This window comes from Panicum hallii, chromosome 5 (assembly GCF_002211085.1).
Source record: "Panicum hallii strain FIL2 chromosome 5, PHallii_v3.1, whole genome shotgun sequence".
Lineage (NCBI taxonomy): Eukaryota > Viridiplantae > Streptophyta > Magnoliopsida > Poales > Poaceae > Panicum > Panicum hallii.
The window spans coordinates 17,753,421-17,824,801 of record NC_038046.1 but is presented as its reverse complement, the minus strand read 5'-3'; the positions used below and the strand labels follow the sequence as shown (position 1 = coordinate 17,824,801).

Sequence of the window (71,381 nt, the reverse complement as noted above, 5' to 3'; positions counted from 1 at the left end):
TCTAAGAAGTTATCATTAGGAAATTTAAATAGTAAGGAGTTGCTACCTGTAAAAGTTGTGCATAAAAGCTATGTGTATAAATTCATAACTTTTTAAAATTAGAAAGTTGCAAAAAATAACGAAACTTTTCGAAAAGAAAAGGTGCGGGACTTAGGGATCGGCCGTCAGGGTCCTCTCCAATAGGGAAGCAGTTCCTCTGCACTCGTCTCGTCAGCAGGTGAGTCCAGTGGTGGATCCAGGATTTGAAACTAGGGTAGTCCTAGTTAAAAAATTTCAAAGCAAAATCCAGTATAATCTAATAGTATTGCCATCATCTACAACTGGAGTTGAACCATCACACACAATTGGAGTTGGAGTTGAACCAGTACCATTGCCATCATCTATGACAGGAACCGGAATTGATGGGGAAGAAGAAGCAATCTTCTTTGCTTTCGCTTCATGATTCCAAAAAAGCAGTGCAATGTTTCTGTTCTTCATGGGTAAACTTCCTGATAACACACCACAACAACAATGCACACCAATTAATCATTGAATGTATGAATTCCAGTACGAATTCAGAAGTGGAAAAGAGAGAAAGAGAAGTACTCACCAGGCCGTTGATGTGCTGCTGATTTGCAATTGGACCGAATTAGGGGTGCGGAGTGCCCCTACCCCTGTAGGCTGCCGCGCGCCTGCTGGTTGTCTGGCTGCTGCAGTGGCCGTTGGCCGTCTAGGAGATGGGGACTCGGTGTGACGAGGTCAGCGTGCGTTGCCCCCTGCCGTAGTGCCGCGCGCCTGCCACATTGGCCGGCCGCCAGTTGGAGGCGTCGGGCCAGCGGCATACGGCGGCCTGGGCCCGCAGTCATGCCGGGCGGCGGTGGGGGCGTAGATGCGCTGCGAGCAGGGCGACGGCCCGCGGGTGGAGTGTTAGTGGGGGGCTGGGAGCTAGTGGTGGGAGCTGGGGAGGGAATGGCGGCCGACAGCGCAGCACTTGAGTGGCGGCAAGCAGGCGGCTACGGTTTGCGGCTGTGGGGTGGACCGGCAAGGCGTCATGCGGGAGTAGCCCGACTTGGGCTGGGATTGGCTTGTTGGGCTATTTCTGCAGTTTGGGCCACGAATTCTATGAAATAAAATTTTTAAAAAAACCCTTTTTACCTAGACAATGAAACTGTCCGTCTGGACTCCTCGTACTCACGATACCTGTGACCCCCTGGCTGATTTCTCTCGGTGGTTTTACTCTTTTTCTTTTATATTTATTTTGGCTGAATCTTTGAAAAATTATAGTAAATAAAAAAATTATAAAATGGAAAATACAATTTTGTTGGACTCATGAGTAGATCTATGCAGTGAACATATTATATGATATAATTTAGTAAAAAAGTTTTGTTATACTTTTAGATATATACTTTTCTGTGATTAATTCATAGTTACAGTTCCGTGGTCCAATTATGGTAAAATTTTTATGGTGGGTTAATCATTATATGCTTGAGCTGTAGTAAAAAGCTAATGCTCATTGGATCATGTATGCTAGAGCACTACAGTGCTCTAGCATACATGATCCAATGAGCATGGAATTTTTACTACACCTCAAGAATATAATGATTAGCCCACCATAACAATTTCACTATAATTGGATCACAAAAACTGTGGCTATAAATTAATTACATAAAAGTATATATCTAAAGTACAATAAAACCTTTTTACTAAATTATATCATATCATATGTTCACTGCATTGATTTACTCATGTGAAGTCCAACAAAATTGGATTTTTCCATTTTGTGATTTGTTTTGTGATTTACTATGATTTTTTAAAGATTCAGCCAAAATAAATATAAATAAAAAAGAGAAAAACCACTGAGAAAAACCATTGAGGGAGGTCATATATCTGGTATTGCAAGTCCGAGAAGTCTAGACGGACGGTTTTTTTATTTAGAGAGGAAATACGGATTCGTCCTAAAGTTCAATGAGATAAAAATAACTTTTTGCTAAAAAAATTTTGGTCAAAATCTAGAGGTCTACCTGGACTACCCTCTGGGCCAGCCACCGGTCGCCCGGTTTGAGGCTTCGTCCATGTTACTTGCACTTAGTCGAGACGCGGCGGATGGCAGCAGATTCTTTGCTTGCTAGGCTACCTACAGAGATCTCGTCTGCCAACTCGTTCAGGCTTTCGTTTTGGGAGCTGTTGCTGATGATGCTTCAGAGCTCAGAACAAAATCCAGACACACATACCTCGTACGGGCTCTGCTCCAATAACTCCAATGCCTTGCGTGACAGCAAGTGAGACAAGGAACGGGTGGCATTGTTCAGCCGTTCAGGTCTCCGCGTCACGACTTGCGAGTGTAGACGACCTCTCTCGGTCGTCGGGTCGTCGCTTCTCCTAACTCGACAAGTCATCTGCGCTGTCCCGCTGCGACGGTTCCGCTCTCCTCCTCCTGCAGCCTCGCCCAACTGCGGCCGCATCTCCAGCGCCCCAGGGTCGCCCCTAGCTCCTCTTCTCGGCTGGCCCTGTGGCGCCGCCGCCGCTCGCCTAGGCGCAAACCAGCCACGCCGCAACTTTGAGCCGCCGGCCGGGAAGTGATCGGTTTGCTGAATCCATCGCCGAGGCAGAGCACGCGCGCGATTCGACACACCTGAATCCATATTTCCCTCTTGAAGTTGGATCTATCCCCGTCGGCTCGATGGCCACAGACAAGGTACTACTGCCGATTTGCAGTTCTTTTGCTCCGTCGTCCATCTGTTGCTGATCGTGTCTGTGCTCTGACGACTGCAGAGGATCGTGCTGAGCGTGGACCTGCCCGATGACAGGCAGAAGAAGAAGGCGCTCAAAGCACTCTCCACCTTCTCTGGTACGGGTACCACTCCCTCTCCCCCCTCTCTCTGTTCTCGCTGTCATCCACCAGCACTGTCCAATTCGCTGACGAGCAACCCGCGGCGACGCAACCTCAGGTATCGACTCCATCGCCATGGACACCAGGACGCACAAGATGACGGTCATCGGCTGCGTCGACCCCGTCGACGTCGTGTGCAGGCTGCGAAAGCTCCGGTTCGCGGTGCACATCGTCACCGTCCTTCCGTCCGAGAAGAAGAAAGAGGAGAAGAAAGAACGTGGTGACAAGAAAGATGGTGACAAGAAAGATGATTGGGGGCAGCACTACTACTACTACTACGGTCCGTGTACGGTTCCTCCAGTGGAGTTTACACTCGAGTTCTTAAACCGTATCACAAATAATTTTTCTGAAGAGCGCATAATTGATCGTGGTAGGCATGGAGCAATTTACAAGGTAAACATGATTGCTTCTTCTATCTTTTATTTCAAAGTAACAACACCACCACTAGTATAAACTACAAACCATGTACTGTATGAATAAGTAAGACGTTTTAACAGGGAGTACGGGACAACGGGGAATGCCTTGCGGTGAAGAAGCTTAATCTGAAACCAGGGCTCGAAGAAGAAGAATTTAAAAACGAGTTTAATAAGCTTATGGGGATCCAACACCGGAACGTCACCCGGTTAGTTGGTTACTGCCGTCATATAGAGCAAGTGCCTGTTGAGCACAACGGAGAATATGTTTCTGCTAGAGTGGAAGAAAGAGCTCTATGCTTCGAATACTTGGAGGGACGAAGCCTTGACAAGCATCTTTCTAGTATGATTATGCTCTACTTTCTGCATTTTTAAAAATAATTAATGATCCCTAAACTTTACATTGCTAATTACGCTCTGTTTATTTTGTACAGATGAACCATGTGGACTCCCTTGGTACATATGTTACAGAATAATTAGGGGAATTTGCGAGGGTTTACATTACCTTCACAAGGGACTCGAGCATCCTATTTACCATCTGGACTTAAAACCAACGAACATTTTTCTGGATCGGGACATGATGCCTCAAATTGGCGGTTTTGGTTTATCACTCTTTGATTCACTAGAAACCAACAACACATCAGAAGACATGGAAACGAGGTAATGTAACATCCATCAGGAGTAATAAACTTATTATGAACTGCTTGTGAAATATATCTTTTTTTGGGTACCATGCAGTGTATACATGCCACCAGAATACATCAATAAACAGCAAATCTCACTGAAGTTCGACGTATTCAGTTTGGGTGTTATAATCATACAAATAATGGCAGGAAACCAGAGTTTCTCCAAATGTGCAGATACTCCACCCGAAGAATTTATTCAGCACGTAAGGAAAAAATCCTATATTATGTAGCATAATCATTTTTCACTGATATTAGTTTGTGTCTCACCTTTAGGCATGGATGCTGACATTATGTTTTCAATTCTGCAGGTACATCAATTATGGGCAAAAGGGACGCCAGAAACAAGTTGGAGACATACTTCTCGTGAAGTTAGAACATGCATCGAAATAGCATTAAAATGTGTGAAGTCTGATCTAGTGATGAGGCCCACTGTGACCGAGATTCTAGATAAATTGAATAAGATCTATATTGCTGATTGCTCTTCTATAGATCAGCTTTACAGGACAAGGGAGTTTACACTTGAGTTTTTAGAACGTATTACAAATAAGTTTTCTATGCAGAGCATCGTTGGCCGTGGTGCGTACGGAGTTATTTACAAGGTACGTACAATTATTACTTGCACCTTCTATTATATTTTCTGAATGGCACCATCGTTAACTGCAAGAATCCATGTGCCATAACAACAAGAGATCTTCAACAGGGAGTACTGGACAATGGAGAAGAGATTGCTGTCAAGAAGCTTCACCAAATGTTGTGGATTGACAATGAGCAATTTAAGAATGAGCTTAATAATCTTATGAGGGTCCAACACAAAAATATCGTCCGGTTAGTTGGCTACTGCCACAATATAGCACAAATACTTGTTGAGTACAAAGGAGAACTTGTTTCTGCTAGGGTGGAGGACAGAGCTCTTTGCTTGGAATACTTGCAGGGAGGAAGCCTTGACAAGCATATTTCCGGTATGATTCTGCTCTACTTAGACCTAAGTTATATTAGGATTTCCTACAACATAGTGGACTACAAAACTTGGGGAAGCATGCATGGTCGATTTATTCATCGATGGATCTATACAAATGATTCGTGCTTGGGCTTGTCTTCTCCTTGTTGGAACTAGTCCTATGATATCTCGCACTCACGCACTAACGGAGGTAGAAGATAACTCATGAGCACAAACAGCAGATGCCCAAGGATTACATGCCTATTAATAGCCTCTCGGCGACGCATGCAGCACCCATGCAATGCACTCGTCAAACTTCACGCGCACTTACACGCTCTCCTGCCTGGCGACCCGGCCGTCTCCACGAGCAACAAACTCTTCCGTGAGAACCGGTCTCCAGTGCTGATCCACAAGCTAGCTTGTTGCGCTCCTCTGCGGCTGCTGCCAACGGCCATCTCCTGGCCATCCCCTGCACTTCGCTAACAAACCTGCCAGCACGCATGCACAACATGCTGGACTCAACCTAGACCAGATGCAAACGCGGGCACGAACTCATGCATCATCGTACACACTACAGACTCACACACATGCACGTCACGGCCACGAACACATGACGTGGTTTATTCTAACACTCCTGATGGCTTAGCTTATTAATTTCTCTCTTGATGGCGAGGTTAGGCTAGAGGGATTGGGACTATGGATTGCAATTTTCCATGGGGAGATGAGGATCCTTGAAACCCAACCCAAATAGGGATCCTTAGTTCCTCTGAGGTACTTAAGGATGTTCTTTACAATTATTCATTGAGATTCACCAAAATTTGATCGTAACACTTTGAGAATACGAGATATTTGGGCGCGTGCAAAGCATACCATACACGATGAGTTCAATAATCGAAGCATATGGAATCACACCCATCCTCTGTTGCTAATCAGGTGTTGTAGGACACTGGTGTCTTGCAAAGAGTCATGCCATGTGGCATTAGCAATAAACATTTCTTAAAATCTTGCATATTGAACCGTTTGAATATCTCGGTAATGTACTTATTTTGGCTTAATCAAATCGACCTTTTTGATCTACCCCTATAGATCTTTATACCCAAAATGTATCTTTATGCCCAAAATGTACACCACCTCTTCTCAATCTTTTGTTGAGAAACTCTTTCTTAATGAAGACTTAATAGCCTCAAGCATTGGAATATCATTTTCGATCAATAATATGTCATCCACGTATAGGACTAGAAATACGAGCATGCTCCCACTAGCCTTCTTCTGAACATAATATTTTCTTTCTTGATGAAACCAAATCCTTTGATCAATTTATCAAAATAAATATCCCAACTCTAAAGCTAGCATATTTTCCCAGTATTTTTAGGATTGGCAAACCTTCAGGTTGTGTCATATACACACATCCTCACTTATGTAATATGTTTTTATTTATTTTTGTAGATGAGGTTTGCAGACTTGACTGGGACACGTGTTACAAAATAATCAAAGGAATTTGTGAGGGTTTAGATTACCTTCATAATGGATCGGAAGGTCCCATTTATCATCTCGACTTGAAACCTGCAAATATATTGTTGGATAAAGACATGATGCCAAAAATTGGTGATTTTGGTTTGTCAAGACTCTTTGATTCGATACAAACCTATATGACACAATCCCAAGATGTTATCGGAACACGGTAAGTTAACGATTCAGAAATATAATTAATCAACTTATTTAATTATCTTTTCACAATATAATTGTATTTTATTCAATGTAGTGGATACATGCCACCAGAATACATCAACAAAGGGAAAATCAGTCAGAAGTTTGACGTTTTCAGTCTGGGTGTCATAATCATACAAATGATGGCAGGAATGGAGGCCTACTTCGATTGTGCAGACACACCTCCCGAAGAATTTATTAAGCTTGTAAGAAAAAGCAAGCAAAATCATGGAAACAATTCTTTTTCACAGATACTTTATTGTAACTTACCAGTGTATATGCATGCCTCGTTTTCGGCATTATGTTTCAATGGTGCAGGTACGTGGAACCTGGCGAAAGAGGCTGCTGCAGTCATCAACGGTGTCGTACCATGCATCTCAAGAAGTGAGGACATGCATCGAAATAGCGTTAAGATGTGTGGAGGCCGACCGAGGGCAAAGGCCTACTATAACCGAGATTGTTAATGAACTGAGTAACATTGGTACTGCTAAAAGTTCGCCAGTGGATCAGGTATACATTTCACCGCTCCATCTGTGGACGATATATTTTTCTCAATGATTTGCCTTCTGTCTGTAGGTTAGTAGCCATCAGGGGCTACATGGCTAGCTATTTTAGGACAAATGTATACAATAAAAGGTCCAATAAAATATATTAGTGTGAAAAATATGTTCATGCTCGAAATACAAAGGGACAAAGTAGAGTCCAAATTCAAATAAAGGTATGTAGAAATGAATTACATCTATTCAATAGTAATTAGATAGCCGGATATGCAGACGTGTTTTTTCTTGCTGTAGTAATTGCGTGTGCAATTTTCCTGTTATATTGAGGCCTAATGGTTTATATTTTTACGCATTCACTAGCCTGCACTCTTTTCTCAGATATTTTGTTGGGTTATCTTGTCAATTCTAGTATCAGAATAACACATACATTAATTGATTAATTTGTGCACAATACTACCCGTAAGACATTATATATGATTATTATTCTAAATTCTATAGTTCTACTCTATCTATTCCAAATTGTAGGTTGTTTTTGGCTTTTCTTTATACATAGTATCTGTTATGCACTTAGACATATACTATATCTAGATATGTAGTAGAAACTATGAATCTAAAAAAGTTAAAATTATGATATAATTTGGAACGGTGGGAGTAGCTTCCATTTCTCCCATTTTAATTAAGGAAAAAAATGTATTTTTCATCCCTCAAGTATTGTAAAAGTGTGACATTCATCCCTCATATTTCATTTGGTGCAAATCAACCCCTTAACTAACTAAATCGGTGCATTTAGCATCCCCACCTTAGTTTAGCAATGGTTTAGTGCTATCTAATGGTATTTATGCCACACAAATCATCTGACTAACCTTATTTGGCAATGTAATATGCTGAGTTGAAGATACAAAGTCCATAATAAAATTCAACAAATCCTCAAAATTGGGTACCCCATAAAAATTGTATAAAAAATTAACGGAATTGATTCACAACAAACTATTATAGCGATCGACTCAATATTAGATGTGGCTAAGCAATGATTAGTTAGATAATTACATACCCAAACCAATATTATATGACATTGAACCATTGTTAAGGTGGAGATGATTAATGCACCGGTTTTGTTAATTAAGGGGGTTGATTTGCATCAAATGAAATATGAGGGATGAATGTTGCACTTTTGCAATATTTGAGGGATGAAAAATACACTTTTTCCATTAACGTGATCTTTTTCTTTCTTTCTTTCCAACATGATATGCTTAACGTGATTTGCAATTTGTTTCTTTTAGACTCAATACTTTTTATAACCCTACATTAATTTGTATGTTCTCTGCGTATCATGAAATTGACCACTAGTGCTAACTTGTTGTCAAATGCATGAGAAGAAATTCTTAAAGCAAATCAACGGAAACATATCAGTGTAAATGTTTGTAGAAACATATTAGTGCAAATTTTGTACAGAGAAAAAGATATAATTTTCTGGAAAGACCATTCTTAGAAAACAATGTTCGGACTGTGTTCATCATAGTGATTTCAAATCTTCAATTTTTTTTATCATATTCATATTTGTGATTAGTTTACGAATTAGCATTTTAGTAGCCTTCTTTAGCCAAGCATGTCTTTTATGTGGTATAATTGCATGCACTCTATCGCAAATTCTTAAGTACAGTACTTTAGGACATAATCAGAAGAACAGTAAGCTCACATTCCACAATGCTTTATACTAGACCTATATTTTTACTGAGTCGATATATGGAAAATCTCAAGATAGTCAGCGGACAGAAAGAGCAGGGAAGTAGAGATACATTAAGGCTGACTCCAGCGGCGTCCCGTAAAGGGTTCGGTTCTCTATTAACGGAGGATACTGTAACACCGTATCCCTCCATCGGTATTCTCCAACGCGTGCGGTAAAATGGAGGATATCGCCTGCGTCCCGCACAGAGGAAGGCAGTACCGGCGTCCTCCATCGCTCTCGCCCTCCAACGCATCTCCACGCGCGCGGGCTGCGGGGCGGCGCGACTGCGCGGGCGGCGGAGCGGCGGGACGGCGGGACTGCGCGGGCGGCGGGGCGGCGCGGGCTGTGGGGCGGCGTGGGAGGGGCGGCGCGGGAGGGGCGCCTGCGGGGCGGCGCGGAGGAGGAGGAGGGGCGGCGGGCGGCGGAGGAGGGGGGCGGCGGGCGGCGGAGGAGGGCGCGGGCGGCGGAGGAGGGGCGCCGGGCGGAGGAGGGGCGCGGGCGGAGGAGGAGGGGCGCCGGGCGCGGAGGAGGGGCGCGGGCGGAGGAGGGGCGCGGGCGGAGGAGGAGGGGCGCCGGGCGCGGAGGAGGGGCGCGGGCGGCGGAGGAGGGGCGCGGGCGGAGGAGGAGGGGCGGCGCGGGCGGAGGAGGAGGGGCGCGGGAGGCACGGCGGTTGGGGGTTGGGGAAAGGGAAGTTGGAAGAAAGGATAGAAAATTGAGATTGTGGGGTATAGAAGATGGAAATAGAGGATGTTGTTGGAGTTAAGTTTGGTACAGAGAATGAAGTTGATGTGGAGGAAAAGGAAAGTGATGAGATTTAGAGGATATCGCTGGAGATAGCCTAACGAGAAAATCTGAAGCAGTATGAGTGACATTGCTATTCTTTTTTCTGTGGGGATTCGTAAAGAATTTAAATGTATTTCTTTCTGAATGCAGTGGCCTCCAAAGAAGTTGACGGCGCGGAGGACTTCGTTATTGTTCACTCACTTCAAATATTGGTTACCCCTCTTAATTGCCCTGGCTGCCATATTTTTGGCATGGCCTCAACTGTGTCCAGGTATTTATGTATTAGTTTTTATAAAAATATAGACGTACTGTAGTTGATCAGGATTGCTTGAACACATGAGTATGCTGGCTTCAATTAATTTCCCTATGTTTCCACAGAGTCATGGTCCCGACAAACTTGACGTGCGTCCAGGGATGCGCTTGTCATCTACGGACTCAGTGTCTTCTTGATCTGAGTGTAGTTGTAGGTTTGTTTGTACATGTATAGTATGAGTGAGGTGTGCCTATGTAAAGTGGGTGTGTGCGTGCATGTATGTACTACAGCTGTACCCAGATGAGAGGTTAAAAAAAAGAAAACTCTAGCTATATGAAGGTGACCGGATAAAACTCGAAGCGTGACACTGTTCCACATGATTCGACGACACGGCAATAATCTATGGGTGCGATTGAATGTCTTTGTTAGGCATGGTTGCACTTGCAGATTTGTATCCCAACTTCACCTGCTGATGGATATGCGTATAGTAGTCTCAGCATCTTTTGAGAGGGAAGCATTGTTGTAGTTGTGTGAATGCCATTTGCAGTTGTCCTTGGCAAATTAGTAGCATGCATGCCCCAGTTCCTGGCAAAGCGGGGAGAAAATAAAAGGCAGGATCCTCCTGATTTACCCGAGGTATTCACACGGGCTAGACAAACTCGTTAAGAACTTGCAAAATCGACGTCTTTCTGATGCTCGTAATTAAAAGAAGTAACAGCGTTTCGGATAAACCAATGACCAAGTTTGTTGTTGTTTGGTGCCGTACTAACACCACAAGGAACTGCATTCCTAGATTCATCACATATATATGGTTGTCCATCTTTTATTTCAACCAAATTATCTTTGAATTCTCGTGGCATATATATTCGACAGTACAGAACGGGCATATACGTACGGGCAGACAGCACCAGGTCTCTTCTCCGGTTGGGACATACTACACGAAAAAGGCGAACACGCTCGATAGATTCACTGCCGTAGACGGACGCCCGGTTTTTCTAGGAACATAATTTGCTTCTACAAATAGAGCAGGATTATTTTAGTAATTCATCCGTTGGCTATTTTTAGTGACCGATGATAGCATCATCCGTCCCTAAAAATATATTTCTAGGGGCAGATCATGCACCCGCCCTTACAAATAGTCCCATGCAAAAAGAATTTCATAACTTTTTTATATGATCTCGGATGAAGTCAAACTTTATACCAAAATTGTAGAGATTGATCTACAATTTTGAGATTGATAATTTTTTCATTTAAGATCATTTAATAGTTCAAAAAAGTATTATAAAGTATCTAATAGCTATGACTATACAGTATCTCGTACAACTTAAGTCATACTTTGAGATTTCCACAATCTTAACATTTATATATACTAAAATATACTTAGCACAATTTTTTATTTACAGTTCACAATAACCATAGTGTAGAAGTTTCACTCTTTGTGTTTTATTTTGCTATACGTAAAGATTTAAATAAACTTTCGGAATAAAGTAGAAAAATATTTTTAGGATGGGTGATGGCATCACCCGTCCTAGAAACAAATTTTTAGGGACGGATGATGGTGTTACTCGCCCATACAAATTAATTTCAGAGTTAATATAAAAGAATAGCATACTCCATAAAGTCACAAGTGACTATGTAGTGTGATGGAGAGGAAGATACACGTGAGGCTTATGCAAGTGTGCCTATTTTGTCAAAAAAAATTGTACCTAGTACAGAAGCTGGTTGGCTGCAATATTTTTTGACTTTTCTATTTTCTAAAAGTTGATTTGTGAGCCCAACCCTAGAAATAATATTTCTAGCTGCCAGAAGTAGGAGCGTACCGCACACGATTTTAAGCTTGATAATAAAAACACGCAAACAGGAGCACTATCTTTCGCGCCTCATTAGGTCGGTCCTCGCTAATTTCCAAGGCCGTGAGCAGTGTGCCTGCTGTCTAATCCGAGACGGACAGATCTCTGACGAAGCTGCAGTGGACTGACTGAAGATCTAGAGACAAGCAGCAAACGCCTTCCGCAGGTTCAACTTCAAGCACGCTGACGCGCGAGTATATAACTCATAGTCACTCTTGATTTTATTTGATGGAAATGTCCTCTTCTCGGATGACTTGTATACCTCTATATATAAGTCACTTTCTTCTCCTGCAAATCTTTCAAAAAAAAAGTCACTTTCTTGGTTATACCATGCGGTTGTCAAATTTTAACTTCAGCCATTAAAAGAGCAACACGGATGGATGACAAGCCTGTTCTTGTCAAATAGATGGGTCCCAGGATATATGTAACTCGAGGGTAACTGTTCCATAATTTTACCCTTGAAAGTGCACGAAAAATTCAACAAAAATATAAATTTATAATAATAAAGCATGCAAAGTTTAAACTTGAACAAAATTCTGCTCATGGAAGCACACGAAGAGAGGAATCAGCATGTACATCTTACTATTATTAATTGGAGACTTTTTTCAAGCATCCACGTGAAGCCATCCAGGATCCTAGGTGGACACTCTAAGAAAGAAATCCTAAAAATTCTCATAAATATCAGAAATATCCAGCATCAATCCGACAACTCTAATCATAATAGTCATTTGATCTGTTATCTTTCCAAATAATTTACGCACCTCTACCATTATAAAAATATACTAAAGTAACATGCTGAACATGTATCTAAATTACCCACCTCTGCCATTATAAAAAAAATCTAAAAAAACCCCTAATCTCCGCGTAAATTGCCAATCTATGCTATTATAAAAAACAATACAAATAACCTTCTAGATTTGCATATAAATTATCCAATTATATCATTATTAAAATTTAAATTAATCCTTAAATCTGAATCTAAATTACATAATTATAACAAAATATTAAAGTGCACCAATATAGAATTCTTTATTACTATTTCTATCATTATTAATATATTATTTATGTTATTGTTTATATAAAAATACCACCCACAATATTATCACCATATATTCATGTATTATGGAAGAGATAAGAATAATAGTTCATAAACAAATAGTTTAATTAAATATATATCAAACACACATGGAGGTATGATGCAAAATGAAATATATTGCAACTAGATAATGATAAATATATATTTTAGAACATGCGTTAGAATATTTAATAGATGAAAGAGGGCATGAGATAGATAATTATAATCATTAGCTATAACCCTTATTTTTATATTAATTCTAATTAGTCTGTGTGGGAGCACGGGTTGATAGGCTAGTAGTTGCTAATTGCAGATTTAAACATATACAATTGCACCTGCACCTAAATACACTTTGGATTCCTTTTCTCTCCTTGTAGAAGATTTTAACTAAGCTCGAATTTTACATGTACATGTAGATGATTACATGATTGATTCATTCATATTTTCGCTGAAGATTTTCAGACTTTTAAGGGTGCCACTGACTAGTACAAAATAGGTCTTTGGTTTATGACACTGTTGGGCATGGGATTAAATAAAGTATTAGTTCCGGATCTAACGGTCGAGAGTCTGGCGGCGGGGGAGGGATATTTAGTCCTGGTTGGAGCCACCAACCGGACTGAATGCCACCATTAGTCCCGATTGATGGCTCCAATCGGGACTAAAGGCCCACGGACCCAATGATCCTGATTGGAGCAAGCAACTGGGACTAATGAGGGACTTTTAGTCCCGGTTGGTGGCTCCAATCGGGACTAAATTTTTCATTCTCTTTTAGCCCCTTCTTCCTCCCCTTGCCCAAGACATTCCTCCATTCATGTTTTTCTTGTTCTTGGCTCGGGTGAGGGGATGTCATGCCCATTTTCTCCACAATTTTTCAAGGCTTTTGATTCCCCCAACCATCCAAGGGTTCTAAAGGTTAGAAACTTCATCTCTCATCTTCCATTGCTAGTGTAGCACATTTCATAGTTTAGAAATAGAGAAATTTGAGGTTTATAGATAAGGAAAATGTTGGAGTTTTTTATTTTTACACAATTGAGCTTAAATTCACTTAAGGTTTGCATGTGATTTATTTAGAAAAAGTATAGGTATTAAACTGAGTATATACAATGGGAGTATGAAAATGAGTATATAAAAATGAGGATATTAAAATGAGTATGAAAAAATATAGTTGATGAAAATTAGTATAGTAGAATTTTTTTATTTTTAGAATGGGAGTATATACACACACACGTATGGAGGGATTATTATCGGTTAATGAGTAATTAATATTTAATTCGTAGAAACGGCTCTGCAACATAATGCATTGAAGCGCCGTGCATCTGCTCGGGCTTGGGCGTTTGGTACGAAATCATTTGAAGCGCACCGGACATTCCCTTGAGGTCCACGCTGAAGAGCGTATTGGACTTGTTAGCGGTCGTATTCGTCGTTGGATTAAGAAAGTATTTGATTGCCTCGCGCAATGTAATGCAAGGCGCAAATTTGAGCGTGAATTTGATATTGAGTTGCATGGTACGGGTGGTGATCACGAGTTGATGGCTCGACGAATGCAAGGCGCGAAGTGTCGAGGATGGCAGAAATTGACCATTCGGTGTCGAGAGTTGGCGAGGCGGTTCACGAGACATCGGTCAACAGGTCTGATGAGTAGTTTGTATTAGCTTGTAGCTTATTCGGTATTTTATACATTTCAATTAATTATATTGTGTAATGGATAATTTAGATATTTTAATTAATCATGATGTGTGATGGATATTTAGACCTTTTAATCCTAGATTGGTGGTCCGGGTTGGAAAACCGGGATAACAGGGTTTTCCAACCGGGACTATTGATGTGTTCTGACCGTACATTGGTGAAGTCTGAGTGTTCCATTCATTAGATTAGATACAATAAAATTCCCGGAAGCCACAATAAGGCAGAAAATGTCTTGCAAGGTAGAGTAGCTGGAGTAGTGGGAATACGGCTCCGCTTCCGAAGATCTATTTTAAGCTTCCAACCGTTCTCAATAAATCTTTACCAGTAATCAGCTAATAAGGATGTTTCAAAATTTCTTTTAAGACTATTAGAAGAGTTGCTTTTGCGGTTCCAGATTTTTCAATCCAACTATTGTATTGAGCGAGCCCCAACTCTCTCTCTATTTAGGGAGAGTTGGAACGAATTACTTGTTCATTCTACTAATTATTGAAAAAGGGAGGTGCTACGCTGGAGCATTGTTTTTTTACCAAATCTTCTAGTTGGATCGGGGAATGGATTTTGAGGGTATCGTTAGTCGTTCGCGCGGTGTTAGAAATCATGTTATGCGTGTGATAACAGGGGACGACGGCCTTTATGCGTGCGAGTGCGTGGTACTCGTGCAGCTAGCCGTGTACGTCAGGTGTACGGCGGCTTGCCGTCCATGCAACCATGCATGGTGGAAAACAAATTAAAGGTTACCCTTTGCTTGTTGCGGGGGACAACGTTGGATTACATCGTCCACACGTATCATCGCTAGGGCAACCCATTTGCCCAACTGTCCATGGCATTTTTGCTCTGCTCAAGACCCAAAACTCCCACCGATGAATTGCTGCCTCCTACCACACCGGGTCGTACTCCGAGTACCCCGCGCACGCGATGCCCAATGACCAGAACTCTCTCCCGTCGCAGGCAGCTCATCAAATAATAGACGAATCGATCCTCTGATGACCCGTTCCGTGGCATGCAATGCAACTATTCCGCGAGACCCCACTTTTGTCGTGGCTTGTCGTGTGCGCCTTGTTTAGCCCGATCCTGCAAGTGGTACGTACGTGCACACTGTAGACCAACAATCGTGTTCTACTGTTAGTTCTAGAAAAAAAAAGATGTACACATGTAATCAAGCAAATCCATATGAACTAGAGAATAGAGAAAAACAGATGCTACCTGTGCACCTGTGCTGGCTATACCGCTATACTATACCGTTGGCCGGACGGACCGAGACCGATCCGGGGCAGGCAGGGAGCAGAGTACGATGCAGGACGTACTGACCGCGACTGACGACCAGTCTTGTGCAGCAGCAGCAGCCAGCAGTAGAGCGAGCCCTGAAGGCGTCCGGGCATCCGTGTATGCATGCCCTCCGAATTGGACCGGCCTTCGCTGCAGCTTCGCACGCCGCGACTTTGACCGCACCGCAGCGACTATTCCACTTCTCTTCTCTCTTCATCTCCCGAAAAAATTAACCAGCGTCCACTAGCACCCGGCGCCACATCTGCTCCTCCTTGGAATATGAGATGAGAGAAAGCAACACCACCACCAACTCCCCCTCTCTTCGTCCTCCCGCGCCGCGTATAAAGCAGCTGCCGCGCTGCCCGCCAACTCACTCTCGCCGCGCCACCCGCCAGCTAGCTCCCGACCCCGCGGGTCCGTCCGCTCTCTGGTCTGTTGAACTGGCCATCGAGATCCACCCGTCGGCGTCCATCATATCATGGATGAAGTGTGGTGCGGCCTCGACCTGCAGCAGCTGCAGGCCGGCGACCCCCTCGCCGGCCTCCACGACCACGACCCCTTCTGGCCGGCTCTGGCGGAGTACGTGTGCTAGTGTTCGTTCGTTCGCTGCTAGTAGCTGGTAACTCGATCGCGCGCTGTTCTATCCCTAACGGCCTAACCTTCTTTGCTTTTGTTGTGATCTGTTGTTCAGCTGCACCGCCAGCTTCCTCGCCGCCGACACAGCGTGCTTCGGCGTCGCCGACATCGACCTCTCCGGCGGCTCCGCCAGCGGAAAGGCGGCGGCGGTGGACGGCATGGACACGAGCGGCTTCTTCGCGGAGGACGGCCGCCACCACCACCTGATGCACCAAGAGCAGCAGCCGGTGTACTCGTCCTCGTCGCTCTCCTCCAAGCGCTCCCTCTCCGTCGACAGCGGGGGCTCCTCGTCCACCTTCTTCCAGCTCGACGACGCCTCCCTGGCCGCCGCGACGGCCGCGGGCCTCTTCTCCTCGCCGTCTCACTCGCACCCCGCGGCGGCAGCCGCCCCGCAGGACCCGTTCGCCGCCGGCGAGGACGAGGCGCTCATGCGCGCCATGATGGCCGTCATCTCCTCGGCATCGCCCTCCTCCTCCGAGTCCTCGTCGCCGCTGCTGAGCCAGGACTACACCACGGCCGCGCAGCCCGCCGTAGTGCAGCCGCGCAACGCCAGCCACGTGACGGTCAGGAGCAGCAGCCTTGCCGTGGGGCCGGAGAGGACCACGTCGCTGACCAGCGCCGCCGCCGGCGGCCGGCAGCAGGAGGAGGACGCCAAGGCGGCGGCGGCCGGCAGCAACAGCAGCAGCCAGGTCTACCACATGATGTCGGAGAGGAAGAGGCGCGAGAAGCTCAACGACAGCTTCCACACTCTGAGGTCCCTCCTCCCACCTTGTTCCAAGGTATGCAACTATGCATCCATTCAATCTTCATCCAAATCATCTCCTTGGCTACATTGTTACGAGTAGCATTTTAACCTTCCTTGAACACTAACTACATGTCCTGATTAACATCCTTTAGGTGCAAGTTTAATTTCGACCTTTCACTTGTTGATTATGTGTTCTATACTAAAAAGTAATAGACGCTCAAATTTGTCTCAATAAGAACTCGAACTTGGGTGATCAGGACATACACACCCTCAACTAGTTAAACTTTAGATTTATCGATAAACTTTATTTTCTATATAAATCTAACGTCCAATGCAAAAATATGGTCTTGTTTGTTGCAAACCGTGACATTTGTAATATTTATATAAGATTAACATAGAACACTATAATCTTAGCGTGTGAGATTAAACAAATTTTAGTTCTAACTCTCCGAGATCGATAATCACACCGGTCAAGTTTATTGAAAAAGATTAAACAATGCATTTGATCTTATTTGTTGTTTATCTTACATGGATAGACCCGTTGCAACAATGACCTAGGCTATTATAGAGACAATCTAACCTAGCTAGAACAAATAGTCACAGGCAAGAAAATCAAAATTCCTAAACTGTTGATTTAGGATTGGATGGTCGAAAAAGGACCCAAGAAAGTTGTGCCAGGTCCTGCTGCTTTTTTGAGGCAGAGAATAGATCCTCTGTTCTTTTTTCAAATTTTCAAAGGTGACTTGGAAGAATGGAAGTCTTGCCACTATGTCCAGCCTTGCCAAAGATAGCATTATTTATTCTTTTGAAAAGGACATCGGCGGAGGAAGGTGTTTAGAAGCGCCCTAGGATAGATTCTTAACATAAAAGGTGCCTAGCTAGTTGCACAAGCTGAAAAGGTCCAACAAATGCACGGAAGCTTCCAAGAGGAAGTACGCTTGTGGATCGGAGCTAATAATTGCGAGACAAAACAGGGCCATGCTAGGATTATGTATTAATAAATTGCAGAAGCTAGTGGAAGCTTTCAACAAAATTGTTTAAGTTGCTGCTAACACATGATAAAAGTCTTAGTCAATGTATGATGCTGTTGTGAACATTGAACAATCAAACAAGAAGCAGATACAGCAAGAACTCCAAACTGCGGGGGGGGGGGGGGGGGGGGGGGAGGGGGGGGAGGAGCATATCAGTTAAAATTTCCGTAATGCACCTGATGAAAGTCGAAAACAATTATTCTATTAAAGAATATTGAAATTTATTTATTAGACTATAAGTAATTAATATGTTTATTTTTTTAGAAGATCAAAAAAAATATTATAGTGTTTTTTCTTCGAGGATGATAATAAAATATATGCTCAGCTGCAAAGTAGGACTGAGAAAGTCAAGCGCGTTAGCTGGTCAATAGTTTCTTGTTTCCAAGGATAGACGATCAGCCGAGGAAGGCGATCAGAAAGGACCTTGCTGCTGTCCACTGTACGTGGTCCACAAATAAACAATGCGTGCAAGTTGACAGTATTAGGTGCCGTTTGATGCACAAGAAAAGCAACCACGACAAAAAGAAAGTCCAAAAGCCTGTTAACAAACAGGTTGATAAGAAATACTGGGTTCTTGGAAAGACAAACAAAGCCAGCCACATCATCATCTACATTACTTTTAGAGTTTCCAGTGGTTGCCGCGAAACAGCCTGTTACCTGCATAGAAGTACAACGTACAGGTTAATTGGGCTGTCGTAATCAGCCGAGGACAGCAGATTAGCCACTCAGCGAAAGCGAAACTATCCTTTCATAAGTATGACAAAGTTTGAGATTGCCTTTTATTTTCATTGACATCCCATAAAGTCCCACCATTAACCTGGAAGTCCATGCAAAAGAATAAAGGTGATACGCGCGCAGCTTCCGACATGGTTCCGGTGGAGAATTCAAGCTCAGAGTGCTAACTTTAACTTTTGAAATTTCAATTTAAATTCAACAGTGTAGTAGGATCACATGAATCTTCTTTCCTTTAATTTTTTTAATTAATAGATTACTCCTTAATTGGTTTCCATGACATTTTTTGGGAAAAAGAACAAAATTTATTGAACCACCTTGTTGTGCTGTACGTGTATCGCAGAAGGACAAGACGACGGTGCTGGTCAACGCGGCGAGCTTCCTGAAGACGCTGGAGGCGCAGGTCTCGGAGCTGGAGGAGAAGAATACCAAGCTGGAGAGGTACGTCCCCCGCGAGGGCGCCGGCGCCAGCGCCGCCGCGGCGGCGCACCGGAGAGCCAAGGTCAGTATCAGCAGGGCGGGGCCGGACGAGCGGCAGGTGAGCCTGATGGTGATGGTGATGGTGGAGTGCGACATCGTGGACCTGGTGCTGCACGTCCTGGAGTACCTCCGTTGGATGAGCGGGGTGAGCGTGCTGTCCGTCGACGCCGACACCTACTCGCCGCAGGCGCTGCTCAAGGCCCGCGCCAACATCAAGCTGCAGATCATGGTAAGGCCGCCATAGCTAGCTGATGACGATGCTACCATCTTTCTTTGACAAAGAAAAGAAAAGGAAAAAGTCATGGCATGGGTAGAGTTATTAGGTCCAATTTGGAATGCAGCAAGGAATTCAGAGGATTGCTGACACGAAGGAATTGGTCTAAAACCCATCTCTGAACGGATAAACAATACATGTCACCAGCCTGATTGCTTCATTAGTTCTTCACGCAATGGTCACTCGATTGACGTCTCTGCCTTTGTGATCACCGCAGGACGGCGACTGCTGGGACGAGGCGCTGTTCCACGAGGCGATGACGAAGGCCGTGCACGAGGCGACCTCGTCTCCCTCCTCATCCTCCTGCGCCGCCCCGGCCCCGCTCGTGGCCGCGGCCTAGGCAGGAGCGCAGGGCGAGCAAGCCGCCGCCTCGGTTCTTCCGCCACGGGTTGGCTGTGAAGCGACCAGTTCAGCCATCGCCATGAGCGCGTGATGGTCCCTCCGATCATCGCCAGTCATCGTTGGACTTTGAAGGGGTAAAACTAAACGTAGCGGCGCCGGTGACGGACGATGATCGAGTTCGCATGCGGTTCTCCTGTGTTGCCCTAGCGCGATCAGAGAGGTTGCAGATGATGATAGCATTATGAGGTTTTAGGTTGTGTGATGCATAGCTAGTGATCGGTATTCAGTATAGCATGTTGGCATTTGGAACCAAGTTAGTGGAGGGATTTTGTACATAGGAAACGAAGCTCCCATGAGCAGTTCATAAATGAAGAAATGTGCACACACGGAAGGAATCCAGTTCAGCGGTTCTCAAATGCTCTTTAGATAACTTTCCAAAAATTGTATACTTTTTTGGAAAAAACTATTTGAATGTTTTCAAAAATAATATATGTAATATTAACCGGAAAGTTACGTAAATAATTTTATTTGGAAAAATTATATATTTTCTTAAAATTAAATATATATTTTTTGAAAATGCTCTTTATATTTTTCTGAAAGTTCATAAAGTAACCATCATAGTGCAAAATTTCCAAAGTTTCTCATGGTTCTTGCAAAATCATCACCTTATGGGATGATCAGGGCCATGAAATAGACAGTAAGTTTGCACACTTTGGGACAATTTTTAAGACAAGCGTAAAGGAGTTGAATAAACTCAGTTCCTTTCTGATTCTCAAAATAGCATAGAATTCCCAGCCAAAAAAGAAAACAAAAGCAGGAAGGAAAATGGCATGTAACATCAGAGGCAAACGACCCTCTCATAGAGATTAGAGCCCAAGAATGTCCAAAACCGTCTAAGCCTCATCATCCTTCTATCCATTGTAGCATAACATTCTAATGGCCATATGATGTGATTTGTCTACCATAATTGAACCCTAGCCTTTTTCCTTTTTTTTTTTGCTTTACAACAGCGCCTTATTAAATGATACAAACATCAGGATTTTAGTCAAATTATATATTTTTTTTGCTTAATCGCGAACCGCGCTTATGCGACATGGGCAAGCTATTTTATTATGCTAATGCTATTGACAGCGTTAAACTTAAGAACATGGAGCTTGAGGTTCCAACTGCGTGAATCGCACTTTAGACTGACAATATGGATGTGCCGTATGCGTGAGCATGCGCAAAGCCTAGTATGCTTCCTCCACTTCCAGCGCCGCCGTGGCCCGCATCGTGCCCCGTTGGAGGGCTCGAGTACAAGCAGGTTAAGATGGCTTGCGCAATACATGTGAGCAGTCAGTAGCATATCGGCATTTGGCACGAGTTAGTGCCTTAGTGGAGTAATTGTACATAGGAAAGAAAGCTCCCATTTCGAAGTTCATATGGAGAAATGTGCACACATGAAAGGGATGTACTACACCATTCGTTTGCATTAGTATTAGGCTAGTAGCCCAAAACTGCCAGAGTTTCTCATAGTTCTTACAAAATCATCGTCGTATAGGGCAACCTGAACCCAAAAATGTAAACAAAACTTTACAAGATACATAAATCATGTACAAAATGGGACAGTTTTTGAAACGAGAAAGAAAAAGAATGGAACAAATTCAGTTCCTTTCTTATCCTCAAGAGCATAGAAATTTCTAGCTAAAAGGGGGGAAAAAGAGCAAGATGAAAATGGCGTACAACATAACAGGCAATTGCCTTCTTTTTACATGAACATATAAATCCTAGTATGAGTACTAGATACTTGTGGTCGCATCCCAAAGCCGAAGAAGTCCATTGCGACCACCACTGCATATTCTTTTCCTATCCAGGTCTGATGCTATACACCTCACCTGCAACAGGGGACATTTAGAATACCCAGAAAGAAGGATAAATACAGCTGCTCGGAACACAAAAACAATTATCCATGATGAGTTAACATGAGCCTTAACTAGCCATGATCAGTGATCTGCTACAGACGAGTTCTATGTACAAGTATAGCAAACACCACAGATCTTAATCATACTACGTAGCTAATAAGCATGCTTAGAGAAGTTACATAAACATTGTACAATTAGCTTAAATGAATCATGCCCTTAAAAATTGATTCAGTAAAATAGTAGTGAACATTAAAAGATCATCGCTGTCGCTGGCGGTAATCAACTCAAATATAGGACATTCTTTCCAAAGGAATACAGTTTTACTTGCTGTATATAATTATAATGTGTAGGATCTTCTAATGGGTCATCGATATATGTGGCCTGGCACTACACAGCACTGTTAATTTTGCAATGGTGCGGCAGGGGATACCAATAATGTACCCTAGCTAGAAGTCACACTAGGCAGGTCAATACTGGAAAATATATTCGCAAGGAATGAGCTAAACAAAGCAATGCGTGGAAGTTAAGATGAGACACATACCACAGCAGCAGTTTTCTGGGGAGTCCTGTAAAGCTGCCATCCTGCAGCTTTTGATCCTGCATTTGATAAACCACCAAATCTTTCTTGTGGCCGATGGAAAAGAGACATAGAATTATCAGCAGCGCCAATTCCTAGCCAGTGATCACCGGCACTAATGGACAGAACGGATGCTGTGTGAAGTGTCAGATTCTTTACACATTTTATTCCTCCTACAAAAGAGAACAAAATCATTTAGTTGTAAAAGAAGAAAAGAAAAGAAAACGAATAAGGTGGCCATTCAACAAATGAAAGTAAGTTATAAAAGAGGAACCCCTATCAAGTCATAAGATTGGATACTGCAAACATTGAATGGTAGTAGTCACAGCTAGGGATAAACATTTTTGGGTTTGAGAAATTTCCCTACCCCCACCAGTTTTTATTATCCGGTAAACTACTATTTCTCCAAACGTTTTTAGAAGTCTCTACAAATCCTACCCTGCTAGGTAAATCCAGATAACCTTGTATCCGTCATTGCATAAGTGATTATTGGTAAAGCCAAGATAAATAGCATTTTATCATGTGTGGATATATGGTACAAAACCACAAATCCCCCTTTAAAATTGACTTCTAATGCAGAATCCATATTATGACATGTCATCTCTAAACGACAACCACTGGATCGATTAAATTAGAATATTAACAGTTGATCTTAAATAGCTGAGAAGCACTTCTTTACTATAACACCCTACTGCAAATTGTATGCATGTTTTCATGAAAGGAACTTTTCCCTGAAAGACGCATTTAGATTGCACCCTTTAGAATTCATAAATAATCTTGAGGTGTTGATAGACATCACTCAAACATCCCACAGCAAAGCATGCACATGCGCTAGTTCCCCAAAAATAGGAACAAAAGCATCAATTTGGTAGACTGGAATTAGTTTTACAATCACTAAGACCTCACCTTCATTTTCCCAAAATCGTATGAGCCCATCAGACGAACCTGGGATAAGTTAAGAATCAGAATCATATGAGGCGCAGATTATTTGCATATATATAGCCACATTTCAGTCTGCCCTATTCTTAAAACGAGCATAGTCACATACCAGTGATAATTCCTTTATCTGAAGGTGAGTATTCAACGCAGAGTATGGGACCAGCATGGCATGCTAACACGGCATCGCATGTTCCCCGGTTAAGGGACCACACTCTAGCAGTCCAATCATCACTCCCCGTTATTATGGTTTCTCCATTCATTCTCATTGATCTTTAGCCAACAAGACTTTATGTCAGAATCACATGTGCCCGTAAACCAAGAGGGTTCAAAATTCAACGTAGAAATTACCTTATCCACTTTGTATGCCCTTGAAGCTTGAACATCTGCTTACTGGAACGAATATCCCAGACATGCGCCATTCTGGTTGGAATAAACTTTTCAGAATAAAGGCAGCCCCTCATAAAAATTTTAAAAATTAAGTATCCAAAATCCTGTTAGGGTACATACACATCTCTTCCAGCAGCTGCCAGAATTCCAGTGGAATCATCATATTCCATACAGAGAACAGCACTTTGACAACGGCCCACAGTAGCAACACAAGTATCAGTCCGGACATCCCACATCTTCACAGTACCATCATGGGATGCAGTAAGGACACGTTCTCCTGAGAGCATCCGGACTGAACTAACCTATATCCATATTGAACACATTCATGCTTCATAGTTACTAAGGTGGGGCAATGAAAACGTTAAAATGAATCAACAGCTATTTTTGTAAGATCCTCACCGGTGCCTCATGGCCCTTAAGCTCTTCTAAAAGCTTAAAAGTCTGCTTATCCCAGACAATCACAGACTGATCATCAGCTCCAGAAACTATTTTACCACGATCTGAACTGATTGTTCGAATTGCCCTGCACATATTGAAGAAATTTACAGATAAATTCAGTGAACAAAGTGAATGAAATGGACAATCTACAATTATCTCAAGAATGGTACAAGAGCAACAAGAAAAGGCAAATCCCTTGAAGATCTATCTCAATTCAATTAATTCCCAGAAGCACCATACAGTGTATCAACCAACAACCACATAAAACATTGCCAACACTTTATAATTAAAGATGGTTCATTAAATGGATAGCCTTACCCTATGATTCATAACATCAACCATTGTATATCCCTTGGATCATATAAACATTATTTTAGACATTTAAACAACCATTCTTAATACTTGACAGGGACAATATGTCACCAATAAAAATTCAATGTAATGGGTTGAACCGCTAAAATATAACCCCCATTAAATCACATTTCTTGAAAACGTGCATCTAAAAGATGCAGTTCAAGTTGCATCAATTTATAAGTCAGCTCCAGATACTTGCAATTATCTAACATCCTTAAACCAGTAAAAAGAGATCATTCAATAATTATTTTAAATCCATGCTGTGTCTTGGCTGTGAAAAATTATAGCTAGCTTATAAGATGTTAAACTGCAATGGGATCAAAGTGGGAATTTAGTATTTTGTGCAGTTAACCATTAAATATAATAATTTTGATGATGGCTTCTACCTTGTATGCCCTTTAAGTGTTGCTCGAAGTTCAGAACCACGCAAACTTGGATCCCAAATTTTTACCTGTGAAATGTACAAAATAATCTAAATGTTCATGTCCACATCAAAGACAGATAAAGATATGTTGCAGTAATTTAGCATACTATTAGCTCTAATACCGAGGAACGGTTGGAACATGGGCAATTAACCATATAGCAACACTATTAAATCAAATACAGATAAATATATATATATTGGAATAAACACAATTACCAACAAATTCAGGTGCACACGAACAATGAATGATAATGTAGCTTTTGATAGTGTTAAAATGAAGGTAATTAACAAGTGGTATGCAAATTCCACAGTAATTTTCGGCTGACAACAATTATTAACAACCTCCAAACAAGTTGTAGTCCTTCTCTTATAAAATAAATGTGATTATAGCATTCAAATGTTGTTTCTTAGACACATGCCATTCTACAAATTTGTGGTGGCTTCTTACACCTTTTCCCTTTAATAATTCGACCTATGTTGTGGTCTTGGCATCTAAAACTGTACATTTCAACCAAACTTATAATACCATTTATTTACTACTACATTTATGGAATTGGTCGACATGTATTTATTGGTAGCTCATGCATCTATTATATGCATGTTGGAGCTGGTGTATTTACTGTTATCAAGCCATTCAAGAAAGTAGTTTAGTCTTTCACATTTGTTCCTTGATTCATATGTGAAACGCTAGAAACTTAGAATTGTGTATTTGAAAATGAAGCGAATACTTAGTGTGAGTGAGGTAATGCTATCTTTTCTCAAGAACATTGAATTCTTTAATGTGGACAGATGCTAGCCTTTCTCAACACAAAGAAAACCCATATCTGCCATTGAATGTGTCACGATTAGCGCGATTCGACCCAATTGCATACCAATTCTTATTTTAGTGTTAATGCATCTCCCTTCTCTCACAAAGTTTTCCTGTTTGATGTTGGCATAATTGAAGAATAGAAGTATTATTAGCATAAGAGTATATTGGCCTGAAAGATGCTGTTATGCCTGATAACAAAGTGCTGTGATGCTTGAGCAAGTATTGCAAAAAGTAATCATGCAAGGAACAGTATAACAGCATAAGCTTCAAGCTAACCGTGCAATCTGTGCTTCCACTGATGAAAAAGCCAGCATCTTCACGATCACCAACAAGATCCCAGACCTCCTTTCTCGTTACGCAATGAAGAGCAGTGATAGCACCTGTATGTCCTCTAAGGGTCCTCATGTTTGTTTGAGTTTTCTTTTGTGCAGCAGATATGTCAGTTTTGCCCGTACTAGCAACAGCATTTGTATCATCTGAAAGTATACAGCAAGATTATATTATAAGATATATTGTATTGACGTCCTCAGATGGTAGTAGATGAAAACTTACTTGCTCGGTTGAATGAGCTCGCTCTTAAACTTCTGTCTCTGCTGAACATACTATGGACCCAACTTCGGCCCAACCCAGATGCTTCAGCAGGTTGTTGGCTTTCATCAGACACATCAATCGCATGAGGTGAAGCCATGCCATATGATTGCAGTGGCTGGCTTTTCCCTGTAGCAACCCCCCAATAGCCAATGCGGAGTTGTTGCAGATGTGTGAGCAATGCTCTAAGTTTGATCTGAGGAAAGTTTAAAGGAAATGTAAGAAAACGGGTGTTTCAAGCAACAAATTCCAAATGGTGAAAGTTACAGTTTGACTTACAAGCTGCTTATAACCCAAGTTATTTCTCTCAGCTATTTTCTCAATCATATTCCAAGAATCGATGTCAGGTAATCCCAATCCAGCCTTCATTATTTAGTACAAGACAGTAAGTTAGGGGCAGTCGAATTGAGTTCTTTTGGAAAAAAAACATAAGATAAAAGTAATCAAGTACCATGTGAGTTGCCATGACAATGAGTTGTGCAGTAACTAATGTTACGTAGTTTGTTGACCTGAAGAACAGAAGAAATAAAGATAGGATAACACAGCACATGCAATCTTCCTAAAATTCTTCATTGCAACTATACTAGAACTTTTCTCCATACAAATAAATAATCGATCCGTACTGTTGAACCAGCTTAATCCAATATTATAGATGAGAAAGCAAAAAAAAAATGTATATTTACAGTCTCCCTGCACAAAGCTGTGCATCTATACTGAGCATATGATTCTTTCAGTCCCAGGCAGGGAATTAAGGAAGATATATCACAGAAATACGAAGTCACAACTTACTTGTTGGAACAATTTTCCATCAAATATTCAAAGTAGAAATCCCAGAAGCTGTAAGAGAAGCAGAGTTACATATCATAATCGAACACCCAAATTGATAAGACTTGACAATAAGTCAATAAATAAGAGCAGGACAGTCACAAACTTCTAAACTGGTGTGATCATTTGGAAGAAAAAAACCATCAACAGATCAAAAGAGTAGTAGTTGGTAATTTGAACTTTGCTACTGGGATAGTGATCTCCACAAACAAATTAAATACTAGTGCTTCTGTTGATAGGCATATTTGTTTGAACTTCATGCAGCTTCTTTCCATTATGTTCTCTTTTAATAATAGTGTTGTTTTTGTGCATACATTGTCCCAACTTCTTTCAGTTTATAAAGTGTAGTTCCTGAAGTAGTAGCATTACTTAGTGTTTCTAAAAATGGATAATATTACAAGCTAATGTGTCTTCAAGTCCGTGTGGCAACACTTATGGAGAATGGCATGGGAAACGGAATGCAGATGCCCAGTTTGTTGCTTCAACAGGGCACAGAGAAAGGTGTAACTAAGGTTTCGAAAACCTGATCAGCACAATACCAATCAAGAAAACGACAGCTATTCACCGAATACTTGCAGTACCAAGTATTACATAAGTATAGTCAACATAAGCATCTTGACAATTACAGGATTTTTGTCTAGAATACGCAAGAGAGCTACACATCATTTCATTAAAGAAGAAAATAGTTACAGGATTTTCATGTCCTGTGACCAACAAACATGATTGTCCTCTGACAGTTCCAAGGTATTTATTATAGATTATCTTTTGCATAAACTTTATTAGAGCTGAAAAGTTCCAAGGTAAATGGCAAGATCAGTATTATGGAGCAAAGAGCCTATCAATGCATGAGCAATTGATTTACAATGAACTTGAGAATCAAGCTAGAGTTCAAAACAGAATTGATCAGGCTATCTCGCACTAAGTATGACATACCGAAGCTCCTCCCATACTGACAAAGATAAGAGATGACGCTGAACGTAGTCTTGAACATTGTTTGGGTCTTTCCTGTACATTTCGGCAGCAACTTCAAGAGCATCTCTGATGGTTGCCAGGTCATTGCGGGAGTTGGCGAGAGTTATAGCCATCTTGAGCTGCACGCGCAAAAATCAATGAGATGGTTTCATATTGCTAGCGCTGCAAGCATATAAAACATGAGTTTCATAACCATACAAAATAGATGTGTAGTGCATTAAGAATAGCAAGTGCAGAACGGAAATGGCAAAGAAAATCAGATAAGGAAAGGCCTAGCATCAGAATGAGATGTCTGCATTGGGTAGCAAATGTTAAAACGAGGAACTAAAGTTTTAGGGGTGGTATACGACTAACCGAAATGAACATACTGGTACTCCCTGCGTTTCAAAATACAAGGTGTAATTTGACTCAAGGGCGGTGTCCAGAACCAAACTATGATCCTTAGTGGTGATATCTGCTCAAGACACTGGCATGTTGTATCCTGGCTGGTAGGATGTAGTGCAATTGTGATGGCTGGTACATAAGTAAACTGACAAGCCAGCTGGTGATACTCATCAGGTTTTCCAAGATAATTAAATATAATGCATGCGAGAGGTGGAGATTTACCGGTAAACCAGCTTTTATCTGGTTCAATTTCTTGTAAAATATTATTCAGTTTCTTTTTGTAAGGTCCACATGCATTTCAAGATTCAAACTTTGGAATTTTAACTAATTGTTATTCAAGCAGTGTGTGGATATTGTGATACATAAATGGAGCCATTCGATTCATATAATGATCATGATATTGTTGTTTTTAAGTATATATTATAGGAGAATTGCAAATAGGGAATTAGAAAACTCACCAACTCTTTTACAGCAATAAACTGTTCATCAGTCAAGCGGCATTGCCAGCCCTACAAATATAGTACAGCAAGATATAATGTGGATTAGAAAGTGGCAGCGTATAGATTCACGAATTGTAAGATCCAAAGATCCAGATTACCGAATGAATATGCTCTCTGATGCATTCAACAAAGCCACTTCCCCCAATGCCTTCTGCATCAGACTCAATCAAGGCTGCAAAAAGAATTTAGAAAACAAATTACATGGATGATATGAGAGGTATAGAAAATAGTAAACTGAAACTTCACCATACCTAGGATTGTGCCATATTCAAAAGATGAGAGAGGATCCTCAGTTGCCCCAAGTCTCAGAAGACGAAGCCAGAGTCCCTGGAGATAAAATGCATGCTTTTAGGAGTGACATGCTTATAATGTGCATAGTGCATACATAATCATCAATCATTTGCATTTTGCACATCAACCAATAACACAATAGTAGTAATTATGTCTGCCCTAGGAACAGATAATCAGAACAGCACTGTATATTTAATAGATGAGTTTGTGGTGGCCTACAGAAAAGATTATGCAGAAAAATCAAATAGCAAAAAACAACATTTTAAAAGTGCAGGCTATATAAGCCTATAATGAATGTATTGCGCTTTTATTGCTTGGGCATCAGAAACAACCCAACAATACTATGAACTAAATTTATGCCACTGCAAAAAAACACAGTTATATCGATAGTCAATAGTGTCATCTAAACATCTTATGCTACTCTAGGTTGTCCCATGGTTGGGTTTTGGTTTGACAAGAGTTCAAACGATAAAAGACTCTTGATTCAAATAAAAGTTCAAAATAGTCAACCAAATAGTCAAACCTTTCAGAATCTAGGTTCATCGATTTCCCCAATAACTCATTACAAAATCTCTAAATTAACTGCAATGCGTTAATAATAACTTGGTTACTTTGGACTTCCAAATTAAATGTTACCAATACAATTAAGATTCCATCTTACATATGGTCCCAACCCTTGTTTCATGTTAGTACCAGGATACTTTAGTTGCCATAAATTAATAAGATACTTTCAAGAGAAACAAAACCGTAATATGGAGCAGCTTTGGACATAATTTCCAGAATCCACAATAGCTTTGTAGTACGCTGACAATAGTGACTTAATACATGCTAAGAAGCACATGAAACTCAACGTTTTGGGGTTGGGATAATTGCGATTAATGCAATACTTACCTGGAGCTTTACTTTAATATCCAGAACCATCCTTTCTCTCTCAGCCTGTTGACCAAAAAAAAGAACATATGCACAAAAAAAAAGATTTACACTGCCATGCATGTTGAGAAATGATGATAGAGTTTTATTGCACGTAGCAGGATGACTTACCGCCCTCTCTCTCGGACTCAGACTTTCTGCCTTTGGACCCCCATGTACTCGGATAGAAGGAGAACTGAAAATGGATGTCACTGACATTGTAATAATATTCTAGCCATTGGAAAAAAAATAACAGCAAAGAAACTTTTCAGGTGTGCCCTCTTACCTTGGTACTTGCTTACTAGCCCCACTAGCTAATGCCAGTATCGACTTACGTTTTTCTTCTTGTTCTTCTGTTCTTGCATTTGATGGAAACCTTTTATAGCAGTGTCTATTGCCTGGTTCTGCATGCGAATATATGGCTAATTATCTTTCCAACAAACACCAGAAACTTAAGTACTATATCAATCTCAATCCTCAGGCACTATAGATCAAACATGGACCTCAACATGAGCAAATTAGATAAGATAGTTATGCATGGATCCTTTTAGTTGATACATAAATTCAGTCCTTACATTACTTTCACTAAAGAAACCTGTTTTGTTCTAAAAAAATTCCTACAGTATTGTTAGAGTATATTGGTAGTATAGGAAATATCACGTGGAGGCTACTTGCCCTCCAAGTATTGTACCCCCTATATATTCGCCCTTGAGGCTCAATGCAATACATCCCACACATTTTATCCTTCCTACAAATATGATGTATAGATCCAATAAATTATATTCATGCATGATAATCAAGATACTCAAATGGACCTTTTCTAAGGTCATATGATGCTAGCATTACCCCAGTTGACAAGTAACACGCAGCAGAGTACATGTAAATGTTAGTTAAGGTCAAATGTTACTGAGAGCAGACACATGATGTGTTTAATGGAAACATATGAGTTATGATGCACTGTGGTTGAAGTAGTGTGCCTTTGATTCTAATATAGGCTTGAACTGCTAGAACACAGAACTAAGTGTTACTGTAAAAAGTGGATAGAGTAATATAGGGAGAGAAAGGAGTAAGTACCTGAACCATCAGTCTTAGGGTCAGCTATAGTTATAATCTCAGGATCAGCAACTTCAGAAGGAAAGATGCTTAGAGGGTTTTGTCCTCTGCCTGTGGCATCCTGCAACTTATCCAGAAGGTTGTTGGCATTTTCTTCTGCGCTATTGCATCTCTCCAGATAATCCAAGAACCCCTGAGTCTCTATAAACTGCATAATCTGCCAAACAAACATGATATTGAAGTACTCCCTCTGGACCATATTCCTTGACGGAGCTTCAAGCACACAGAACAACGGATGTTTAAAGCCTCTTTTTTCATTATATAGTTTGCCTCTTACTATTTATATGCTACCTCTCGAACACCAGTAGCAATAAGTGATCAATCCAGGTGTTTGTTTGGTAAGTGATGCCCTGAACACATTAAAGTGCATCTCTTGAAAATTGAAACTGTTTGGCTACAATAATTACATTTTTTGAAAAGAGGTGGCAGTCTGCCAAGAATAGGTCAAACTGGATATATAAGAATAATGCAAAAGGCCCAGGTCTATGTGTATTCACATATGATCAGGATAATTTAATTATCTAGGTTCAAGCTTAAGCTCTTATTCTTTCAAAAAAAAAAAAAAAGCTTAAGGTCTCAAAGAAAAGGATGCATGATAAACAAAAGAAGAAAACTAATTTCTAAATGCGAGAGTTGCCAGAATTTTGGAAGAAATGTTGTGATGATTAAATTTATTTATTAAACCACAAAAATAGCAATGGCCTGCTAAAATATAAAATTGCGTATTTGAGTCGACATAAATTTCTAGATTTAACACTGAGATAGACTATGATAAATAACAAAAGGACAGTGTCAACAACGAAAATCATAATTCATTTGGGTTCCATACTCCTATAGCTGAATTAATAAGGATTAGGGGCAACTATTAATCACTAAAGAACTTTATGATTAATGTACTAATGAAATACAAATGGATTATAAACTTCATATTCAAAGTTGCCATTTTGATTGCAAGGGGGTGGGGTTGGTGTTGTACTAATTATCTTTCTTCTTCAATGAAATGATAGACAGCTCTCCTGAGTATACAAGGGGGAAAAGTAGCCATTTTGAAAACAAACATATCTGTGTCAACCACAACCATTAAGATGGCAGAATCATTGCAGATTTGCAGCTGTAGAACAGAGAAGGAACCAAACTCAAAATCAATCATGGTCAGATTGTGTGAGGACCATATTTCCATAAGTTAATGAACTATATTACAGCTTACACAACATTAACGTGTTCAGGAAATGCACGGTGTATAGAAGAGAGTAAACACCAAGTAGCTTGAATGTAATAGGGCTCTTACTATCTTTTGAGGCCATCCTTTTACGTTCATGTGTATAAAGAATTACACTGGAACACAGCCTTAGATGACTCGAATGTGGTCATTATTTAAGACCTCACATTATCTAAAACTTGCAGATTTGAAGTCCTTTCTTTTGGTTCCTCATCTTTGGGATCAGGACCATTCACCATGCTATGGTCTATGCTTTATGCGGGCACTATTTTTGTCCTGATTTTGAAGATAATTCCAAATCAAGCCTTCTGAGTATTCACCAGTGAACAGATGTTGAATAATTTGCAGTTGTTTAAATGCAAGGAACAAAATAGTATGTACCACTAATTCGAAAACCTAAATAGTACTCCCATCATCCCTATTTGACATTGTATGCTTGTGTAAACTTATTGAGAAAAAAAACAAAATGAACATATGCCCCTCTAAATCCGTCTCATGCTTTCTCATATATTTTTGTCACTTAAACTAACTCTCATTGACATTAATTCCTATGAACAGAGAATCCGAAGGTTGGAAAATGTATTACTTATACTAATTTAGGTACTCAGGGAACGTTTGGTTGCTGCACCTGTCCGCCCTGCCAAATCATGACCCGGCCAAATTTTGATGCAGAAATCGGCCGCCCAGGATTGGCCAAAGTGGGGCTGTAAAAATGAACTACACGCACGCATCGGACCAAGGGCCAGCCAAATTTCGGTTATCATCCAAATGTTGTGCTTGCCCATGGTGAACGGCCGATATTTGGCCTGGCCGCTGAGGGCTCTCATCCAAATACGCTTTCACTCCTTAGGAGCGTGTAGCTAGTTCTCTTCTTGAAATCCTAAAAAATCAAAAGAAAATGGGAAACCTCCACCTTCTAGAACATCACATAAACAACGAACGGAGAAATACCGTGTAAAGAAAATTGCAACATCAATTGAGGAAACAAAACAAACTTTCCCGGGCTCACCATTTCATTATACCTTTTCTAAAACATATCAAGTGTACATTAATTATGACAACATGAAGACACCAAAAGAAAATAAAAAGAGTAAGCATAAGCTGTAAGCATACCATTGACATGGACTCAACAGGCTGATTAGTTGCTCGAGAACGCTTTTTAAGAAATGCTTGAGAATTGAAACCAGTTGTTGATGCAGTATCCTGACAAGGGGAAAACAGCACATCTTAATTGAAACCAGTTTACCACTACGGGCAATATAAATAGCTGATGCGGAACTTAATAGAGATGATGGCTTACAATGAAGTTACGGTAACCACTCAAAATCTGTGCAAAGAATCTCAAAAATATCAGCCTGCATCAAAACAGAAGATCAACTACTAAATACATTTACCTAATAATCATGGAGAAGAACATAGTCCAAAAGATCAAGTTTGTGCATGAATAGTATGCCGAGACAAGCTTTTGGTGTCAATTTACAACCATACCCCAGCCCCCTTTTTGTCAATGTGTCTAAACTAACCATGCAAGAAGACCGAGGCGAAACAGCCCCACATGTCCTATTGAATGATATGCTGAAACTATTTAACTTCTTTCGCAACATTGAACAACAGGGAGTGGAAATATTACAAAAACTAAATTTCAGATCACTTCAATGTACCAACATTTAAAAATAATAGTTCCCAAGAGAGTGGAGAAACATCGTGAAGCATTGCGAGTAGATCACAAAAAAACTCCAAGGTTCCTTGCTGATTCAGCAAGGACATATTTTTCTTTATGTTAGTTTTAACAAGGTTTGTGTTTCTTAAATTGCCTGTGACAAAATATTTTGTATCCACAGATTCTGTTATCATATGACACACAAGAGGAAAATAATCCAAATATTTAATGTAAGTACATATGCTGGTGCAGGAACTAAAATGTAATTAAAGTTATTCATCTCTATTACTAATTAAGGTACTAGGCCTACCCTTATTAGGTTCTTGCTGAATCATGATACTAATTTGAAATTGTACAAAGCACATTAAGTATAGGATGGAGAAGAGGATTACCTAAGTTGGAAATCATGCTCCTGGCCCCAAGATTTTGTGCCAGATCTTAAAGAATAGTCACCCATACTGCCAAGATTGATTTTCATGAAATCAATACCCATGACATTGGGTTGTAGTAGTTTTAATATCTCACCACGCAAAAAACTATGTTCAGTTTCTGGTATTGGAGGAATTTCTTCCGATGTTGTTATCCGGTTGTACTCAAGATCTACCACCACCACCTGCAGTCATATACATTATCGTTACAATAGTGAAATGCGTTAATGTGATTCAATTGAGAAAGCATGATAGATCAATGTATTCATTGGTTGGCAAACCAAAAAAGAAAAAAGAGATGGACAGTGCAGAATTTGGTCAGAAGATGTGCTAAATATATGCAGCAAAAGAATCTTTTATTTAAAGCATGTATGCACAGAATTTTAAAAGAAAAACACTTCTTTTCCTAAGATTACTTTGAACAATAAAACTTATGCTTGATTAAAAGTAGGCGAATTATTATCATGAAAATTATTAACAAATCTAGAAGAAAACCTAGTGTCCTCAAAGTTCAGATATTAGTACGCTTACATATTCTTCAAAAGTTCAAATATGTTATAAGTTCAAACAAGCATCTTCACTCTGGAGGATTCTTAAGGTACACTACGCATACTTACATATTCCTCAAAAGTTCAAATATGTTGGAAGTTCAAACAAGCATCTTCACTCTGAAGATTCTTAAGATACATTGCACACACCTCAGACTTTTATGTTGTGAATCAAATAGAACAAAGATGTTTCATTCAGACATCGGTTGTGAATATCAAGGCACCAAAACTACCTTTTGAAAAAAAGAAATTCATGTTTTATACCAAATAAATGAGAATTGATGTACCGCTCCAAGATAGCAGAAACAAGAACAAAAGTTTGGCTAACGGAAAATCTCATCTTAATATTACAACTTACACCATCCATAGTGACCGCAGAAGTGTCAACACCAGAATGAAGTCCCATCATGTAGGGTGTCGGAGCATCAATGTAGTCAACCCCACTGGAGAATATTATTGGAATATAGACATGCTGCAGCACAAAACATAACATCAAAGGAATTTTGGATATAAATACGAACAAATTTTCTCAAGCACAGCAATTATTTTCCAAAGGATTTTTCAAGCCCACTGAAAAAGTTGGAGTACGAAACCACGCATTTGAGTGCAACCTACCTGCCACCTAATTGGGTATATTAAATGGCAAATGGCTTCTGAAACTAGAGTCAATAGGGTGTACCTGCATTATGAATCAAATAAAAGTCTATCAGACTCGTAATAATTTCATTATTAATGGTGCTCAATGTGTCAAAAACTGTTTGATGTCGAGGTAATATTTCCAATGAAACATTTCCTTCACTAATGAAGCTATGACATGCAGAGATAAGGGTCAGATATAACAAGGAATTTTAGTCCCAAGCAAATTGGAGTAGGCTGCAAAGCATGAATTGATAGGAGGAAGCAAAATGATCAAAAGTTGCTAAGTGAGAAGTGAGGACTGAACGAACTTATTTGATCGCAGCAATATCCTTCTTTCAAGCAGGACAGCAGTAAAGAGAAGTATTAGTTTATCAACATCCAGGCACTGCACCAATGGCTGGAATGATATCTGCAGTCACAGTAAAGCTTCATATAACCAGTTGGAAGTAAATAAAATGTAGGTACGTAATTTAACTGAGCAATGATACTGGAAACAAGGTTTGAATAGGATAGGACAAATGGAAACAGGAACCATACATCAGCGTGGGGAAGCCATTCTTTTGGAGGAGCTTCTGCAGAAAGAAGGCAATTCTCAATGGAAAATAAGACACGATTCTTTCCTGGTGTTGGTAATGTCACATGTGACACCATATGAGATATCGTGTCCCACAATGGCTTGCTGAAAGCAGAAAGCATATGGACTGTGAGGTAGTTGAAACTTGAAAGGGTATAAAGTACACGAATACAGAAGTTTACCTACACCCTGCAGGAGAAAAACAAAGAACAAATATTTCCTCAAGGGCATCACGAAGGACTTGGAAACTAGGAGAATGGGACACAAGGCAGATGCATTTATCAGCAAAGGAGTTTGCCGGAATTTGGTAAGCTTCAATAATATCTTCACAAATAGGATCCCGAAATGCAATACAACTGACATAAATTTTTGAACCATCTCCCTCTACAAGAAATGACAACATAGTTAAAAGGGTGATCCGTATACATTATAGTAAGTTTGACTTGAAGGCTTGAAAAGCATACTAAAAAATTGCAAAATATCATTGTTCAACCGGAGCTATAAATTTGAATGGCAATTGCATGTACCTGTCAAAACTATAGGATAACTACGTGGATAAGTTGAGATATCGTCTGTGTCCAGCCCTGAAGAATATATTCTTACTCCCGCTGGCAAAACACACTGCATTTATGACCAGTCAATGTCACATAGGTTCATATTCACAAAACATAGGGAAAGAAAGAAAAAACAGGAGTAGTTACTTGATTTAAACAAAGATAAGGTACCATTGTTGTCATCAAACAGGCTGAAATTTTACCACATAGAAGAAACTACAGTCCTTTTGCTTCCAATAGCTACCAATTTGTGTCATCCATCAGATTTTTCGAATCATTTTTTTATATCATTCTTTATGGGATACATACAGCCATGATTTCACTTTGAGGCTGAAAAGATAATTTTGGTGGCCATGCAGCAGGAAAAAAAAGTTGCACATGCTCCAACAACATGCATCACATGATCACAGTTGCAGCACTAGCATTTTAACAGTATTCTTCTATGTCGAATCATTACAAGACATGCTGGATCAAACTTCCATGCTTCCACCCTGGCACCACCTGTAAAGGGGCAGGGACAGTCCTTGGACAAGCTGGGGCGATTGCCAAGGAAGGTCAGTGGTGATGACTGATGAGGGATACCCTCCTAGCAATGTCAGTGTTTGCCCTAACAAACGGGAATTCTAGTCATGGAATTCAGCATCAAAGGAGGTGCCTATTGTCAAAGGACAAAGAATCTTTCTTCAGAAGTTAAGCTAGCCTCTACTTGGGTAATAGTACAAAAAAGGCCCACTGGCCTACGAGACCAGCCTCCATACCCCTAGATCAAAACTGACAGGACTGCAAGCCCAAGAAATCAAGTTGATTGAATCAACACTATAGCTTGTAATTCAAATTTAATAGTACCAACTTGACCAAATCAACACAGTAGCTACTAGTAGCTAGATGATTGAGCTAGCAAGCGGCAGCATTGCAGCAGGAGCCCAGCAGGCTGGCCAACAGGCAAGCACAGGAAGAAGCAGGATAGAGAGTTCAGCGAGCAGGACGTTCAGAAGCAGGCCAATGACATGCGGCATGCTGATCATCAATTTGCCACACCTCCTGTAATTTTCTGGCTCTGCCACTGTGCCTGTTATCGCCCTGTGCCATTTTCCGGCCACTGTATCCGTGAATCCATAATACACAGATAGTACAATGCTAATAAGCCCGCTGCATAAGAGCAGCATGAATTGACTTCTTTCGATCACTTTTCACTTTTTTGCCGAAATGAGCAAACACGCCACCCCCTAACCAAATGCCGACACGTCTTTCAATGATCACCGATTCGGCCCATTCTACCGGGAATTCGGCCGGAAATCACCCAAGAAGATCAATGCTTGGTCAAATCAACGCGGCAAGGGTAGAGGAGGCGAGGCGGGATCTGCGGACTCACGGTGGGGAGCTGCGGCGGCGGCGGAGGGTACAGCGCGTGGTTGGAGGGCGGGAACTGGTCGAGGAAAGCCGGCATGTACATCTCCTCGGCGCCGTGGAAGCCCTTGGCGCCGTCCAGCGCCCGGATCTCCGGCCCCAGCCCGCACACCACGAAGTACTCGAAGATCCGCGACGACGACCCCATCTCCGCCGCCGGAACCGGCAATCACCGGCCTCCCGGGAGGGATCCTCGGCGCGGCGGTGGGCGCCTCCCTCTCTCTATGGTGTCGGCTCTGTGCGCGCGCGAGCGGAAGGAGGGAGGCGGTCGGGCGGAGGACGAGGCCAGATGGTGGTTGCGGTGCGGGAGGAAGGCGACGAGGCCCCGCAGTTCGGGTGGTCGTCTGTTCCTTTGACCCGTTAAGGATTTGGAGGCAATTCATTTTTCCTCTTTTTTGTTTGTGTTTGACCGTTTGTGACCGATCGTTGACTTCATAGCAATCAAATATTTTTTTCACATCTCAAATACTCCCACGATTGAAAACATATAGGTAGAGTTTGGTTCAGCGATTTCGCTGCACGATCCGTTTAGGGTACCGTTTATTTTTATTTGCCGGTGAGGATCTCCCTCTCCTTCTCCTTCTCCCTCCTGCATCCTGTTCATTTCCAACCTTTTCCCCAAATCCTAATCTCCATGTTCTTCATTTTGACAGCAAAAGAAAAGCTATGAGCAGAAAGGAAGGGAGGAGAGGACGACGACGTGCATCAATTGGATCGGAAGGATCTGTGAGGTGTGTGTTTTCTTCCTTCCCCTCTGAACTCCTCCTTGTTTTCCCTTCCAACGGATCGTTTTGCTAGGAGCAGACTCCTTTATTATCCTTTATTAACAGTTCTGTAGATGAATGTGCCCCTTGTGCACTGCTGTGGTATAGATAAACTTTGGCATCTTAACAATCTGTCTCCCGATATGCAACACAATCTGAAGAATCTGAACATGCTTTCTACCAACCCCCCCCCCCCCCCCACATAATTCAGGCATAAACATCATATATACAGAAAGTACTCAATGACTAGATCTCTGTCAAAAATATGTGAGTGTATATGTGTGCTCTACTTCTACCCAGAGAAATAGCAAGCACATTCAGAAGGAGTTGAGCTAATCAATTAGTTTTAGATTACTCTTTGTTAACAGTTGTGAAGTTTTCATTTTGTAATGCAGACTGATTAAATTAAATTGATGGTTAATTAATAGTCAGTATGTAATGTTAACTCTACCAACATTAATAGTCGTCTCCTTACTGGAAAGAAAAGCTAAGTAATACAAATGTTCATAAACCTTGATTAGACAGCTACAACAGAACTAATGTGTAATGTGAAGGTCCGGCTTTGTAGAGCTTGCAGTTAAAATTATGTGGTAGCTAGTTCTCTTGCTCTGCTTGCACTAAGCTAAAATAAAATCCCAGAACGCATACCTTGTATGTTCAAATCCCACCCACGTGGTTGTAGCATTACATCATAATTATTCTATCTATATATTGATATGTTTTCATGGATATTAAGTCGATAATTCTATCCAAAATTTAATGTTGTGTTTGTTTTCAGTTACTCTCAATAAACTGATTTGATTTTAGTTATTTATGAACTTCCCATGTACTTGCAGTAGGAGCATTATACAATTCTCACTAATTTGCATGTTTGTTTGGGTTGAAGTAGAGATATGCTCCTTTGGTTTTACACTTTGGACAGCACTGCACTATTCTAATTTGGCACAGTACTGTCTTTGAATAGTTCTATGGCTTATCTTCCATTAACTACACGAATGTGGATGAGAAATTTGGCCCTTAGAAATATGAGGATGATGAGTTAATAAAAGGACTGTATGAGCTGTGTTTAGATCCAAAGTGGAAAGGTGAACAAGGTTTTAAGAATGGCTATTATTCTATTCTAGGAAATGTTGCTTGCTACAAAGCTACTAGGGTGTGTCCTCATCGCTGTTCCGCATATTGATTCTCGAGTAAGACACTTTAGGACAAAGTATGGTGCAATTGAGTTATGCTATCTAGAGGTGAGTTTAATTGAGATGATAATAGAAAAATGCTGCAATGTGAGAAACAGCAGTACGAAGCTCACTGTAAGGTAAATTACTTCAACATTACTTATGTGAGAAACATGGAGTAGCTTATACCTGTATTGATTCAAGTTACTGTTTGGAGGATTATTCTTTGCAATTGGTAGTACATTTAATTATGTTTTGGCCCTCTTTGTAGGATAATCCTGATGCAAAGGGACTATATGGCATCACATTTCCATATTTTGATACCTTAGTTGTTATATATGGTAAGGATATAGTTACTGGACAAGGAGCTAAGGGGCTAGATAGGTGAGGCTCTTTCTAACATGGAGAAAGAAATTGCTTGAGATGATCAGGACGTAGTGGAAGAAGACATGATGTCTATGGAGACACCACAACGATCTTTGGATAGTAGGAACTCAGTTGATTCAACTTCTTCAAGCTTTAAAAGAAGGAAAAAAGACAAAGATAGCAGTAAAGGGAATGAAGTTAGCACGTCAAGTGACCCATTTTTGGATATGGTTGGCAGACTCTGTGGTGATCTGAACAAAGCTTCACAATACTTTGGGAAGATTGCAGAAGTAATGAAGCGGGAAGCCAAGGTCCAAGAGAAGACAACGCAAAATGATCCAATACAAATGCTGCAGGAGAAGTCTGTATCTGAGCTGACTAGGCTTGGATTTACTGGTAGCGAACTTCTCAAAGCCACAAGTGTTTTTGTGAAGATCCCGAATCAAATGACCATGCCTTTTGCACTCCCAAAGAATCTTAGGAGAGAGTTTATACAGAATATGCTTGCTGGTAAGTTATTGTTTTCCTATTTTATAGCTGACTAAGCATTTTAGTAGTTGTACTTCCTTTGTGCTATGTCTTTTCCTGATCGCCATTGCAATTTAATTTTGGCATGTTGCTTGTGAGTTTCTAAGTATCTTTGAATAAGAATCATTTGCAAACTAATTAGCATAAACACTTCTATATGTTCTTTTGTACTAACTGATGTAGAACCTTTAGGAGTTCACAACCGCTGCTGCTGGAAAGTTTTCTTTAGTAGTACACTGATGTAGGCAATGTCTACTGTTAGTGTAGTGATTCAGAGCTATGATTTTTTATATTTTTGTGATGCTGAAGAGTAGATTCCATGTATAGTTCAATAAAAAACATGACATGTTTTTTTATTGTTTTTGCCTTATCTTGATAAATAAGCCAGTATGCGAAAATGTTGCACCTTGGTTATTGCATTCCAGTTCTTTCCCTAATTTTATTTTATAACAAGGTATGTATCTATATCCCTAACATCAAAATATCTCTTCTTTAGATGATGCACATGGGAAGAAGTGAGGATCCATGCAGAAAGCTAATGTACCAGATCTACAGTCAACCTTATGCTAGATTATTATATGAACTTATGAATTTTGCAATGTTATTGTGTTTGCATTTTCAAGCTCTAAGACTTGCAGCATTGGACTTGCCATAGTTTTTGTATTTTATTTTATTTTGCCATAGAATTGTATACATACAGTACTGTTTTTAGCGCTAGCTAGCTAGCTCAAAAGAACGATATTTTGCTTGCTTCCTGCAGTTGTTAAGAGCCAAATACAGAATTGTAAATAGAAAGCGTTACTTTCATCAACCAAATATAAGGCGATTTTCCTTGCACTGTAACAAATACCACCACTTTGTTATTCCAATAATGTTACCGCTCCCTAGCCAGAACCGAACACTACCATAATGTTCACATTTTACAACATTAATATAGTATATTTGAAGAAACTTTAGCTAACAATTTGGATAAAAATATGGCACCTCAACTAAAAGTATTTAGACATTTTGAAACATTGTTCATTGTGAATCTAATAACTTTGTATCTTATATTTTGTGACTTCATAGCAATCAAGATTTTGGTTTGCATCTCAAAATATTCCCAAGGACTAAAACATATAGTGTTTACACTTTACAACATCAATATAGTATATATAGTAAAACTTCAACTAACAACTTGTATAAAAATATGGCATTTCAACTAAAAGTACTTAGATATTTTGAAATGATTGTTAATTGTGAATCTAATAACTTTCTGTGTTATATATATTATCAACATCTTTGTAAAAAAAAAGAAAAAAGTCCAAATTACTCCGTCCAACTATGGCTGAAGTCCACATAACACATAACCCCCTAAACTATAAAACTGATTACTTAACCCCTTGAGTTTCTAAAACCAGCTTATTTTTCACCTTTAGCATCCAACTCAAACCAGTTTTGGCCACATGGACAGTGGATTTGGTTTTTTTTTATGACTGGGATAGCCACATTTGTAGGATCAAGGATACCGACTAGAGGGGTGTGAAATGGTGGTTTTAACTAAAATCACGAACACTAAGCAAATTTAATTAGTAACACAAGAGAGCTCAAATTTCTACTAACTCCTATCACTAGTGGGTTTTTTCGACCTAGGGTGACAAGTAGCAATTCAATGTCTAGTAAAGTAAAGTGCTTAAAGAAAATTGTAAGAATAAATTGAGTAAAGAAATAACTAGGCATGAGACAAGAATTTTTTCATGATGTCGATGACTTGCCGGTCACCCCTAATCCACGTTGAGGTGGACTCAAAGCTTCAACCGCTCCTCTATCAAGAACCACTCTTGATATTGAACTGGCTTGAATCAATGAGCATCTCCAAATCAAACCAAATCAGAGCACATTCACAATCTTATTGAAGGGCTCAATGGTTTCACCTTCTCCAAGCCATCTAGGGAGCGGCAACTTCCAAGAGTAACAAGTCAATGATGCTTACTTGAAGACTCCCCAATACCACAAAGCTCAAACTCTTGATGCAATGCACTAGGATGCTCTCACACTCATAAGAATGCAATCCCTAAGCAAAGAGTGAATGAGAGAGGAGATGGTTGGCTCAAGTATGTTAAGGAAGCTTTCAAATATGTCGAGAGAGCTCCCCCATGACTGGGCATTAGGTATATATAGCCACTCCCTCGAAATCCAACCGTTACACTCAAATCCTGTGGAAACAGAGTTTTCACGGACCGTCTGCTTCACAAGAACTAGTCCGTTCGCTATTCCAATCCAACGGCTAGATGTGCAATAAATGCGTGTCAGAGTCGACCGTTTAGCTCCAGCGGACTGTCTGCCTCACAAGGCGCGGACCATCCGCAGTAAAAAAATCCCGAGCACACAGAACAGCCCAAGTTTTGTCTGGTTTCAAATATTAGCCGGCGGACTGTCCACACCTCCTGGGCAGACCGTCCGCCGTTCAGAGATTTCGCGCACCAGAACCAAAACACTTTCTGTCTCAAACTTATGTTAGACCGGCGGACCGTCCGCCCCCTAGAGCCGGACCGTCCGCCATTCATTCTTTGGTGCCCACCAAAACCACTAAGGGTTCTGGACAAAAAGATAGTTAGCTGGCGGACCATCCGCCCCCAGGGCTGGACCGTCCGCCCTTCACTTTTTAGCGCCACACAAAAAACCCAAGTTTTCTATCCACAGATTTTACAAAGGTGGTGTACTATCCACCTCAGCGTGTTAGCCCACATTTTGAAATTCAAGCTTTGCTATTTTTCAAACGTAGTTAACCCTCGTGCAATTGTTTGAGCAAAATGACACTATAGAACTGTCAAGCAAATGCACATTGGCCCCCTCTTGATAGTACAACTATTTAACCTATTAATCCGGTCATTTTTCATCCACTAATCACCTTATAACCTGCAAAAATAGAAAATACCTATCATATACCTTTGCCTTGAGCATATCCATTCAACATCATCTGCATGTGCATTTTCTCATGGACTAACCTATACTCATTTCTTCTCAAGAAATTGTTAGTCCACAAATATTATCATTAATTACCAAAACTCGAATTAAAGGTCTAGATGCTTTCAACGTTATCAATCGTTATTCGTATGTCATATCAATATCTTTGACCTGGATGTAAAGCAGCAGAGTGGTGGGAGAGGAGTAGATGTGAGTGTCCTTGGCCTCCATACAATGCTTGCTCGTTGGAGGGAACCAGAAGAGGCACATGGAGATGTGGCGTTGGGTGCTGCTCTGGTCTTGGTGCTTGGCGTTGGAGCTCGGAGAAGCAGATCATGGAATTGGGAAGGTGGTGGTTGTGGAGCTCGAATTGGAGACATGGGCAGAGGAGCGGTGAAGAAGAGAGAAATAGGGGGGTGTAGGCGGCAGCCAGGAGGGAGAGAAGAAGAGAGAAAGAGAGGGGATTAACTGGCAGCAGATATGGACAATAACTGCTGACATGGTTATCCCAGTCATCAAAATAAGCAAATCCACTTTTCATGATCAAAACCAGTTTTGATCGAGTGCCAAAGGTTAAAAATAAGCTGGTTTTGGAAATCTAGGGGTTAAGTAAAATGTTTTATAGTTTAGTGGGTTATGTAGATTTCGCAATAGTTGGAGGTAGTAATTTGTTTTTTTTCTAACAAAAAATTATAGCCAGCATGAATCCTAAAACATCATGTATTTTGATTATTTAGCACTTTAGCCATGCTGCGCAGCTTCAAAGAAGCTTATCCTCAGGACATTTGGGTAACTTCGATGTTAATCTAGGCTTTGTTCAGGAGTGGTCCATATATGTGCAAAAAAATGTCAAAGGATCACGACCCGTACGTGCTAGCATGGGATAGGGTATTGAATGTAATCCTTCCTTGTTTAGAATTTTGAAAGTTCTTAATAGGCCCCTTTGATATTTTGAATCTAAATACCTAAATACTAAAAAAAATTCTTAGTTGACAGCAATCTATGCTTCACAGTAGTATATATTTTGTATATCGAAGTCCTAACTAGGAAGGTAGAGTAGGCAAGAACCTTCACAAAAGGCAAAATTAATATGAAAAAAAGATTGATTGAACTTTCCAACGGACTCATTCCATAAATAAACGATTGAATAGGATTCTGTCGGAGGAAAACTCCAGCCGGGTGGCGGAATGCACCCGCCTAATCCTAGTTTAGGATGAGTTTGGGGAGAGTCTAGAATTGCTTGATCAAGAGGAGTAAAAACATAGAAAGCACACAAGAGTTTTGAGTGGTTCAACCGCCGGAGCGTAAAACTCTACGTCCACTGTGTGTTGTATTGTTTGTGAGAGCTTGCGGAAGCTTGTGAGTGAGAGAGAACTTGAGAGAGCCTGTGTTTTAACGTGCGCGCTCTCCCTTTTATGGGCTCAAGGGGAGCGCGTACACCGAGCGGGGTCCCGACAGGTGGACCCGGCGACATATTAAATAACATACACATTGGAGTCTTAAATGCTACAGATTTGGAAATCCTACTTTTCGGCCCCCATGGGTATCCTCTACCAGGGTATGGTCATGTGCCATTTCGGTAGCACAGTACCTGCTGTCAGTGACATGCACAGTGGAAGACGTGCCGTCACTATTGGGTCAATTCCCGCTGACAGGCGAAGGGCAATGTTGACATGCCGTGCTGTAGCCTCCGCGCACACTGTAGCAGCGCAAGCCGTAGCCCTCCTGCAGCAGATCATAATTACCCTTTGCTCATGCGCACAACGCTGTGATGTGACTACACGCCGCCCGCGCGCGCAGTGCGGTGATGTGACGCGCCGCCTCGGTAACAGGCGGGCTCACCGTGGTGTCAGCATACCTACCCAACGTGTCAGTGGGCAGCCCATGCTTTATCTTGTGCACGCGCACCCCAACTACCCGTATTTAATGTGGTAGTTGGGCTGGCGTCCCGCCGAAGACTAGCTGCCACCGGACACGTGGCAGAGCTGGCTTAGCAGCCGCTTCCTCAGGGGCACGTGGCGGCACCGGACCTCCTCCCCGGATGGAAGGGAGGTCCGGGCCCCCGAGGCCGGTCCAGGTGCACAGGCCCCCTGGGGGTCCGGCTTCCACACGTAGCGGTACCGGACCACCCCGTGGTGGTTCAGGCCCGCGGTGGCCGTTCCTGAGCACCTTGTCCTTTTGGACACATGGAGGCGCCGGACTTGCGAGAGCACGGGGTAAGGTCCGGAGACCGTGACCCCAGCTGTCAGGCCCGGGCCGTACGTCTCGTCACCCAAAGGCTTAGCGCGAGGTTATGGATAACCTCACGCCCCTCGGGTTGGACACACTAGCAGGAGGTACCTCTGTCCGTATGTACCGACAGATTCGTTCGGGCAACTAAATCAAGTGCTAGCCCCCTTTTCTTTTTTATTGAATTAACTAATTCATTTTCTTTTTAGTTTTGGATTTTTAGAATTTTTTTATTTGATCTGGCATTATTCAACAAGAAAAATGTTATTTTCACCTTTAGATGATGGTTTTCCACTCGAAGCTATACAATAATATGTTTTATTGGGCTCGACAATAAGTGGTGTTACAATATGTGCACGCTTGCACGATGTATGAAAGCATATTCACGTACCGGTAGTTCTCTTTTGTTAACTTTCTTCATCGTAGGTGATGACACTTGATCCATAATCCATGTACACAAAGTGTACACAAATTACTAATTATTATCACTAATTTCGCACTAAAATAAAATAAAGAATTGTGCCATCTACTTTTCGATTTCCTTCTCCATCCTTAAAGGAAATGCAGATTTGCAGTGGACTAGCCTCGCCTAGTGATTTGATACCAACCTCTATACTAGCCTTGATGTGACCGACCTTCATCGCCTTAGATCACCTCCAATGGTACATGTCATCAGCTAGCTCTAAGAGCATGTTTGGCATGGCTGCGGCTCCTCCAAAAAGAACTATGGTTGCAACTTCTTTGGTGAAGCAGCTTCTTTTGGGAGCTGAAGCTGTTTTGAAAAATGTTTAGCGAAACGGTTTCTTTCTATTTTTTTCATGAATGGATAGAAGAGGTGAAGCCGGTGAAGCTAGTATTTCTAGCTCCTCGGCTTCACAAGGTGCTTCATGCATGAAGCTATTTCCAAAATGCCTCTTTGGTACAGCTTCATGTGAAGCCATTGGTGGAGCCGTTCCAAAATCTTCTGCCAGAGGGGCTCTAAAACACATCAACCTCATATTTATATCCTACTAGAAGAGAGAGAAAAGATACTTATTGATTAAGAGATAGTTTAGTGTGCACACTACCAAATCATGCAGCGTGATACATGGAGCCATCTATGTGTTAGGGTGTTTTCAAAAAGTTAGACCATTTGAAAACTTGTAATTTATACCATTTACCATTGTAAATATAGAGGTGTTACTAACTTGTTAGTTGCTCCCTATAGAGTTACTGACTTCCTATACATCAGGCGTGTAAAACCAGGCGAGATTTGACCCGATGTGTGAACTTTTCGCTCCATCCATGGCTGATGTCTACGCGGAGCTGTTTAGCGTTCGCAAAGGGGGTTATCTAGGTCAATCTGTGCTTCTGGGGCTTAGGGTCTGTTCCAATCCACTAAAACTAATAATTAGCTGCTAATTTTAGCTGAGAAAATTAGAACGGGCCAACTAATAGCCCAGCTAATTATTAATTGGATACCCAGCTAACCATTAGTTTATTAGCTGGTCCAACCCAGCTAAAACCAACTAATAACACGCTAATGATCCAAATACCCTTCCACCTCCTCCTTCCCGAAACGTTTCTAGCCCTCGCTCCCAACGCCCGCGCGTACAGAACCACCGCCACCGATCCCGCCCGGCCAACTTCGGCTTCCGATCTCTCATGCCGCGCGCCGCCGGAGCCCCAGGTCTGTCCCGCCGGTGTTCGCGCTCGCGCGGCAGGGATCCGCGCTTGGCTGGCCGGGATCCGCGCTCGCCCGCCGCCGGGCCCTCTTGCTCGGCCGTTCTCCGATCCCTGGCAGGCGTCCGCGGCTAATCCAGCTTATAGTTAGCCAGCTAATAATTAGTCAGCTAATCCAGCTAACAATTTATTAGCCAGCTAACTATTAGCTCTAGTGGATTGGAACAGGCCCTTAGAATGGTACCTTTAGAGCATCTCCAATGGTTTGGTAAAAAACAGCTCCCTAAAAGTAGATGTAGGAAGTTGCTAAATAAAATTAGGGAGTAGAAAAAATAGTGCTCTCCAATGGTTCCTTACATTTAGTTCCCTAAATAATTCAAATTCTGCCAGCTCCGCTGGGCTTTTTGTTAATGGGCCTATTTTTCCCTGGCCCAATATCTCTTCATGCAATACCTTGTGCTAGGTACCTCGCAGCGTCATCCATGCCGCCTAAATCTACCGCCGTCCTGAGACGCGAGACGCGACCTTGGCTTGGGCACTGCTAATCGCGAGACGCGACCTTAGCTTGGGCAGCCGCGAGACGCGACCTTAGCTTGGGCAGCTGTGCTACTCGCAGCCTCGCAGGACACGACCTTGGCTTGGGGGCATCTGCTACTTGTGAGACGGAGGCACATCTGCTACTCCCGATCCAAGAATTACTAGTGGAAGAGCATGATGAATACTTTCAACGGAGGTTAATTCTTTTCGATTGTTCTAGTTAACATATCTTGTATTTATATTATTAATACCTAGGTATTGTTCTTCTTATAGATTCAGGATGAGTCGACCATTATTTGTTCGTATAATGAAAGCAGTGGAAGAGCATGATGAATACTTTCAACAGTTGATAGATGCAGCTCACCATGTTGGACTTAGTTGCTTACAGAAAGTTACTGCAGCATTTAGGATGCTAACTTATGGAGTACCAGCAGACGCTATAGACGAGGTTGTGCGTATTGGAGAAAGTACGGCCATAGAAAGTCTAAGGAAGTTTGTTAAAGCTGTTATTGATGTTTTTGGGGATGAGTACTTGAGGGCACCCAATGAGAATGATATAGCACGTTTACTTGCAATTGGCAAAGAAAGAGGTTTCCCTGGTATGCTTGGTTCACTTGATTGTATGCATTGGAAGTGGAAGAATTGTCCTTCGGGACAGCAGGGTATGTATTCAGGCCATAATCACACAGCAACAATAATTTTAGAAGCAGTTGCGTCACAAGATCTATGGATTTGGCATGCTTTTTTTGGTTTACCTGGATCTCTTAACGATATTAATGTTCTTCATCGATCTCCACTATTTGCAAAGTTGGCCAACGGAGAAGCTCCTAAAGTGAAGTATAAGATAAATGGTCATGATTACACAATGGGATACTATCTTGCAGATGGCATATACCCATCTTGGGCTACACTGGTTAAGACCATACCTGAACCACGTGGTAGTAAGAGGACATACTTTGCAAAAGCACAGGAAGCAGTACGAAAGGATGTGGAACGAGCTTTTGGGGTGCTGCAGTCCTGTTTTGCTATAATTCGAGGGCCAGCTCGGTTTTGGGACGATAAGACGCTGAGCAAAATTATTACAGCTTGTATTATCATGCATAATATGATTGTCGAAGATGAGGGAATACTGGATCCTGACGAACGCTTCGACGACGGAGGAGATTGTGTTGAGCCCTCACATGAGCATACGGCAGATTTCGATGAATTTATTGAGAACCACTTGAAAATTAGAAACAAGGAAATTCACCATCAACTTCAAGAAGATCTAGTGGAGCATCTATGGCAACACCATCCGGACCTTTATATTTAGTTCTTTGTTTACTCAATTATAAGTTATTTGTCGTGTCATGAGTATAACATATCATGAGAACTATTTGAGAACCTATTTATTTAGTGTCTTCTATTTATTTATTTACTCAAATGGATGGTACTGCCTCAACGAACAGAATTTCAATCTATTCAAATGTCGGCCAATTTTTGAAATGATTTCATCCTGCAACAACACAGAATGGAACAATTATAGAAAGTTAGGAATATTTTTGTGAAATGCAGGGAAGGTTGATATAAACTTTACATCTATGATAGAACCAGCAGCTTTTAATATTGTGTAGCACAATAATTGAAATTACTTCAAGCACAATAAAGTTCACATAATAAAGTGTACCACTTTAAAACTAACTACAAATAAAAAAGAGACTTCTAATTCATCCGACGTGCAACGATCTCAGCCTGCAAGCACATATAGTACTGTCTTTGCATGTCACTCATAGCACTAAGATCCATACTCATTATTCTCTGTTCTTCTGCAATACGCTTCAAGTAAAGATTGTTTGCCTCGTTGTCAAGGCGTTCTTTCTCTTGCTCGTCTTTTTTGCTCATTTGTATACTTTTGTTCTTCAATTGCAAGCTTCTTTTGTTCCAGCTCAAGCCTCTCTTTATCAAGAGCATATGCTTTTGCAAATCTCTCATCTCTATTTAGCTCCTTTTCTGCATCAGCCTCTCTTCTTTGCCCACAGAGTGTCCAACGCATCTGAATATGCATCCATACCCCCTCTACGCATCTCTTTTGCCATCTTCTTACCAATTGTTCTTCGTGGTAGATCTGTTTGTGGAGGGCTAGTCTCGGCAGGAGCATCCTGATTCCCATCCGGAGTAGTAGGATCAACTAATCCCAGACTTGTATTCTTTGCTTCCTTTCATTTTTTGTGGCTGTTTTTTGCAGCAGCTGCTAGCTGTTGCTTCTCATGCCATTTTGGCTGATTTCTAAGCTGGAGCCAACAGTGCCTAAACTGAAAAGACTTGTTGTGGGTGTCTAGGGACTTGAAAAGCTTCTCAGCCTCCTCTACCTGCATATAATAGAGACACGTTAATCGGAATAGTAGGATATTAGTGCACAATGTCAGATGTAGTAGTGTTTGTTACCTTGTCATGAATAGTCATTCCACTCTGGTTTCTATTGTTTATCTGGGATATACAAGCACAAAACTTGCTAACAGCATCATTGATAGAACTCCAACGATGCAGCAAGGAATTTTGATTACGATCTGGTAAAGGTCCTCTATTGCTATCATAGTATCGATGGATTCTTCTCCAGAACGTATCTTTGGTTTGATTTGTCCCTTGTGTTGGATCCGTACTGACATTTAACCATGCTGAAACAAGAAGCCTATCTTCATCCACATAAAGTTTTTCCCTTTTTGCTTCTGAGGTGCCTTCGATGTGAGATTGGTCTCGTTTTCGGGCGGTGACTGCTGCGACTCAGTTGGTATAGTCCCATAGTCTTCGAAACCTCCATCGTACTGACCTTCATTTAACAAGTTGGTGAAGTATCCATCACCTCCTTCCATTCCTATTTTTTGAAACAAAGGTATGAGTATCGTGCAGGTATGAGTAACTTATTTTATTGCCAACTAGTATCGTGCAGGTATGAGTAACTCACTACAAGACCGACAAGACGCTATGATTCTGCACTCTGGTAAGAACTACACAATTAAATAGCAGAGAAATGGCCACAGTTTCCAATTCAGCACTCGTGGAGGAAGCGTGGCCACAGTTTCCTTCATAATCTTTTTGGCTTCATAATAAGAGCTTGGCACAGTGGAACTATCAGGTAAGGTAGAAAGTCCTTGCGGAGTAACTACACTAACATGGAAAAGGACTTGTTACTCCACTTCCCCAAACTCTTTGTATTAAGCAACTTAACAGTAGCAGCTAATTTAGATATACTAGTTCCTTCATAAAGAGGCTGGCTAAGGTCTTCAAGCAATTTTAAGATGGGAATACACTTCTCCACGAGATTTGGAGTAGTATGTATTGCAGCATCTGATGCATGGACATTTAGTTTCATCAGTACTACCTGTCCTACTGAAGGCAATAGTTCAGGAACTTTTTTACACCAGCCAAATAAATATCTTTTTTTACATGTTCCCATCTAAACATTCCTCACTGATACGATCATCAACTAAGTCCATCCATGCCTTACTTGGTGCCATCTAGTATTTTTTTGTCGGACTAAACTACATGTGCCAATAGATATGGAGTCAAAACAGATGTACCTATCATTTACTAGTATGATTTGACGAAAATCTTATTTAAATGGACAAGAGCCACTGTATCAGTACGCCTAATTGCTATTGATAAACAAGCAACTACGCATGAGATCTCCTAAAGGAGCGTGAATAATTGTCAGATTAAACAACACACATCCCTTTACTTTTCTGAAGCAGGTGCGCATAAAAATTGATTAGGGAGATGTCAATCAAAACTAACGGACCTGCAGGAGCACTGATGGATAGTTGTGGTTGGAGAAATCAATGGCGTTGATGCGGGCGTCACCAGCGCGGGCAGGAGCTGCCGGCGACGGACGGCGGGGACGTGCAGGGAAGGTGCAGGGAAGGGAGACAGGAACCGCACGGTCGCTTGGGATCGCTACGGCCTATGAACGGCGGCGGATAAGGAGAGACAAGGCGCGAAAGGGGAAAAATGTGGCGCGAGTCGACGGATTTTGATGCGGAAGCGCGGTTCGGGACTCCCTACGAGCTCCCCACATTTAGCGATGAAGTAGGATGATGTAGGGACTTGATAAATTTAGCAAGTAGAAAGGAACCATTGGAGTCATGTTTTTTCTAATTACTCTTTAATTTTAAGTTTAGGGAGTTTTTTAGCTAACCATTGGAGTTGCTCTTAGGGAGGGAAATAACGTGACCAAGGGGATGGTTGGTGTTGGGAGAGGCGAGGTCCGTCGGCCGCGATTGGTGGATAACGATTAACGGCTGGTGACGGGGGAGCGTAAAAATAGATTGATTAACGTAGCAGATGGCGGCGGGGTGCCACCGAAGATGGCAAGAGGCTAGCGGCGCGAGCGCGAGGGATCGAATGGAAATCTAACGACTGTACTTTATCATCTGATGGGAAAGAAAAATTCACGTACGACCCTATTAGATTCTTATCACTCTCATCGAGAGGAAACTTTATTGTGACGAGGCTTCAACGTGGGGCAAGGATAACTCGCAGATATCAATAATTATTCATTATGCAAGCAAACCATCCTAATCTGGTAGCACGCTCAATCTTAAGCATTTTGGTATTTTTATTTTTCTAAACATAGTAGAGACGCTAGCGTGGGCATACACGCATGTACACTTACCTCTATGAAAATACACACGCAATCCTACCATACGAGTACCTCCAACTCGAGATGGGCACGTCGCTTATCACTGAAAGAATAGCGCCGATTAAACTATAAAATAAATTCATAAAAAATACGAGCACTCGTGCCGGGCTGAGAACTCAAATCCGGATAGTCAGATTTCACCACAATAAATTTTACCAGTTTAGCTCAGCTCGCAAGCACTATTGTAATCGGCAATTGAAAAGCTAGGATCGAACCATTGCCGATTACAATTTGGATTTTGCCGCTTTTCATTTTTTTCAATAATCAGAACCGTCTGAAATTAGCTAGAGTCTAACTAACTGATTAACTGTTGGATCGGAAAGGACAGCTAGAGGGAAGGGAAGTAGTTCCTCTGCAGTACTGCAGGAGGACTCTCCTTCACTGACGTGTGGATCCCGCTGCACTCGGGCCCGCACATCAGCGGGCGAGTACTCTTGCAGTAGTGCAAAAGAGACTTATCAAGCTAGAGCGGCATGCTGCAATTTCTGTCCGGAACGGAAGGAGCCTGGTGGGCTGCTCAGCTGTATTTGTTGGAAGGCCTATAGTCCAACTGGACTAGGTGTTTGGATGGGTCTAATTCCGGCCCAATTCACAACTAGAAACAGGCCCACGCAAGAGGAGCCCCCGAATGGATGGATTTAGTGGACTTTGGGACGAGGCAAACGGGAAATGCAACGCTAGGTATAGGTATAGGTATAGGTATATCTTGACCGTCCATTGTGGCATTGTCCCCTCCTCATATACGTCCAACTCTTGATTTTTCTCCAATGCCCTACTATTCCTTTCACCTACCCTCTTCCGCGACACAAATCCCAAACAAACAAGTGGCCCTGAGTGATACCAAGTCATGCATGCAGTATGCGCAATGGCGTGTGAAAATTTCGCTTTGCGCGAGCTGAGGCGACCCCGCGCGATCATGTCGTAGCACGCTGCAGCACCCGCTGCGAGCCCGCGAACTGCGATTCCCCTATTATTCCATTAAATACAAGTATCTGAGAGATAAACATGCATGAGCAATTGAGCATGACGCATGAGTGAAAGCCGTAGCATGATGTTAATTTGCGAAAAAAAGAAGAATGAAAATTTTTATTTTGCAGGAGCTCACGTAAACGTACACACTCACTCCTATTAATTACACACATAATATTATCTCTATGAGCATTACAACATATTTCAAGATTGATGAATTCATCATAAATATCTTACAGTTGATGAGTGACATTACGTAAATTCTAAAATAAATTTAGAAAAAATACGAATACACATACTTCATCAAGAACTCGAATCTAGATGTGTAGATTTTACCATAAGAAATCTTACTAGATTAGTACACTAAATTTGCAAGGATAGAGATGATGCATTTTTCATAAACATGAAAATAGGAAGGCTTCTCCGGTCGTCCAGGTAGATAAGTTAGGCCTATTTTATTGCCTTTTACTGCACCACTTTGTTGCATCCACTTGACACGAACGATTTACATATATATAGCTACTTTGTAAAGAGTACCATTAAAAAAACTATCTCATTTCGTGAAATCACGTTTGCATCTACAAGCCTCTCTACCGTTTTTAATTTTGAAATGTGTCTACCGAAAATATCACTATTACAAAAAGAATTTTTAGAAGCAGGTAAAAACGTATTTCTATCTTGCAGCTAGAAATAGGTTTCTGGAAATGATCTGAAAGATCTTAAGATGCCTAGAGGATGGATGAATAGGCTAATCTAAAACTTAAAATACTTTGAAAACTACCAGTAACATAAATATCCGGATACTCCAGATATATGTCCGGATACTCCGGACCTTGTTTCCGGAGTTTCCAAACATCTTATCCGGAGAGTCTAGTTATGAAACAATCTACACAAAAATAAAGATACTGATGCCATAATTTAGATCGAGTAAATTTAGAAGAGCTAGTGATATCTTTGAAGTGTTTTTCACCGGTTATCTTACTCTAGAGACTTATCTAATAGTAGATCGATCACAGACCCTAAAATATTAGTCTCATAAGCAAATAACCAATAGTTCAAAGTAAGGTGACACGGAGAGGCAAGGATTTATTTCTCGGAGTTCACTCCTAAAGGAGCTACGTCTCCGTGAGGAAGAGTTCAAGAGACGGTGTTCAAGAATCCTTATGCTCCTCCCTAAGGGCAAGAACGACGCTCAAACCCAAGTCGCTTACTATGAAATCCTCCGAGAGGATGGCGAGTACAAACTTCTTGTGGAGCTTACAGTACGGCTGAGTACTCACAAGCATGCCTAGCTGTAACATCCCGATTTTTTTTCACTTGCTTAAAATCGTCGTTTAGAAGTAACTAAATAATTTATAAATATAACCGAGACTAAATAATAAAATCAACAAGGTTTTTCTTTTTCCTTTTCCGTTTCCTAACGTGACCAATCGCTCCTTCATTACCATGGCCCATGAGCCCATCAACCCAACCGTGTCGATTCCCTTCCAGGCCAACATGGCCTAAATGACTTTCTCCTTCTTCCTTCCGTGCAAATAACAGAGCCACCCACCATAGACTGCAGAAGCAGCAGCAGTGGAACTCACCGTTCCTTCTCACGTTCCCTAGAACTCTCCCGAAGTTCATCGTACACCGTTGAAACCCAGGTAAACGCGGCTTAGTGTCCTGACCTCGTTTTCCCCACCAATTTCGCTCACGCACGGAAGTCTCCCGAAGCCACCGTACGCAGACTTTACTTCGGTAAACGGCCAGCAACGCAGAGCCAACAGCTTGCCCTTTCTCGCACAACCATGCCGGGGAGGTTGTCGCTCCACCGAGGTTGCAACCTTCTGGCCCCAGTTGTGCCCACTCGCCATGCTGTTGGCCGTGACGCAACTCGTCGGGCAGCATAGCAGGAAGGATGGACGAGATAGTCCACGCTCGAACTGTGAGAGTGTCCACACGAATAGCAACGCACCGGAGATTTTTCCCGGCAAGCACCGCCTTTCCTCCGCTATTTAAGCAAACCCACGGCGGCCACCACAGTGCCACCTATCCACTCGACCACCACATCCCAGTCGCAGCTGCCGTAAGCTGAGCTCAAGCTTCTTCCCCAAATCGAAATCATTGCCGTTGTCGATCTGCTCCTGTGAACCTTTCTCGAACCGACCAAAGGCAAGGTGAGCACCACCGGCATCCCCTCTACCTCCCTCGCCTGCTGAATCGCTGATTCCGTTGTCTTCCCGAGCCGTCACTGAGCTCTGCCTGCCATGGCCGCCACCCCGATGCAACAGCTATTCCCCATGGCCTCCACCCAAACTGCCGCCTCAAATGGTCAAGCCATGAACCCCGGAATCGTTTCCCCCACTCTCTGGTCGCCCCTTCCCCTTTCCCCAGTGCTAGCCAAAGCTTCCCCGAGCTCATTCATTGCGGACAGAGAAGAAGAACGAACGAATTCTATCCTTTTCCCTGGTCTGCGTTGAGGCAAGTTGACCTCACGTGATGGGCCAAGATTAATGGAAACCCACATAACTAAACCAATCAGCCTGCGTGCTTCACAACCAGGCCAACCAGAGATGAGACCAAGCCCACCTAAGCCCAACCACGTGAAGTAGGCCCGTTGAAAGGATCTCAAGATGCCTAGAGAGGGAGGGGGGTGAATAGGCTAATCTGAAACTTAAAACACTTTAAATACTGTCAGTAACACAGATATCCGGATACTCCAGATATATGTCCGGATACTCCAGGTTTTGTGACCGGAGTTTCCAAAAATATTGTTCAGAGAGTCCAGGTATGAAACAATGTACACACTAACAAGATATTGATGCTGCAATTTAGATCGAGTAAATTCAGGCACGCTGGTAGTACCTTAAAAGCGTTTCTAACCAGTTGTCTTGCTCTAGAGACTAGTATAATTATAGATCAGCCTCAAACCCTAGAAAGTTAGTCTCACAAGCAAATATTTAATAAAACTAGTAAGGAGCACAAAAGAGAGACATAATTTGTTATCTGAAGTTCACTCCTAAAGGAGCTACATCTTCGTTGAGGAAGGATTCAAGAGATGGTGCTCAAGAACTCCTATGCTCCTCTTCTAAGGGTGAGACCAATGCTCAAACCCAAGGTTACTTACTATGCGTTTCTCCAAGAGGAATGAAGATTACAAACTTCTTGTGCTGCTCACAACTTTCTTGAACACTCACAAGCGACGTCTAGCCGTCTAGGAGCTTGAAGCTCCAAGAGTAATAAACTTGAATCCACCGGCTAGACAAGGGAGTTGTGCTCAAGAGATGGAATGAAAGCTTACTAACACAAATCTTTGCTCTTGCAACAATTTCACTTGAATCCCCAAAGAAAATCACTCAAGAATGAAAGAGGGGAAGTGAGAGAGCTCTCCTTTTGCTTGCAGGTGTGTTCTGATTCAAATGAGCAAGAGAGAGATGAATGAAGGGGTGTGGGGGTATTTATACCCTCTCTTATAGAAAACTAGCCGTTGGGTAAAGGGGTCCAGAGACTCCGGTCTTAGAGAAACTTTGGATGGGTAACAGTTACCTGGAATCTCCGGTGTTTGTCCGGATACTCCGGAGCACTATGTCTGGACATTCCGGACTATGAACCGGACAATCCGGATATAACATGGAATTTCAAAAGAAGGCTGTTTTTAGTGATAGGTTTGATTCTCATAGCTTTTGTAGGTTCTCTTGAGCACAACTACCACAACAACACCTGTGGATCAAAATCCCTCTTGATAGTACGGCGTTCCTATACTCAATTTTAAAATAAAATCTAATTCTTCAAGTAAATTTGAAACACCGCTTTTCATTTCCCTTTTGAGGCATAATGTTTTTGTAATAGGCTTTGCTTCATCACTCTTAGCCCCTGCACACATGCTCGATAATATGATTAGATATATATGTGCTTTGTTATCTACTACCAAAACCCACTAAGGGGCCTAGATATCTTTCAATCTCCCCCTTTTTGGTGATTGATGACAACCCACATGTATCTTATTTAATAATCATAAAGATGTAAGCTTAAACATATAAAGAGCTCCCCCTTAATGTATGCCATGAATTTGAATTTCAAATTGACTTCTCAAAAGTCAAAGTTGGCACATTATGAAGAAACATGAAAAACTCTTTATACATTTTACAGTGGGATGAGCAAGTGTGTGCTAAAATAATATGTGATGCAAATGACAGGTTATGCACTAAAGGAAAATTTGTATTGGCTGAAAAAACCCGGAGACTCCGGGTATATGTCCGGAGTGTCCAGCTACGTACCCAAAGTATCCGAGCTTTCTGCACAGAACACAGAAAACAGCAAGTCATCACAGTTTAAATAGGCATCACACTATTATTTAATCCTTAGAACAGTTTCAAATGTGACAACCAAACAGTTTTAAACATAGAGTAGCATACATTACAAGTTTTCAATACAATACAAGCTCAATACGATACAAGCCCAAAAGAGTACATAAATGATCATCTTCACTATCCCTTTTTCATCAAGTGCCAAAAAGGAAATGAAAAGAGCAAAGTGGTCTACTCCTCGTCATCATCTTGGGCGCCGTCATCAGAGATGTCTTCATCCTCATCCGAGTCGGGGATCTCACGGTAGTTGTGAGGTTCTTCTTCCTCGGTCTCCTTTTCTTCATCAAAGATCTCCTGGCCATGAGGAGGAGAGCAACGAGAATGAGTAGGTGCACGAGTGCGTCGACGTGGGCGAGGAAGAGGGGCATGAGTAGTAGCAACAGCAGCCTCATCCGCAGCATCCCACTCGGCGAACGGGTCATCAAACTCGGGCAACTCATGGTAGGGATCCGCAGGAAGTCCTAAGTGACCCTTGATCTCAATAATATCACGGCGCTTTTCATTGATTTCATGAGTAGCGGTCTTACACATGCTAAAGATACTCTTGAGTGCCCGCTTGATGAAGGAATCATGATGACCATGGCAAGAGGAAGAAGAGACACCGGAATGGGATGGGGCGGGATCAAATCTTGGATTCCTTGTAGCACCAGCATGAAGAGGAGGTGCGTGCCATGCATCACCGGAGCGAGGACAAAGGTGAAGTGCTTCATGCTTGCAGTCCTTAGGAAAGGTGACCTTCGTAACCCTCTCTATCGTGTACATGAGATATGGAGCAGATGATAGAAATTTCTATGGATCATTCATCATCCTTCTCAACTCATTCCAAATGAAATCCATGATTGAGAAGGGTCTCCACCGGGCATGACACGAGCAAGAAGGTTGCAAGCAAAGTATCCTAGTGCCGTAGCATCTCCATCCTTAGCATCAATGGTGGCACGAAAGAATTGATTCATCGTGTAGTAGAAGGGTTGAAGGGTTCTTGCATTACCAGCTTCGGCTAGAATCGGATTGTAGAAGAGGGCTGGTAGTTGATTTGGCTTCAATTGATTCTCCACATGAATGGGATCTCTCTTCTCATCCTTTGAGCCAAGTCCAAGAAGCCTAGAGAAGGTCATGTAATCCACTCCATATTTCACTCCCTCGGTTGTCCAAAAGAAGGCAATTTTCCTTGCATCATAAAAGAGAGAGGAGTAAAATTGCGCAAGGATCTCCTCATTCCAATCATACCTAAATTCCATGTTGTCATAAAGTCCAAATTCCTTGCACTTTGCAATTGCTTGATTGAAGAATGGATCGTTGAGCTTCTCAAAGTATGTCTAATCCACATACTTGCAAGGAACAATTGGAGCCTTGCCCTTGCGCATGACTACAGAGGAGTAGAAATCCTGATGCAACTGACACCAAAATCTTCTTTCCAAGTTTTCTGCCTTCTCATATTTATACACGTCCTCCTTGCTTGCATTAGTCATTGCCACGGTTTGTTTGAAGTAATTTCTCCCCATTTCAACCGCAAACCCGGGCAGAATTTGAGGACGGGTGAGCTTCGGGCATCTGGGATATTGGCGTTGATCTTCTTGAAACTCTATTTGAAGTTGTGGAGGTGTGCGAGGGTAGATTTCCCAGGCAATTCCCTTTCTTGTTGCATTTGCCTGGGAATGAGGAGGCACAGCCATGCTAGGCATCATGTAGGGAGCTTGTCGAGATGCACGAGATGGAGCTTGGCTGCTGCTTGCAGGTTCCTTACCGGGGCAACGATTAGGTCGAAGCTCCCTTGGAGGAGGGCTCGGAGGGGAGTCCTCTTCCACTTGAAGTTGTGGATCATAGCAACGCTTTTGCCGTCGCTGCCCTGTAGGAGCATTCGCACGGTCTCTTCCCATAGCCTAGACATAGGATTGAGCGATTAGGATCAATCTAGAAACAATAGGGGAGAAACATGCTGGCTGGAATTCTTGAAATCCGGAGAGTCCGGGTATATGTCCGGATACTCCGGCACACTGTCCGGAGTATCCGGACTAAGTATCCAGAGTCTCCGAGCATCGTGTTTCAAACCCTAGGTTCAAGAAATTGAAAGATTCTACCATGGGATTTGAGTGAAACTTTGGGTATGAGTTACTAGACATGAGTGGAGATAATGCCCTAAAGGATATTCAATTTTATCAACTACATTGAGAGATCGGGCGATTTGAAGTTTGAATACCTTAAGAGAAGTTGAACATGCGGGAAACTTCAAATCCAATGCTTCCCCGGAGTTTCCGGAGGGGAGAATGCCCTTCCTTCAAAGAATTGCAAGATTTATGCGCTTGGATGGTGAAAAACGCCCCTTGGGTGAGAGGGAGGAAGAGGAGAAGGAGAGGGAGGCGGCGTCGGTGAGAATGAATATGTGAAACGTTTTAACCGACCCCCTCCATGGTATATATGGGATGGTTTTAACATTCGGAGTATCCGGAGTATCCGGATGTCCGGAGTATCCGGACAAAGGACCGAAGTATCCGGCTCACCACGAGCAGTATTTTAGTGAAGGACAGGATTGAATTTTGATAGAGGTATCTCGTGATGCGAGAGGCTCACTTAGTTTGAGACTAGCCAACAATCAACAATGGGAACAATAGTCTCAAGTAAGTAAGAAAAGATTCAAATTTTCTTGAAAAATACTCTATAGCAATCAAACATGTACATGATCTCAAACTAGGTTACAAGAATCCAATATATTTAGGTCACTCCTCAAAGTACAAAAGCTTTGCTCATCAAGTGGTTTAGTGAAGATATCGGCTAGTTGTTTATCGGTGCTTACATGACTCAAAACGATATCTCCTTTGGTCTCATTTTCTCTCAAGAAATGATGTCTTATATCAATGTGTTTGGTTCTTGAGTGGTTTACTGGGTTGTTAGCCAGCTTGATTGCACTCTCATTGTCACACAAGAGTGGGGTCTTACTAAACTTGCAGCCAAAGTCGCTCAAGGTAAATCTCATCCAAAGTAGTAGCACACAACAAGCACCTGCAGCAATATACTCGGCTTCGGCAGTGGATAAAGCAACGGAATTTTGTTTCTTAGAACTCCAAAACACAAGGGACCGACCAAGGAATTAATAAGTCCCCGATGTACTCTTCCTATCTACTTTGCAACCGGCATAATCCGAATCGGAGTAGCCAAGTAGATTAAAAGTGGAGCCTTTGGAATACCACAAGCCTAGGTATGCAGTGTAAACCAAATATCTTAGAATTCTCTTAACAGCCATAAGATGACATTCCTTAAGATTAGCTTGAAATCTTGCACACATGCACACACTAAGCATGATATCGGGCATAGATGCACAAAGGTAAAGAAGTGATCCAATCATGAAGCGATATACCTTTTGATCTACAGCCTTGCCATCTTCATTGAGATCGATATGTCCATTAGTTGGCATGGGTGTCTTGATAGGCTTGGCATTCTCCATGTCAAAATTTTTCAACATATCTTTAGTGTATTTGGTTTGACAAATGAAAGTGCCTTTCTTGAGTTGCTTGATTTAAAATCCAAGGAAGAAAGTTAACTCGCCCATCATGGACATCTCAAATCTTTTTGTCATGATCCTACTAAAGTCCTCGCACCAAGATTGATTAGTAGAACCAAATATAATATCATCAACATATATTTGGCATATAAAAATATCTTTATCAACCTTACGAGTGAAAAGAGTAGGATCGGCTTTGCCTATCTCAAAGCCTTTCCTTAAAAGAAAATCCTTAAGTCATTCATACCATGCTCTAGGAGCTTTCTTAAGCCCATAGAGCGCCTTATGGAGTTTGTAGACGTGATTAGGAAACTTGGAATCTTCAAAACCTGGTGGTTGCTCAACATATACCAATTCAGAAATTAGTCCATTTAGAAAAGCACTCTTCACATCCATTTGGTATAGCTTGAAATCATTGTGAGTTGCAAAGGCAAGCAAAATACGAATTGACTCAAGCCTAGCTACGGGGGCATAAGTCTCACCAAAATCCAAACCTTCAATTTGTGTGAAGCCTTGAGCAACCAACCTTGCTTTGTTCCTTGTCACCATGCCATGTTCATCTTGTTTGTTTTGACAAACCCACTTCATTCCAATAACATTTTGTTTGAGTCTATCTACTAAGGACCGGACTTCATTCCGTGTGAAGTTGTTCAATTTTTCTTGCATAGCCATCACCCAATCCGGATCATCTACAGCTTCTTCTACCTTACGTGGTTCCAAGGAAGAAACAAACGAGTAATGTTCACAAAAAGTTGCCAAACGAGAACGAGTAGTTACCCCTTTACTTATGCTTCCAAGGATGTTATCTACGGGATGATCCTTTTGGATAATTTGATGGATTCTTGGATGAGAGACTTGAGCTTCATGTTGTATTGGTTCAACTTCTTATTCAGCCTGAGATTGATCTTAATGTGGAGTTTAGGGTTCAACTTATGTAACCCGGATAGTCCGGTCCACAGTCCGGATATTCCGGATAGGGGATCCGGAGTCTCCGGACGTATGGCCGGAGTTTTCGGGTTGCGCGGCGGAGGTGGATGTAGATGACCCTCTCAACATCAACATATCATCATCATCATCATCTTGATCTCCTTATTCTTGCCGCTTTATTTCACCAGTGGCTGGCTTCTTGATTGCCTTGCTTGGTGATTCATCCATACCTACAACACCATTAACTTGCTCCCCTTGAGAGCCATTAGATTCATCAAATATCACGTCACACGCAACTTCAACACAACCGGAGGTTTTGTTGAAGATGCTATAGCCATGAGCATTTAAGGCATAACCAAGAAGAAAACCTTCATCAACTTTAGGTGCAAATTTAGAGTTTTTGGGCTTCTTGTGAAGAATGAAGCACTTACTTTCAAAAACTCTAAAGTAAGACACGTTCAGCTTTTTACCAAGTAGAAGCTCGTAGGCTATCTTGTTCAAGATCTTGTGTAGATAAAGGCAATTAATGGCATGACATGCCGTGTTGATTGCTTCCGCCCAAAATTGATCCGAGACCTTTTATTCATCAAGCATTGTCCTTGCGGCTTCAATGAGAGTTCTATTTTTCCTTTCAACAATTCCATTTTGTTGTGGAGTATATGGAACGGAGAACTCATGACCAATGCCCTCTTCATCTAGGAATTTTTCAATGTTGGTGTTCTGGAATTCGTTGCCATTATCACTTCTTACTTTCTTGATCTTGGTGTCGAATTCATTTTGAGCTCTCTTTGCAAATTTCTTGAGTGTATCTTGCACTACACTTTTATCATGCAAAAAGAATGCCAAAGTGAAACGAGAATAATTATCAACAATGACAAGACCATATTTGTTACCACCAATACTCATATAAGCCACCGGGCCGAATAAGTCCATGTGTAGTAATTCCAATGGCTTGACGGTGGTGACAATGATCTTTGATGGATGAGGAACACCAACTTACTTTCTGGCTTGACAAGCACTACAAATACGATCTTTCTTAAAAGAGACATTGGTTAGTCCTAAAATGTGACCCCCTTTAGGAGTTTGTTGAGGTTCCTCATCCCAACATAGGCTAGTTGGCGATGCCATAACCAACCCAAGCTAGACTTTGCCACCAAGCATGTATCAAGTTGAGGTTTTTCATGTGAAAAATCCACTAAATAAAGCTTTCCCTTGAGTACACCCTTGAAGGCAACGGAGCCATCGCTTCTCCTAATGACGGTCACACCTTCGTCAGTAAATAAACAATTGAAGCCCGACGCACAAAGTTGTGATATGGACAGCAAATTATACCCAAATGATTCAACTAAGAGAACTTTTGACAGAGAGAATTTTGAGTTTAAATTAATGTTACCGGTACCAAGCACTTTTCCCTTTTGATTTTCGGCAAAAGTAATGTAATGATCACCATCGGATTCTTTCAAAGATTCTAACATACTTCCTTCTGCAGTTATATGATTTGTACATCCGCTATCAATCACCCATGTGGATCCACCGGAGAAGTATTCCTACAAAATAAGATTATTCCTTCCTTTTAGGTACCCAACAATACTTGGGTTCTTGAGTGTTAGTCACAAGCACCTTGTGTACCCACACATGGCTTTTCACCTTAGTGTTCCATGAGCGGTGACCCACAAATATAGCAGCTATGTTATTATGATGGTTCATAGTTAACACATAATCCGCGTAAAAGGATATTTGAGAGGATGACTCTTGTGTCTTATCTTGCTTTAATAAAGATGCGACAATTTTGGCACCCTCATCACATGTTGTGCCTCTCCTGATAAACTTGATATGACTTGTCCCTTGTGTCTCGCCAATTCCCTTGCGGATGGGAGTAGTCATGTTCACTAGACCTTCCTTAGCTCCTAAGGTGGCCTTCTTGTTCTTCTTGACATATAAGATGGTTTGAGATGCACCATCTTCATTCTTTCCAAGTCCCTTACCTTTCTCAAATCCATACTTGCTCATGTACTTTGATCCAAATCCCTTATTATACTTCTCAAACTCACCTACTCTTGGTGAGGAATTTGTCCTGAATACTTGCTTGTGAGATGGTGCTTCTTCTTGCACTAATTGAGTGAGTCTGATAATCTCTTTCTTCATAGCATGCATTTTGGCATGGTTAGTAGCACAAGTTTGAATAGCAATATTAAAACATCATGCACAACCGTTACTAGTTGAAGAACTAGATGACTTTGATGATATCAAGCCTTAGAGGAGCTTTCCAAAAGAATATTAACTTTAACTTCAAGTGCCGTTTGAATGACTTGCAAGCTTGTTAAGCTTTCTTGAAGTTTCTTATTGTCTCTCTTCAAGTTAGCATGAGTGTCTTCAACTAAGGAGAGTTGTTTAGTTAATACATTCACTTTTCTATTTTCACTAGTAAATAACTCTTCTATCTCAAGAAGTATGCTATCCTTGGCTTTTAGGGACTCCTCAAGTCTCTTGTTTTCCTTCCTTTCATTGTTAAGGTTCTTTTCAAGAGTTTTGGATTTTTCTCTCTCAAGCCTAAATAATTCTTCTTGTGATTCAAGAGTCTCATCTAGGTCATCTAGTTTCATTATAAGTTTCATCATTCTAGTTGCCGTACTCTTGCCATATTACTTAATGAGACTAGCAATTTCATCTTCCTCATCTAGTTCATCATCCGATAAGTTTGGGGATGTTACTTTTGAATTCTTTGCCATCAAGCACATGATTGGACCTTGATCCTCATCATCGGTGGATCTTCAAACAAACTTGGTTGATGCGAAGAGGAGGTCTTGAATGCCATAGTTGCAACATCTTCATTGTCGGAGTTGCTCTCTTCATTTGAATCCCATTATTGACCAAGATGAGCTTCACCTGCACGTGTTTTGTATCTTGGCTTGTCCCTCTTGGATGAGCTCTCCTTGGTGTCCTTATTCTTCTTCTTTTCTTCCGGACACTCTGTAATGAAATGCCCAATTTTCTTGCAACCAAAACAAGGCTTGCTTGATCTTCTTCTTGATTCATACTTGTTCTTGCTAAGGTTTCGGAAGTTGTGTTGCAAAATATAAGCTTGAAGCGGTGAAGGAGTTTCATCATCATCCGGAATGTCACACCTAACTTCCACAATCTTCCAAAGATCCTTATGAATAGCACTCAAATAACCAAATATTTTTGTCTTCCATTGATTATACCCCATGCCATCAAAGTGAGGTGGCTTTCCCATATGAATTGAGGCATTGTGTTCACTTGGAATTTGAAAGGTGTAGTCTTGACCCACTCGGTGATAGTTGGCTCTTTTCTTTACTTTTGATGAGCTTGAGGATCATTTCTTGTAATCGGTGTCTTAGTCATCACTTGACTCGATTACAATCTTGGTGTTAAATTTCTCTTTCTTTCTTTGCAGTTTCTTCTTTTTCTTCCATGCCTTCCACTCTTGGAATGACATCTCATCATCGGTTATTTCCAACTCATCTTCTTCTTCTTCATGTTGACTATTCTTCTTCTTATCCTTAGGTTTTCCCGATGACTTCTCCTTGTCAACTTCATCGGTTGGATTGATAGGAGCCTTTGATGGTATCACTTGACATCTTGATTCTCCAAGCGGTTAGGCTTCGAAGATGGAGAACTTTGCTCTGATACCAATTGAATGGATCTCAAGATGCGTAGAGGGGGGTGAATAGGCTAATCTGAAACTTAAAATACTTTAAACACTGTCACTAACACAGATGTTCGGATACTCCGTGTTTTATGTCTGAAGTTTCCGGAAATATTGTCTAGAGAGTCCGGGTATGAAACAATGTATACACTAACAAGATATTGATGCTGCAATTTAGATCGAGTAAATTCAGGCATGCTAGTAGTACCTTAAGAGCGTTTCTAACCAGTTGTCTTGCTCTAGAGACTAGTATAATTGTAGATCGGCTTCAAACCCTAGAAAGTTAGTCTCACAAGCAAATATATAATAAAACTAGTAAGGAGCACAAAAGAGAGACATAATTTGTTTCTCGAAGTTCACTCCCAAAGGAGCTACGTCTCCGTTGAGAAAGGATTCAAGAGACGATGCTCAAGAACTCCTATGCTCCTCTTCCAAAGGTGAGACCAACGCTCAAACCCAAGGTTACTTACTATGTGTTTCTCTAAGAGGAATGAAGATTACAAACTTCTTGTGCTGCTCACAACTTGCTTGAACACTCACAAGCAATGCCTAGCCATCTAGGAGCTTGAAGCTCCAAGAGTAATAAACTTGAATCCACCGGCTAGACAAGGGTGTTGTGCTCAAGAGATGGATTGGAAGTTTACTAACACAAATGTTTGCTCTTGCAACAATCTCGCTCGAATCCGCAAAGAAAATCGCTCAAGAATGAAAGTGGGGAAGTGACAGAGCTCTCCTTTTGCTTGCAGGTGTGTTCTGGTTCAAATGAGCAAGAGAGAGATGAATGAATGGGTATGGGGGGTATTTATACCCCCTCTCACAGAAAACTAGCCGTTGGGTAAAGGGTATCCGGATACTCCACGTATATGTCCGGATACTCCGGATACAGGGTGTGACACTCAGGTATTTAGTTTTGTCACATCCTAAATTCTAGTGTGATGTTATATGCAAAATGTAGTGAATGTGTGTTTAAAATTTAAATGCTAAGGAAAAATGGTTGTTTATATAATTATATTTTAATTAAGGTTCTTTTGTGCTAAATGGGTGAATATGGAGGGTAGAATTCAAATGTATGAGGGCTATTTTGCAAAAGTCCAAAACTTGTGTTTAAATCGCAAAAGTAGGTGAAACTACCCTTTGGATATATGTGTTGTGTAGTTTTATCTATAGGATTTACATAAAGTTTGAAAACTTTGCTAAGTTTCATATTAATTTCAAAACTGTTACTCTTCTGCAGATGAACCCTAAAGCAAAGTTGTAGATCTTGAAAAACCCTGCACTTTTGCTTTTGGGACCATCTCAATTTGAGCACTGGTTTGAAAGTTATATGTGCATTACAGTGAGGTCCTTGAACTTTCTGCTTTTTACAACTAGGTCCCCTTCGTCTTCCTCAGTCCCGATCTTCTCTGCTTCTCCTCTGCTGCACGCCGCCGCCACTGCCCGGCCATGTGCGCCGCCCTGCCATCTTTGCGCCGCTCAGGACCTTGCCACGTGCCACCCCGGCCTCTGCCCCGCCGCTTCCCACCCCCGCGCTGGCTTCTCCCCGCTCGGCCACATCGTCCGCCTCCTGCCGAGCTATGCTTCGCTGCCGCTCGCCGTCGCAGCATCACCCGTGCCACCTCCTGCCTTCCAACGTTCCACGCGTCATTCTTCTACCGTGCCGCTGCCCTCCCGACCTTGTGCTGGCCTGCCCATGTGGCCTCCACGTCGCAGAGCTCTTGCCCGAGCTCCGCCGCGGCTGCCACGCGCGCCGCCAAGGCTCCAGCACCTGCTTGAGCATGAGCACAGCTTCATCTAAGCCTCGAGCATTTCCTCTAGTTCCTCCAGTGCACGTCCTGGCAATTGCACACTTCCCCTCCATTCAATTTCCCCTGCCCCGATTGCCATTGCTCACCGGACTTCCTCCGCCGTCCCAGCTCATCGTCGGCAGCTTCCACTACCGCTCCCTACTCTCGATCCGAAGTGCGATCAGCACCCTCACAATCCACCGCAGCCCACCAAGTGATCCAATCCCGTTTTCCTGCACCAGAACCGCCAGACCGCAGCGCCGGCGAGCTATCTTCCTCCACCGCCGCCCGGCCTCTCGTCGACCCATCGATACAGACCCTCTCCGCCCCGATCAGCAGCACCGTCAGCACCACATCATCCTCCTGATGCGATCCCGCCACCCCTTCACCACCCTCCATCGCCCTAACCTGTAGAACGCCAATCGCCATCGCCGCCGGTAAGAACCCGAGCTCCACCCCGCCGTCGATCACCCCTGTCCGGTCTGCCTCTGTCCAAATTAAGCAGGGGGAAAGCATCCCAGCACTCCCCTGGTGCTTACGTGCGCCTTGTTCCCCCATGTTCATTGGCCCCTCGCCGGGAACGACGACGCCCCGACGCGGCCGCCGCCATTGCTCGTCGCCGGCCGAGCTTCGCTACTGCCCTTCGAGCACATCACCCCCCATCTTGATCAGTAGCCTCTGTAGGTCATGTGACACCGGTCCATCCCCACCCCGGACCTCGCCGCCAGCGAGAACGCCGGAGACAGGAACGCCGGACGCTGTCGCGTGCCGGCAAGGGCATACTTGTGATAACTTTTTCTGTTCTAAGGGCCTAAGTGCTAAAACCCAGGGACCCCAGCGCAAAGCCCTTTGTTATTTTATGTGTGTAAAGCTGTTGACTTGTAAAATCAATAGGAAATTGTAGGAAATTCCAAAAATTGCTAAAGCAATTTTGTTGGAAACTAGATTTCAAACCCTACAACTTTTATTAATGAAGTTCAGTTTGAAACTAACTATTTTTGAACCTATTTTAAACTTAAGGTTAACAGGTATATTGTGTATAACTTCTACATATTAGCTTTGTTTCTTATGATTTTTGGTATGTAACTTCTATAGGCCATGTGTGAGCTTGTGTAAAAGTTTCAAACTTAATACTATTTTATAGTTTATATTCTTTTGATTTTAGGCAATTTAAATTTAAGATGTTTAAAAATTACTTAAGCATGTTTCTTAAGTTTATTAAATTGGATCTTTTGTCATAATCTCATGTGTTGATAATTGATCTATAATTAAATTTTAAGACTTTATAATTTTATTTATCTAAGATTTGAATGTAAACTTGAACTTTAAATTCAAATTCAACTATTTTAGTTTCTGTTTTTAATAATTCCAATACTATAACATAACTTAAGTGTAAATAGTAACTTAAGGTTAAACCCCCTTGTTTCATGAGTCCATATGTGTTAATTTATTGGATTGCAACTTTATCGTGAAATAAAAATCTCTAACTCAAGCACCCTCTCACTTAAATTATTGCATGTCATATAGAATCGCTCGAGTTGGTCTTGGGACAAGACCAAGGGTTTTCTGAACACCCAATAAACGTCGCCGAGGATCTAACTGAAGCTCCGAACCAAAGTTCGAAAGTCTCTGACCTCCCTGCCCCCACCCCTACTCAAGAAGGCAAGCCCCGGTGCATAACCCAGTATTTCAATTTATTACACTTTAATACTTATATATTATGTCTTGCATTACGTCTAAGAGTTGAAATGGAACCCTAAATGCATAAATCCTAGGAATCCATTGTAATGTTCCCAAGTCCTTATCGGATAGATGCTCCGCTAATAGGACCGGTAGAAGTCGAGTGATTTCCTGTCACTCGCACGATATAGGAATTGAGTGTTTACTATCTTGCAATCACTATAAGGATCATGGACGGGGTCATGTGCAGTAACATGACCTGGAACTTTACCCCATCTGTGTTGATAAAAGTTGATAAGGTCGCAGTGTGTGGTAGTGGTGGCTAAGCGTTTGAAAGTACTTGCCACATGCCGTGAAATATGGTAAAGCGGTAAGCCTAGTAACCAATCGGCCCGGCAAGTGGACATACCTCCCACCACTCGTAATTTGGTTTTTCTCACGCACCGACATGCGGGAGTACGTTCTGCAAAGCAGACAGGAATACGGGTTCATGTAATCGCGCTACAGACGTATGTCCTGCACAATTGGGGTGCGTACGGTCCTGCAGTCGCTTGTGGTGGCCTGCTCCACGACCCGGAATGAAGGGCAAATGGTTGCTTCGGAACAATCATTGGATATTCCAAGCGTGTGAGTTAGGTTTACCTTGCAAGGTTGAATTCGATTCAGAATTGTCCGCTTCTCACGAAGATTGAGACTGCTTATTCCTTCTGCCACGTAGAGTAAGAAGTATGAATTTTGATGAGATAATCATGATGAGTGATAATTTCTACCTTGCTTGGTTAGTATAGGTGCCAACTTAGAAAGGATAATCAACTAGAACATGAAAGCTAAAATTTGAAAGTAGATCATACTTTGGTTGCTTTTCAGCTAAAAACAAACCCGGAACCCTCTACAACACCCTCATGAGTCTAGTTACGGACTAAAGTATACCAATCCCGAGTAAGCCTTGCTGAGTATTAGAATACTCAGTCTTGCCAGTATCATTTTCAGGTATGATCTTTGAGAACCCCACAGACAACCTCGCCTGGCCAACTTCTGTTCCATATGGCTGGTCCGTGGAATGGGATCCGTCCCCAGCTGGCAGTGACCCTCCTGAATGACACCAAACTTTGGGCTAAGTACGGTGTCAACCTTCGCGACGTGTGTAGTCGCGTGTTTATTTGTTTACTTCCGTTGTGAGCTTGGACAAGCTGTTTA

The 71,381-nt window shown here is 41.8% G+C and overlaps 4 protein-coding genes, 1 long non-coding RNA gene and 1 pseudogene across 5 annotated transcripts; 4 read left to right on the top strand and 2 right to left on the bottom strand.

The window, feature by feature from the left end:
- Positions 1-276: 276 nt before the first annotated feature.
- LOC112891495 lies at positions 277-906 on the bottom strand. The gene is made up of 2 exons (XR_003228563.1): positions 590-906; positions 277-488 (listed from the first exon to the last, which is right to left on the bottom strand). It is a non-coding gene; the product is annotated as an uncharacterized LOC112891495 (long non-coding RNA).
- A 1,450-nt stretch (positions 907-2,356) lies between these two features.
- LOC112894350 (tyrosine-protein kinase JAK2-like) lies at positions 2,357-10,347 on the top strand. Its single transcript, XM_025962034.1, has 13 exons — positions 2,357-2,674; positions 2,752-2,827; positions 2,928-3,262; positions 3,367-3,625; positions 3,717-3,942; positions 4,021-4,171; positions 4,277-4,567; positions 4,669-4,927; positions 6,352-6,586; positions 6,668-6,818; positions 6,931-7,122; positions 9,772-9,892; positions 10,000-10,347. Exons 1-13 carry the CDS (start codon positions 2,660-2,662, stop codon positions 10,020-10,022), a joined length of 2,334 nt encoding a protein of 777 aa, XP_025817819.1. The 5' UTR covers positions 2,357-2,659; the 3' UTR covers positions 10,023-10,347.
- A 5,691-nt stretch (positions 10,348-16,038) lies between these two features.
- Positions 16,039-20,407, top strand: LOC112895874 (putative transcription factor bHLH041). The gene is made up of 4 exons (XM_025963873.1): positions 16,039-16,330; positions 16,443-17,166; positions 19,239-19,604; positions 19,867-20,407. The coding sequence occupies exons 1-4, from the start codon at positions 16,230-16,232 to the stop codon at positions 19,987-19,989; spliced, it is 1,314 nt and encodes a 437-aa protein (XP_025819658.1). The 5' UTR covers positions 16,039-16,229; the 3' UTR covers positions 19,990-20,407.
- A 1,030-nt stretch (positions 20,408-21,437) lies between these two features.
- LOC112893168 (DENN domain and WD repeat-containing protein SCD1) lies at positions 21,438-38,772 on the bottom strand. The gene is made up of 31 exons (XM_025960354.1): positions 38,399-38,772; positions 37,000-37,093; positions 36,655-36,856; positions 36,436-36,577; positions 36,207-36,307; positions 35,875-35,938; positions 35,618-35,731; positions 34,676-34,896; positions 33,924-33,978; positions 33,737-33,826; positions 31,366-31,561; positions 30,578-30,695; positions 30,424-30,487; positions 30,274-30,318; positions 29,343-29,418; positions 29,190-29,263; positions 29,050-29,100; positions 28,169-28,326; positions 27,200-27,247; positions 26,862-26,919; positions 26,690-26,773; positions 26,375-26,606; positions 26,099-26,298; positions 24,974-25,038; positions 24,195-24,318; positions 23,916-24,097; positions 23,757-23,828; positions 23,518-23,678; positions 23,376-23,414; positions 22,434-22,642; positions 21,438-21,865 (listed from the first exon to the last, which is right to left on the bottom strand). The coding sequence occupies exons 1-31, from the start codon at positions 38,579-38,581 to the stop codon at positions 21,770-21,772; spliced, it is 3,618 nt and encodes a 1,205-aa protein (XP_025816139.1). The 5' UTR covers positions 38,582-38,772; the 3' UTR covers positions 21,438-21,769.
- On the top strand, positions 38,723-41,908 carry LOC112892525 (annotated as a pseudogene).
- A 2,569-nt stretch (positions 41,909-44,477) lies between these two features.
- On the top strand, positions 44,478-49,949 carry LOC112892524. The gene is made up of 3 exons (XM_025959663.1): positions 44,478-44,602; positions 48,911-49,245; positions 49,459-49,949. The coding sequence occupies exons 1-3, from the start codon at positions 44,478-44,480 to the stop codon at positions 49,947-49,949; spliced, it is 951 nt and encodes a 316-aa protein (XP_025815448.1).
- The last annotated feature ends 21,432 nt before the right edge of the window (positions 49,950-71,381 follow it).

Bases quoted from the DNA above. Each gene is read 5' to 3' on its own strand.
- LOC112894350 (XM_025962034.1), top strand. The intron at 2,828-2,927 runs GTACGGGTACCA...ACGCAACCTCAG, and splicing joins AGCACTCTCCACCTTCTCTG to GTATCGACTCCATCGCCATG. The intron at 9,893-9,999 runs GTATTTATGTAT...ATGTTTCCACAG, and splicing joins ATGGCCTCAACTGTGTCCAG to AGTCATGGTCCCGACAAACT.
- LOC112895874 (XM_025963873.1), top strand. From the start codon at position 16,230: ATGGATGAAGTGTGGTGCGGCCTCGACCTGCAGCAGCTGCAGGCCGGC. The intron at 16,331-16,442 runs GTACGTGTGCTA...TCTGTTGTTCAG, and splicing joins TTCTGGCCGGCTCTGGCGGA to CTGCACCGCCAGCTTCCTCG. The intron at 17,167-19,238 runs GTATGCAACTAT...CGTGTATCGCAG, and splicing joins TCCTCCCACCTTGTTCCAAG to AAGGACAAGACGACGGTGCT.
- LOC112893168 (XM_025960354.1), bottom strand. From the start codon at position 38,581: ATGGGGTCGTCGTCGCGGATCTTCGAGTACTTCGTGGTGTGCGGGCTG. The intron at 28,327-29,049 runs GTGAGTTTTCTA...TTGCGCGTGCAG, and splicing joins TTATTGCTGTAAAAGAGTTG to CTCAAGATGGCTATAACTCT. The intron at 22,643-23,375 runs GTGAGGTCTTAG...TCTCTTTTGTAG, and splicing joins ACGATTTTGGGAAAATGAAG to GAGGAATAAAATGTGTAAAG.
- LOC112892524 (XM_025959663.1), top strand. From the start codon at position 44,478: ATGGAGATGTGGCGTTGGGTGCTGCTCTGGTCTTGGTGCTTGGCGTTG. The intron at 44,603-48,910 runs GTGAAGAAGAGA...TTCTTCTTATAG, and splicing joins GAGACATGGGCAGAGGAGCG to ATTCAGGATGAGTCGACCAT. The intron at 49,246-49,458 runs GTTCACTTGATT...TGGCCAACGGAG, and splicing joins AGGTTTCCCTGGTATGCTTG to AAGCTCCTAAAGTGAAGTAT.